Source organism: Pseudorca crassidens, chromosome 3 (genome assembly GCF_039906515.1).
Source record: "Pseudorca crassidens isolate mPseCra1 chromosome 3, mPseCra1.hap1, whole genome shotgun sequence".
NCBI lineage: Eukaryota > Metazoa > Chordata > Mammalia > Artiodactyla > Delphinidae > Pseudorca > Pseudorca crassidens.
This window is the reverse complement of record NC_090298.1, coordinates 5653833-5725539: the sequence shown is the minus strand read 5'-3', so window position 1 is coordinate 5725539 and position 71707 is coordinate 5653833. Positions and strand designations below refer to the sequence as shown.

General features: G+C 48.9%; 1 protein-coding gene and 1 long non-coding RNA gene across 2 annotated transcripts in view; both read right to left on the bottom strand.

Annotated features, from left to right (window-relative positions):
* The window catches only part of LOC137220620 (uncharacterized), a 4260-nt gene extending 3145 nt beyond the window's left edge, over positions 1–1115 (bottom strand). The window contains exon 1 of the long non-coding RNA XR_010941715.1: positions 883–1115. This is a non-coding gene — a long non-coding RNA (uncharacterized lncRNA). The remainder of the gene's footprint in view (positions 1–882) is intronic.
* Positions 1116–23545: 22430 nt separating this feature from the next.
* On the bottom strand, positions 23546–69087 carry UBE2QL1 (ubiquitin conjugating enzyme E2 QL1). Its single transcript, XM_067730348.1, has 2 exons — positions 67775–69087; positions 23546–24902 (listed from the first exon to the last, which is right to left on the bottom strand). Exons 1-2 carry the CDS (start codon positions 68558–68560, stop codon positions 24771–24773), a joined length of 918 nt encoding a protein of 305 aa, XP_067586449.1. The 5' UTR covers positions 68561–69087; the 3' UTR covers positions 23546–24770.
* Positions 69088–71707: the final 2620 nt, after the last annotated feature.

The following is a 71707-nucleotide window of genomic DNA, read 5'->3' as shown; positions in this document are numbered from 1 at the left end:
GGACCAGAGACCTGGTCCTGGCCGCCCATCAAGTTCTTACCCTGCCTGAGCCTTGCTTTCTCCATCTGTGCAAAGGCTGGTGTTTGCACCGCATGTTAGAGCGACCCAGGAGCCTTTAAAACATCCCCCCACCCACCCAGAGGAGCTGACTTCATGGCCTGACAAAGGCCTGGGCATCAGCATTTCAGCCAGGGTCTGGAACCACGGGCCAGATGAGCCCTAGGGCTCCTCCAATGCCGCAGTTGGACGCTATTCTAAATTTTCTCTTTTTTTCTTTTCTAAAGATTTTTTGATGTGGACCATTTTTAAAGTCTTTATTAAATTTGTTACAATTTTGCTTCTATTTTATGTTTTTTGGTTTTTTGGCCCCGAATCACGTGGGATCTTAGCTCCCTGACCAGGGATCGAACCCGCAACCCCTGTGCTGGAAGGCAAAGTCTTAACCACTGGACTGCCATAGAAGTCCCTATTCTAAATTTTCTATCTGGAAAAATAAACAGGTTCCCCGAACAGCTGATCTTGTTTGGCAAAGGAGAAACATCAATAAACTTGTTTATTCAACAAATATTGGTCAGCTGTCTCTTACGAGCAGAGCCCTGTGCTGGAGCCAGGGCTGGGAAGGTGAACGTGACACACGGGGCCTTCGAGGGCCCAGCAGGGTGTCAGTTCATCCCCTGCCACAGCCCTGAGCCCGGTTATCACCTCCCCGGGAAACTCATCCCTGCCAGAAAGGAGGAAACCCTGCAGAGTTACAGGGCCAGCCCTGAGGGGGTCTACGGTTGTAACCTGTGCCAGCAGCCCAGAGACCCCAGCAGGTCTGCTCTTCCCCCACCAAGCGCTGACAGCTTAGGAGAAAGAAAACAGTTATTCCAGAAGACTTACCAGAAATCTGGGGGGAGAGAGACCGAACCTTCCAGTCCTTCTGGGCTCAGTGACTCATTCTGCAGGAGGGGCCATGGGAGGGAAGGAGGGAGGGATGGTAACTCGAACAGGCCTGGCAGGGTCACTGTGGCGACAGCCAGCCCCTCTAACAGCAGAAACAGGAGCAGCGGGGAGTGGGTCTCACTCTGAACAGCTGCCCCCTTCAGGGGGCAGAGTGACATTCCCACCTGGATCTGCAAAACTCCAGGCATCCCAGCAGGACTCCAGCCAAACCCCACCCTGCCCCCAGCACCCAGTCCCCCAGGCCCCTGCCCTCCTGCCCCAGCTTTGGAAGCTCAGGGCTGCGAATGAAGCAGAGACTCTCCAGCCACATGGCCTTCCCCGGGACCCTCCTCCGCTCAGACCTTAGGAGTCCATAAGTTCTGCTTCACTTACTGATGCCCAAATGGTACAAGATGCTTTTCCCATCCAAATCCTGAGCCTCTCTCCTAGGACCAGGCCACAGCCCCTCCCTGGCTAACCCTGAGGCACCTGGGGAGAGCTCGGCACCGCTTCTGATCCAGGAGGCTGGGGGTGCCCAGGGGTCTGCCAGGGAAGATGGGCCACGCTGGTCCCCACAGCACACTGTCCTTAAACTACGCCCCTTTCCCCCAGCTTGGGGGCCAAGTGGTTCCCTCCCACAGCTGAGAGTTTGCTTTGTCGCTGGGCCCTGAATCAGCCCATGCCTGGCAGGGATGCTTCTGAGCATGTGCTCGGCGGGTATGGGCCTGGAGCCATGGGAAAAACTGTTTCGTGTTTCACTTTCTTCTAGAAAGCAACAAAGCAGCCCAAACAAGAAGCAATCCACAATGTTCGCAGCACCATTGTTCATAACAGCCTGAAAGTGGGAGCCACCCAATTGTCCACTGACCATCAGTGGGCAAACGGGCGAATAAACCATGGTCTGTCCGCACAATGGAATATCATTCAGCTATAAAAAGGACAGAAATCCTGATACAATGTGGATGAACCTTGAAAGCACTGTGCCCCGTGAGGGAAGTCAGACACAAAGGGTTATGTATGGAATGATTCCTTCTGTGTGAAACATCTAGAACGGGCAGGTCTACGGCGGTGGAGAGTAGATTAGTGGGTGTCGGGGTGGGGTGTGAGGGGCTGGAGACAAAGAGCACGAGGTTTTCTTCTGAGATGATGAAAATTCTCCAGAATGGACTGCAGTGATGATTGCATATAACCGTGAATACACCAGAGACCATCAAATTGTAGACCACAAGTGGGTGGATGGTGTGGTATGAGAAGTATATCTCAGTAAATGTTAAAAAACGAAAACAGCGGCCGTCTCGGGTCCTGAGCTGTCTCTGCAGCTCGGTGACATTCCTCAGGTTTCTGTCTACACCACCAGCACCACCAATCCTTCCAATCCTCCCAGGACACAAGAGGATGAGGAAACTGCCTGGAGGTAGGGGTGAGCCTGCCAGCTCCGTGGCCCACCTGCAAGGGCAGGGTTGAGACTCGCTGAGATCCTGGAGGCTTCTGCTCCATTAAAGAGCATCTTCTCACCTTCACCTGCTCAGTGAACCACCGTCGATTCAGGGCCCACCTGGACCGGGCACCCACCCTGCACCGGCATTTTGTGGCAAACCTTAGGGTCTGTAAGTTAGTTGTAAAACTCAGTTCCCCAGACGGCTGCCCAAGGCCTCGGGGGGACATGCAAGATTAGACACCAGTCACCCTCCCTGTCCCTAAAAGTAAATTGGAGAGCTTGGTCACGGGCACACTCTCTGAACAATTCGATTATAGCCACGAAATGGAAATACAAATAAAACTGAGTCAATAATACGTGATAAACTACCTATAGTGAATAACAGCACCAGGTAACTCAGTAACTAATTTAACTTGACTGAATTAAACAATTCCTGGGAAAAGGGATATGGGTGAGGGAAAAGGCAAGACCCCTGGGAAAAGGGGTCATATCAAGGCTGGCAGCTGCGATACGGCCACCCTAACCCTGCTCCCTGTCTCTGGAGAGAAGAGCTGAGTGAGGCGGGCCCCCAGCTGAACCCCTGTGTCTCCAGACCTGAGGCGGAGGCAGTATGTGGAGGCCACAAAGAAAAACCTGCCAGCTTTACACAGTGGGAATCACCAGCTGGGAGGCCACAGTAGCAACTAATTCCCAAGGTGGGAGGTACAGGCCAAGGTGGAGAATTGGGGTGAGTGAAGGCAAGGGGAGTGCAAGGCTTCTGGGAGAAGGTGGGCAGACCTGTATGGGTGAGGCAGGAAGCAGAGGAGCTTCAGGAAAAGAAAAGAGCAGAACAGACATGGCAGCAGGAATGTGCCAGGGATGAGACAGGCCTGGGACAGGAAGGTCTCATGGCTCAGCAGGGGGGCCGGGCCTCAGAGGTGAGCAAACACGCCCAGGATCACAGGAAGACACACAAAACAACTCGTTCTGTCATAGGAAGAGTAATCTCTTTCCACTCTCCGATGCGGGTGGGCAGAGGCATGACCAGGGATGCCTGGCCCTGAGCTAGTTAAGAACACGTTGCTGCTGCTGTTGATAATGATGATGCTGCTGATATTATGTTGATGCTGATGCTGTCAGGCTGATGCTGCTGATGATACTGATGTTGATGCTGCTGATGTCGATGTTGATGCTGATGCTGATATCAATGTTGATGCTGATGCTGTCAGGCTGATGCTGATGCTGATACTGATGTTGATGCTGCTGATGTCGATGTTGATGCTGATGCTGATATTATGTTGATGCTGATGCTGTCAGGCTGATGCTGATGAAGATACTGATGTTGATGCTGCTGATGTCGATGTTGATGCTGATGCTGATATTATGTTGATGCTGATGCTGTCAGGCTGATGCTGATGAAGATACTGATGTTGATGCTGCTGATGTCGATGTTGATGCTGATGCTGATATTATGTTGATGCTGATGCTGTCAGGCTGATGCTGATGAAGATACTGATGTTGATGCTGCTGATGTCGACGTTGATGCTGCTGCTGATGTCGATGTTGATGCTGCTGTTGCTAGGTTGATCACGATGCTGATATTGATGCTGGTGGTGGCACTGATCTTGCTGATGCTGCCGCTGTTAACGATGGTCACCTGCTGATGCGCATTTACGCGTATGTGTATTTTTAACGTGGAAGAGTCCACGCAGCTTTTACTCAGAGCCTGTTTGTGACCTTGACTTTTGGTAAATATCCAATGAATGTCGCGAGCTGCTTTTCCAGGCTGCCACAGGCTGGATGCAGAAAATAAGAATGGGGCAGAGGAGGTAGATTCAAACCCAAAGCTGCAATATGACACGAGATCCCCAAATCATCCAAAGCAGACCGAGAGCTCAAAAAGTTGCGGCCACCTGTGTTCCCAGGGCAACTGCCCTGCACGCAGCCACATCACTGGAGGGTGGGATTTGGGTGGTGTCGGGGCAACCGGCCTTCCTAGAGCTCACACTCAATCACCACAATGTGTAACCAGGGTCAGAATTCTCCATTCAAGAGTATGGCTGTGAGTATCCATGTATTAGTGCTTACATCAAACACGTCTAAATCCCTTAGAGTTCTGTCTAAACATTATTTAAGATTTTTTTGTTTTTTGGCCTGGGAAACCATTTCTGTGTCTCAGCTCAACCTGCAATGATGCTGGAAAATAAAGGGTCATGGAAGGTGCCTCAAGGGCTGGTATAGCAGGATAAGCCTAAGGTTGGCCTGGACAATGTTCCTGCTACCAGAGGAGCCCAAGACTGGATTCCCTCATGGCCCCCCGAGGGGCAGGTGGGCCAGCATTGTCCCAGGAAAACGCAGCTGCTGAGAATCTCTTTTCTCAGTCAGACTGACTCAGAAGATCTACACCCATGGGTCCTGCATTCGGTGTTTGCTTGGTTAGGACTGCATCTACACCAGAACATAGCCCATGTCCAGTCTCTGTTCCCCTGTCTCCCCGTTCTCTGCCTGTGTTAGAGAGCTGTACACTTGCACAGGTGCACAGCAGCACACACACATGCCAATCTCTGCTGTGCTTGGCAGGTCCCAGCAAGATCTACTGAAGATTCCAGCACTGATTTGAATGACCAGAGTATGAGTGTGGAGAAAAGAAAAAGGGTGCAGAGTAACTGGATTCATGAGCCACCCACACATCTATCCATCATCTATGTATCTATCTATCTGGGGAGAGATTTATTATATGGTGTTGGTTAACATGATTATGGAGGTGGAGAAGTTTCATGATTTGCCATCTGCAGGCTGGAGACCCAGGAAAGCCAGTGGTGCAGTTCAAAAACCTGAGAGCCAGAGAGCTGATAGTGTAGACTCCAGTCTGAGTCTGAGGGCCTGCGAACCAGGAGCACCAAGGGCAGGAGAAGGTTGATGTCCCAGCTCAGCCAGGCTGAGAGTCAGTGAATCCTTCCTTGTGCCACTTTTTTTTGTTTTATTCAGGCCTTCAAAGGATTAGATGATGCACCTTAATATTGGGAAGGGCAATCTACTATACCACAAATGCTCCAGATTCAAATGCTAATCTCTTCTGGAATCTCTCACAGACACACCAAGAAATAATGTTCAACCAGATACCGGTAATGCGGTTAGGCTGACACATAAGATTAACTATCACACCATCCATCCACTCATCCTTCCACCCATCCAACCACCCTTCCATTCATTCCTGCATCCATACATCCCTTTATCCCTCCATCCCTCTATCATCCCTTTATTCATCCACCGCCCCCCCCCATATGCATCCATCCAACAACTGCTCACTGAGCACAACCTATACGCCCCAGGTATTCTGTCAGACACTTGATAAAGAGCAGTGGACACACAGACCAGAGTCCAACCTTCATGACACTTAAAGGAAAAGTTAGAAATGAAGAGACAAAAGATTATTATTCTCACCTCTTCCTGTTAGTGATGTATGCCCTGAGGTCCAGAAAGGTGACCATCAAGAAGTAGGAGGTGGTAAAGCTGTCCTTACCCCATTCCTGGTGCTCTCAGAGGTGGATGTGAACGCACCTGATCTTTTCTGAAGCTAGGAAACAAAGAAATTGTTAATGTTCTCTACTAGTCAGAGTTCTCCAGAGAAAGAGAACCCATAGGGTATGGATAGAGAGATAGATTTATTACAGGGAATTGGCCTCATGATTATAAAGGCAGGCAAGCCCCATGATCTGCAGGGTAAGTCATCAAGCTGGAGACTGAGGAAGAGCCCATGTTTGGGGTTGAATCCTAAGGCAGGAAAAAATTGATGTCCCAGCTCTATGGTCCTGAAGCTGGAAGAATTCTCTCTCACTCTGGGGATGGTCAGCACTTTTGTTCTATTCAGGACTACAGCTGATTGGATAAGGTCCACCCACATTAGGGAGGGCAATCTGCTTTATTTGCTCTAACAGTTTCAATGTAAATATCATCCATAACACCCTCACAGACACACACAGAATAATTTTTTTTTTTTTTTTTTTTGTGGCACGTGGGCCTCTCACTGTTGTGGCCTCTCCCGTTGCGGAGCACAGGCTCCGGACACTCAGGCTCAGCGGCCATGGCTCACGGGCCCAGCCAGTCCGCGGCATGTGGGATCCTCCTGGACCAGGGCACGAACCCACGTCCCCTGCATCGGCAGGTGGACTCTCAACCACTGCGCCACCAGGGAAGCCCACAGAATAATTTTTGACCAAATATCTGGGCACCCCATGGCCAAGTCAACTTGACACTTAAAGTTAACCATCTTATACTCCAAAAAGCTACACACCTGTCCTGCAGGTGTCATGGAGTTTGAGAGGAACTCTTTGAGATGAAGAATGTTCAGGACCTGAGTCGTGGGGAAGAAGCTAAGTAGATGCCATGAACGCCGAACGCAGCCTCCTCTCCCTCTTGGGGGTGATGCTGGGGGAGTCTGCCATGGACGGGAGGAACCCAGTTTCCTTTTCTGTGTGGAGGGAGAGTTTGGGGCTATTTTCTATTGTTTGTAAGCAAAGTTCTGCAAAGACCAATGTATCCCTTTCCAGAAGAAGATAAATGATACACACTACATGGGGAAGAGAACAGCTCACATTTGCAAGTTTCTAATGAGAATCTGCTCTGCCTAGAAATTAGATCTGCTGGCATTTTCTCTTTTCTATTAAAGAACAGGGAAAATATTGCCCTCTGGTGCCCCCAGTGATCGTCGATCCCCATTAAGCCAGTCCTAGATAAGAAGGTTGGAGAGCTGGGCTTGGGTCTTGCCTGTGGCCCACACGTTTTTCTTGGGGAGAGTGGTGAAGGGATGCAGAATGCTCGTGCTGTAGGATTGCCACCAGGTGATGGCAGAGGAGGCTCTGCCGTGGCTCGGGGGCCCATCTGTCATCTGACCCAAAGCCCAAGTGATGGAGCTTGTTCAGAGCCCCTGGACAACTTGAGGACTGAAGGTCCACACCTTCGGACAGAGGGCAGGAGTGGAGCCGGCCAGCCCAGGTGTCACTGGACACTGTTCTGTGGTCAAAGGTCCAGGATAAGGAAAACCACAGGGCTGGTCTTTGCCTCTGGATATTCTCCAAATGCCCACTCAGTGCAGTGGCAGCAACTCCAAGTGAAGGTCTCCGTGAAGGCTGTGATGCCAGCCGAAGCCCTGGGTTAGGAGACCCGTGGAGGGTGAGACCAAGTGCTCCAGCTTCTAGCCCCCAGCGTGTGGACAGGAATACACTTGCCCAGAGCCATACCAGGTGGCTCAAGGGTCTCAGGGGAGAAGCTGTTTCCTCCTGACCATCAGAGCCAAAAGCAGCACCAGGAGGGAATCGAGCAATTGGCTGTTCTAGGCTTGTGACCCCAGGAGAAGACAGAGGTCCCAGTCCCACCCTGTCTTGGCCTGTTCCAGCCTCCATCATTGCCTCCTGCTTGATTTTCCAAGTCCCACCTGGCAAAGACCTGCCGACAGTGCCCCAAACGGACCAAGTGTCCCAGGTCACCCACAACCAGAGGTGGGCTGGACACGGTGGGAGCTCAGGGAGTGTGTGGGTGGAGGAGAGATTAGCGAGAAAGCCAAGCAGATGGGTGGGAGAAGCACGAGGACCGGAAGTGCCTGGTCAGAGCTGGGGCGGGAGGAGGGGACGCACAGGATGGAAACCACAGCAGCAGCCAGGACAGGTTCCTGAAAGGGAGGTAGCCGGCGGGGCTGGAGGGACCAGGCGCCGCTGGCTGCACCGCTGGGACCCAGCAGTTCTGTGTGGAGCTGACCTGCAACATCGTGTTGATTTATCTTTTGTTCTTTATTCACTTGTCCATACTGTCTGTATGTCTGCTGATCTTTGACAATAAGTCCCCAGAGCATGGGCCCTGGGTTAGACTCAATCACATACCCATCCAATTCAAGTAAACATGTATGTGTTTTACTCAACCCAGTTTCAAAACCCAATTTGATAGGATTTTTCACTTCCTAATGGTCCCAATATGTTTACCGCATTCTTTTGACTCATCATTCGTTTATGCACTCAGTAAATATTAATTGAACAACTTTGTACTGTGCTTGGTGCCAGCGTGAAAAAAGGTGGGTCAAGCACGGATTCTGTCTTTTCCAAGGAGTCAAATACATGAGTAACTTTAACACAAGACCAGTAATTACAAATTATATGATCATCTTATAAGAAAAACCAGGAGAATCAGCAAACGATTATAATGAGAAGAAAGTTTAGCAGTGTAGATGGGTATCTAATTAAGTTTTAAAAATCAACAATGTTTCTTGACATCAGAAATAATCAACATAGAAATATAATTAAAAAGCAAGACATTACTCACAATAACAAAAACTATAAAGTGTGTAGGAATCTTCTAACCCTGGAAGAAACTTCTATGGTTAACATTTAAAACTCTAGAAATGGGGCTTCCCTGGTGGCGCAGTGGTTGAGAGTCCGCCTGCCGATGCAGGGGACACGGGTTCGTGCCCCGGTCCGGGAAGATCCCACATGCCGCAGAGCGGCTGAGCCCGTGAGCCATGGCCGCTGAGCCTGCGCATCCGGAGCCTGTGCTCCGCAACGGGAGAGGCCACAACGGTGAGAGGCCCGTGTACCGCAAAAGAAAAAAACAAAAACAAAAAACAAAAATAAACTGTCCGTAGATGTGCACTTTGGTGGAAAAAAAAAAATCCTTTCAATCCCGTGAAACAAAGGTAAACAGGACTGGAGCCAGCTAGGCTCACACATGCCCCATCAGCTCTTCTCCGCTAAGCTGTGTTGAGGTAGAACTTACAACTGAACCTGAGTGACTACACCCCATCAGAGACAAGTGAGGGTGCTGCGGGGGCAGGATGAAGCCTCTAACTGGGGCGCCGACGCCAGGAGCCGGTGGGGTCCCGGGCTTCATTACCCTCTGTGGTCCTTGAAGTATCTGATCAGGTTTATAGAGTGCTCTGGGAAGCCTCCCATTCCCCCCACTTAGAGACGGGTGTATGATCAGGGCTCTCCAGAGAAAGAGACAGGACTCAAACTCAGGGGAGGGTGGATGCTGCAGTCCTGAGTCTGAATTCCGCAGGGCAGCAGGCTGGACATTCAGACAGGGTTTCCATGTTATAGCGCTTTTTTTTTTTTTTTGGCTGCTCCACGTGGCTTGTGGGATCTTAGTTCCCCAACCAGGGATCGAATCCCGGCCCTCGGCAGTGAACACGCAGAGTCCTAACCACTGGACTGCCAGGGAATTCCCTCTGTGTTGTAGTCTTGAGGCCAAATGCCTTCTTCTCAAGGAGGAAAAATTCCAGTCTTTGCTTTGGAGGCCTTGCATTGACTGGGTGAGGCCCCCCCACACCATGGAGCTGGACCTCAAAGTCCACTGCTGTAAACATTAGTCACACCTAAAATACCAGCAATTCGCGTCTAGGGTTTGACAGAACAACTGGGAACCATGGCCCAGGCAAGTTGAGTCAAGCATAGGCCATTTCTAAAGTCTCAGGGTTTCCATCCATCGCCTCCTGTTTTCTGCTCTGTTTCTGGCCCTGCAGGCTGCTGGGACCACGCAGGTCTAACTGCTACCTGGACCTGGGCCCCAGCATCCCCTCTGTCACTCACCATCGCCTCCTGCATCAGCCTTGCCAGTGAGGCTCGGCTCCCACTTGGAAATACCCTCTACAGTCTGCTGATCAGTCCTCTTTCTAATAATCCAGTCCTCTGTGAGCCCCACCCCGAGCCCCACGTTCTCTGTGAAGGAGACTGTAAATGGACTCGTCTGTGAGACCTCCCTAAGCCTGGACATCACCCCTCTTGTCTCCCATCCCCAGGCCTGCGACCCCTCCCCCCACAGCGGCTCGTGATCCTGTCCTTTGGTGGTGGCTGAGATGTCAGGCCTACAGGGGAAATCCACCCGACCTGGCACTCATCGCTTGGTTCCCCCCCCCATGATGCCCAGCCGTCCCCCTCCAGTGACCTGGGTGACCACCGAGCATCTGCTGGCTGGCTCTGCTCCCCGGGGACCCTGGTCTCTCTCCTCTCGCCCCCAGGCATGTGTCTCTATGTCGATCAGTCAGCTTTTCCTCCTTCACCTGTAACAGGAGTTGAGTCCTTTGGATGTCCTGTACAAAAGTATGGGAGGTGTCTCACTGAAAGCTTGTGTCCTATCCCCACATACCCAGACTAACAGACACCTCTGGGGACAGGAATCACAAGTGTCGTGGATCAGCCTCTGGCCTCAGGGACCCCTAACTTCTCGGGATTTGGGGTCCAGTCTTATTTGTTTCTTCTCAGAACTTTCCTTACTTTTTCATCTGTTCACTATGAATTTAAACATGAACAAACTTTTAAATATATATATAAAACCCAGGCTTTATAGGTCCATTGGAATGGCAGGATTTTCAGCTTTTTCACTTCTCCCAGATTTTGTCAAGCAGAGAAGTGTGGAGTCTGGAATTAAAATCATTTCGCTTCTTGTGGTCCCAGCAATGCCCACATGGCAGCTGTCCCCGGACGGCCACGGATCTAAAGGAGGCCGCCTGCACTGGCGTTGGTGGCAGCAAGCGTGTCACTGCGTCGAATCCTGGATCCTCTTCTTCCGTGAATTACAGAGAAAAATCCTCTCAGCCTCTACCTGTGTAGCCCGGATCCAGGATTTCGCAGTCTTATTTGTCGAATTTCACCTGGCTTGTTTGGGCGAGCACTTCCGCCTGCTGACTTTGCCTGTGGGCCTTCAGTCCATGATGTGTGGAATCACTTTCCCTCCAGACTCCGGCCTTCTGCGAATCTCATAAGCATTCCAGCCATAGCTCACCCCGGCCACAGGCCAAGATGTTGGCCGGGGGAGATATTTGCAGAGGTGATTCTCAGGGCATGGTTCCGTCCACCCTTCTAGGTGTCCAGGTCTCATCCTGGCGTTGGGATGGAGAAAGATTCAGGGACACGGACATCTCAGCAGTGGACATCTCACATCGGGTGGACATCTCACCAGTGATCAACACTCTAGGGGGACGGTTGTCCAGTGGTTTGAATCTACTGGGCGATGCTACTGCCCACTCTGGATTCTGTAATTGTGCCCACGGGACACAGTGAGAGGTTTGGGAACGCTGCCCCAGAACCAGATGTGCCACATTCGCCTCTGCTCTGCCCCGGACACATGTCTCCTCGAGGAGAGGAGGCCGTGTTGCCCTGACACGTTGCTGGTCGATCACACTGACCTTTGGGAGATCAGGCTCGACGGTGGCAGGGCTGGTTTCAGAACTGTGCTCTGGACCTGCAGGTGGCCGTTTCCAGAACATAAGTGGGGAACCTGAGGCAGGATGCCCTCCCTTCTCCCTTTCCAGGGCGGCCTCTCCCACTGCTCCCGATTCTGGGAAGTTCCCTGAGCAGCACGGAGGCTCTTTGGAGACCCTCAGTCCCAGGGTGCTCCGGTAGTGTGAGGGTCCTGCTGGGAGGCCTAGGGTGGCGGGAGACCGCGCTGGGCCCAGGGGCCGTGGGGGAAATCGCGTCCCCCCTGGGCAAGAAGGAACCCAGCCTCTCCGCTGCTCTGCTCCCCAGACACTGCCGAGCGCTCGCTTTCCTGTCTCCTGCCGACTTCCAGGGCTGGGGGTCTCCGGCGCTCCACCGAGGGCAGGCACCGAGCTGAGCGAAAGCAGGGCTGGGGCTAGCTTCTGCTCCCCCGCCAGCACTCCGCTCCAAGCGTGATGAGTCAGACTCTCCCCTGAGTCATCCACAAGCTCGTCTGAGAAGCACTTTCATCAGCCGCATTTGTTGGAAACAGGTTGGGGACTTGTCACGAGTCCATTTTCTAGCGGCGCCTGCCTCCCTCTCCTGTGATGCTTCCAGAGCGACTCGGCTTCTGCTGGCTGGCCTCACATCTCCTTCTCTGACTCTGACCCTTCTGCCACCCTTTATAAGGACCTGTGATGACGCTGAGCCCACCCAGATAGTCCAGGATCATCTCCCGCCTCCAGGTGCTTCACTGGATCACATCGGCAAAGTTGTTTTTGCCGCGGAAGGGAGGTCACACGGTCACAGGTCGAGGGGGTTAGGATGCCCATTCGATGTCTTCAGGGGCCATAGGTCTGCCAGCCACACTAGTTCAGGCCCAGGTTTTCACCACCTGGTGCTAGCTCTCCATCTGTGGGCAGGTCACGCCTGACACATGGTACAGGCGTGTCCTCTGTCAAGTCCCACCCCCTCCTGAGTGAGCCCAGCCCCCGTTCGTAAGCCATCTTGTCTGATTTGTCCTCATCGCCGACTTCTGCTCCTGGGTCACCTGAAGGTGGTGCCCCTGGGTCAACGGGGCACTGAGACCTGTGGGCCCTAGGCCGGCCTGAGCCTTCAGTGTGGGATCTGAGAAGACAGCCCCCAGGTTGACCCACACCCTGAGAAGGGCACACAGAGAGGCAGGTGTGGGCACCCTGGCTGGAGCCTTCCTGTCCGTATGACCCGGTCCCACCCCCTTCCCAGCCTCCAGGTACACCCGGCGTCTGCCCGCTCGATTGTCCTGATGGAGCCATAGCGCGTTAAATATTTTCATTTCTGCCCCTTTCTTGCTCACAGCGACTCTCTCTGACCACACATTTCCCTTTTCATTCCTGTTTTCTCATCTTTTTTTAAAGTAAAGATTATAGGAAATATATGGCTTTCCCTCCTTACCAAGATGGAAAAAAAAAAAAGATAAAAAAAGAAGCCACGCAAATAGAAGGAAGCTTAGGAAGCTCAATCTGTGCGAATTCTGTACCTTCTGCGCCCAAGCAGGCCACCCTCCACCCCCAGCCCGCCGAGGCCTCTTTGTTCTGACGGCCCCGCGGGGCCCGCGGAAACGTGGATCCTGGCCAGGCACTGGGGCAGGACAGGAATCTTTGATTGGTGCATCTCCTAGTTCCGTCCAACATTCAGAATTATGGGGAAGGGAAGGAAGTTCTTGCAAGAAAACAGTATAGTTCTCCCTATGACAGAGAAAGTAAATTATAGGGTGAACTCCAGTTGGATATTTCTGTACAGGTCCTGCCTGTGTTGCTGGTTGGTGTCCTGTTTGTGGTTGAGAAATGCCAGTCTTCTGTTTTTGGCTTGGAATCGGAAGGGACAAGTCCTCCTGCAGGATCATCTCACCAGCCAACCCCCGAATCCTTTGCAGCAAACTCACCCCTACCCCAGGGCTCTGAGGGGGCCTGGTCTCCAGGACCATCGGTTCCAGTGGAAACCGTCAGAATCAGGTCCAACTAATCCCCGTAGAGAATCTCATCTGAGTGCAGATTGATTATTTCGAACACCACTTGGTGTCTCACTGAGTCCCAGCCTGGACGAGCTCTGGAAAGGAAAGTAATTACATCTCCCGGAACCCCCCACCCGTTTGAACATGCCGTTCAGAAGCTGCCAGCCCGGAAAAGGGGATGATGCTGAGCATGTAGTCCCTATTCCCCATCTTCCTCTAATTCTCTCTTTCTAGTTAACCCGCCAGCAGACCTTACAGCATCTGCTGTGCACCCGTCAGACGTAGCAGAATCGGGGCTGAATCGTTGCGGCTCAGGCTACAGGAACAACCAACACGGGGAAACGTAGTGCTGGGGGCAAATCCCATACAGACCCGTCCAGGAGAAGTTTGAACATTCAGCCAATGAAGAGAGCGGAAGGGGTACCCAAGGTGACCAGGAGAAGCTGAGGGAAGGGCGAGGCCTTCCTCTGTCAGCTCCAGGCAGCGTTGCTTCCCAGAAGGTGGTGGCGTTTCTTCACAGTTGTTGGTGACGGATTTACAGGGCTGGGGGTTTCCCTTCCTGGAGAAGATTTGCCTTCTTCTACCAAGATCAATCCTCCCTTTCTCTTTCTCATGCTCTGTGGTCCCGGAAGACGTCTGTCTGTTCTCAGCCAGGAGGGCGGAGGGTGATGGGTCAAGACTGTGGGGCGTCTGCAGGACCAAATGGCAGGATGGGTGTGTCAGCTGGTGACTCAGTACACAGCTCCCCGCAGGTGTTCATTATTCAGCGCTGGTTCGAGAGAGGAAAATCCAGTTCAAGGGGAAAGGTGCAGTTTGGAAGTTGTGATTGCCTCTCCCAGAGAAGTCAGCACGGGGTTTCCTAATGAGATGCGCTGACCTGGAGCTGTCCTCTGTGGATCCGCAGACCAAGCGGGACCATGGCGGCCTTCCTCTTGCTTCCTCCCCAAGGTCTCATTTGGAGAAGCAGCGGACCCCCTGTCCCTCCCGCTGCAGGGCCTTGGGTGACCTGGCCTGCCAGCTCTGCCCCCGTCCCCTCCCCCTCCCCAGGCCCAGGATGCTGAGAAGAGGGACCCGCGAGCTCAGGCTTCCAGTGCCGAGCGTGGGCTGATGGAGGAGCAGGCAGGACGGTGCTCTCTGGAGAGGGTGATCCGCAGACTCAGAGGACGGAGGCTCTGCCCCAGAGTCAAGGGCAGACAGAGCTGGGATGCGGTGTGTGTGTGAATTTCAACATCATTGGCGGGGATGCCTGGAGCGGGTTGACGGGCAGCTCCCCAAAAGACATGTCCGTGTCCTAACCTCTGGCACCTTATTTGGAAAAAGTGTCTTTGCAGGCATAATTAAATTAAGTACCTTGGGCTTCCCTGGTGGCGCAGTGGTTGAGAGTCCGCCTGCCGATGCAGGGGACACGGGTTCGTGCCCCGGTCTGGGAAGATCCCACATGCTGCGGAGCGGCTGGGCCCGTAAGCCATGGCTGCTGAGCCTGCACATCCGGAGCCTGTGCTCCGCAACGGGAGAGGCCACGACAGTGAAGGCCCGCGTACCGCAAAAAAGAAATAAATAAATAAAATTAAGGATCTTGAGGTGAGGAGATCATCCTGGATTATCTGGGTGTGCCCCAAATCCAATGACACGTGCCCAGATAAGAAAAGGCAGAGTGGAATCTGGCACAGATAGGGGCAGAGATTGGCAAAATGCAGCCACAAGCTAGGGAATGCCAGGAGCCACCAGAAGCCGGAAGAGGCAAGAAGGAGCCTCCCCAGAGCCTTCCGAGGGAGCGTGGTCCTGCCAGCACCATGATCTCAGACTTCTGGGCTCTAGAGCTGTTAGAGACTACACTTCTGCTGTTTGAATCCACCTACTTTGTGGTGATCTGTTATGGGAGCCCCAGGAAACAACGGTGATGCCCAAGGGCCCCAAAGAAAGCATCACTTAACATCTGGGCAACTGCAGGCCCTCTGTCCTCCGCCAGAACCTTCCCTTCACCACGGAGTTCAACGTCTCTCAATCGGGGAAGAGGAGGACAAAAATGTGAGGTTCTCCTGGTGTATTAGCTTTTCACTGCTATTTTTATCGTAGGTGTTCGCTGTTAAAATAACGTACGTCTGTCATCTCACGTTTTGCGGTGGTGTGGGGTCCAGGCAGAGCTGGGCTTGATCCGGTGCCCGGTGTCTCGCCAGTCTGCAATCAGGGGTCAGCCAGGCCACGTTCCTTTCTGAAGCTGGGGGTATTCTCCCAAGCCCAGGCCTTGCAGCTGTAGGACTGGGCCTCTTGTTTCTTGTAGGTGTCAGCTGGGGACCGCTTCCAGCTCCTAGAGACCCCTGCAGTCTCCCACCACGAGGCACCCTCACAACTTGGCAGTGGACTTTTTCAAGGCCAGCAGGAGAATCTCTGCTTTCAGGTAAAGACTAGGCTCCACGGCTTCATTCTTGCCAGGAAACGGCACATAACCAGGGGCTGTACCCCGTTACCTCTGCCATGTTCTGTCGGTCTGCCCCACCTCCACTGTGGGGGGGGATTGTACAAGAGTGCGACTCACTGGGGAGTCACCTTCAGGGGCGGCTGACACACCTGGAGCGTCTTCCTTCCTGGGGCTGCCCTTCGCAAGCTTTCCGTTTCTTTCCCGCTTGCTTCCTTCCATACCTGCCACCCCGGCACCATCACACCACTGCGATCTTTGCCCCCGAGGGAAGAGGGTGCCAATGTCGTGACCATCTTGGCACTTACATTTTCGGAGATTTAAAGAGAGAAGCTCAAAGGGACGGCTTTTAGTAGGACAGCATCTAATAATCTGCCAACCCATGAAGTCCAAAACTGGGTTTGGTTTCTTCCGGAGGCTGTGAGGGAGAATCCATCCTCCGCCTCCCTCCTAGCCCCTGGTGTTGCTGGCCATGCTTGGCATTACTTGGGTGGTAGACTCATCATTTCAATTGCAGCCTCTGTCTTCACATCACCCCGCCCCGTGTCTCGGTTTCTCAAATCTCCCTCTGCCTTTCTCTTATAAGGACACCTGCCATTGACTTTAGGGTCCAGCCTAAATCCAAGGTGATCTCATCTTGAGATCCTCAAGTTAATTACATCTGCAAAGACTTCAAATAAGGTTGCATTTACAGGTCCTGGGGGTTAAGACTTGGGCATATCTTTTGGGGAACCACTATTCAACTCACCACTACATATATATATATATTTTTTTTTTATATGGCTATAAGCATATATATTTTTTCATGTTCCAAGACAATGCCTAGTTCTTAGGTGCATCACACATATGTGCGAGTGTAGATATATTTTGTACATCTAAGACAATATGACCGGAATAACAAAGCCCTCATCTCTGGTCCCAGCTTCACGATGTGTTGGATGAGGACCTTCAAGATTTTCTGAATTTAACTTCCTGTGCCTTAAAAACACCCTTCTGAAAAGTGAGGTCCCTAGGTTACACTTCTTTTGTTGTAAAGAGTCCTTTCACTAGTTGAAGTCATTGGGACAGGCTAGTTTTAAAACCCGCTATGTGATCGGAGGGAAGTGTTTGAACGGACTCTGAGCTGAGGACTCAGCCTGGGGCCGACTGAACCAAATTAAATGCCAGGGTCCTTCCCAGTGACCACTGAGGTCCTTTCCAGTTCATTTATTAAATAAATGATTGGCATGAAGATTAGAATTCAGAGCCTTTGCTTTTATTTCCAACACTAACTTTCTAGAGTAAATATGAGTGAGCGCCAAGCTATCATTGACTAAAAGCAGTTTCTATTCCCACCATTTGAATGTGGGAAAGTTGGACCCTGGATGCCACGAAGTCCAGGGCTCTGAGGACAGCCTAAAGAGGACACAAGCCCCCCAGCAGGTGAGAACGGAGACCCCCAGAGGCTCCAGATTGTGGAAGAGAGGAGGTGGCGTGGCATGGAATTGTGTACTGTTTCAGAAATTAACATGTTTTAGGGAAGAGCAACACCATTAAATGGAGAAACTAGAGTAAAGGAGGAAGAAAACCTGTGAAACAATGAGAATAAGATTACATAAATCAGGTGCGCGCGCGTGTGTGTGTAGACACACAGAATTTGGTAAAAATAAGAAGTACTGTCTAATGCAAAATGATCTGTATCATTTAAAAGCAGTAAACTTTGAAAAGTTGTAGCTAGAAATATCCTTTGAAATTAGAGATTTAAGAGTTGCTTTAGGATCAACTTAATGTAATGTTTAAGTGACACAGGAAAGTAATTGACCACGTTTAAGTAAAATCAGACTAGAAAAATCAATTAAGCTTTTAACCCCTGCTTCCTATCTATAAGCCTGGCATAGTACTGCCTATAAAGCTACCTCAAAGCGTTGCCTAAGGTGATGATATGAGAAGATAGTTCTCAAAGGTCTTTAAGAAACTAAAACCTTTGCAAATGTAGAAGAAGAGGAAGGAAAAAAAAAAAGCAATAGTTCCCCATGGGAAAGTTTATTCATGTTGTTTAGAATTATTTGATTGGATTTAACCTTCAAAATTATTTATTAAAAAAACTTTTCATGACTCAAAAAATATCTTAAAAAATACTATGGGATAAGTTTAAACAAAAAAGTTTTGCTTTCAAAATGCACCATATTCTGACCCTGTTGCTTCTATAAGGACCAATCCTTGCAAGATTATACACAATCCCTACACTTGAAGGCTGACCAGACTAAACACGATTGATTTAAACTTCATTTTTGCCAACAGACTGTGTACACATCTACCTCAATATCTCTACCTTATCCTTGTGTTTAAGTAAAAGTAACTTGTTTCCATTAACATGTAACAGTTATTCTAGCATGGAAATAGAACTCAGGACAAACACCTAAGCGACAGACATAGCAGAGGTCAAGAGCACGCATTTTATGTCGTTTTGACCAGCCCCTATCCTTAGGACACAGACCACACCTTGACCTCTTAGGGTGATGGGTCAGTTGCAATCCTTCTGGATCTTTAACTTTTGCCTTACGGAAACCATGTCCCTGGACACAGGTTACCCAGGCCACCACAGTCAACTCCCCCACCAGCTGGGGTTGGATACGCTTCAGGGAAGAGTGTGACTGGACACACGTCCTCCATCTCCATCGTCAAGAGAAAGGCAGAGCCAGTGCCCACTTGATGGAGGACTTTCCATGCCTTTGCCAAAAGGAAAGGTTGCAAATTCACTTGGGATGAAGTGAACAACTTAAAGTAGATCCTAACAGCCAGCTCAAGCTGTCCGATTGACCATACCAGATCAATCTCTGTTGTTTCCAAAAGAATGTATTGAGTATCAGTTACCTGCCAGGCGCAGGGCTTCAAGACGTGCTGCTTGTCTCATCACAGCAGCCTCAGCTGTAAGAAGTAACTTCATAATTTTCGTTTAGAAAGTGGAAACAGTGTCTGAGTGGCCAAGTTCCTTATCTACATGTGATGAGAGGCAGACGGGATTCAAGGCTGTTTGATCCCAAAGCCCGTGCCTATTCAGTACCAAAATAGTCATATTTTCAGATTTTAAAAGAAAAATATGCTCTTGATTGGAAAACAGTTCCAGATATTGACACAGGGCTGAGAAGTTTCTCTGACAAAGAGTATAAAATAAAAACTGAAAGCCAGCTAGTGTGAAAAGTTGGCTGAAGTATCTTTTAAATAAATTGAACTTAGGTTATGTGAAAATTGTTGCTTTCTAGAGTTACTACTCTATAAGAGTTTTCCAGAGAAGTATCTCTGTAATTCAGTATTAGTTTAAGCTACAGTATTGTGCTAAGCACACAATTTCAATTATGTTAAGAAACTTTAATGGGAATCATCAGCAAACACGTTTACAAATCTTTTTAATGCATATGACAGCTGAAGGAGAAATCTTCTAAATCACACGAATGCTTAATTAGATTTGGTTCAATTACATTTCATTGACTTTTATACAGAATACCTGTGACATGCTTCAGAGTTTTCATTTGGCAAACCACAAATAAATCAAAGCAAATCAGAGGGGACCACGTGACAGAGAGCTGCTCACAATGGACCACAGAGGATAACACATATGGAAACCCAGAGAAATTCTGACAAATCCTGAACACAGACCATGCAAGAACACAACCAACATTCCGTGGAAAGACATTTATTGGTTTTAAAGTCTTTTCAGCATCACTGTTTTCCCCACGAGGACAACGCCTCTAGATTATGTGATCCGTGCATTCACCTCCTTTGAATAGTCAATACTTCTTTCCTATTTATTTTACGGCACATGCAATTCCACCCACCCTTTTGAGCATCACAGAATAGGACAACTGTGGTGATAGTTTGAAAGTTTCCAGTAGCCTATGACATGTAGATTAGCATCCTACCATGGTGAAAATGGCGACAACGTTCATGAAAAAAATCACTTCGGTAAAAAGGACAAGCAGGAAGTGAAACCAAGCATATCAGTTTACAACCGTTCTATTTTAGCTCAGTTAGTGTCATCACAAGTGATTGCCCAAGATCTAGAGATACAAAGTGATTGCATGTCTACAAAGCAGGACAGCCAATTTACCTCCCATAGAAGAAATGGGGAAGCACCTCCTTGTTTTAACTCTGCAGGACAAACAGGGTGAATCTGCAGTGGGAAAGAGTACAGGTTATTTATTTTCTCACCACATGCTGCCTTCATGACCCAAGAGAACGACCTTGGAACTAGACTCCTCAAGGTCCAGTCTACTATTTGTTTAGCGCTATTATGACCTTGTGATAAAATCTGGGTTACTTCTGGATCTACACTCTTTTCAAATACTCTGCCTTGATTATGTCTCTTTGGCCAGCACACTTTGCTCCTGTGTTTCTTCTGGAACAGAGCTAACATTGCTTATTTCCTTCCCTATGACAACAGTATTTGGCTCTCCCAGTTTGTTGGTCACATACTGCAGGTCAGATGGGCCCTGGGATTGAGTGATATTCAATACTACGTGAACTGGAGGCTGCAAAAATCAGACAGATAAGATAGAACATAGCATCATAGCATAAAGTTAAGGAATGAAGCTGTATTTTATTTTAATGTCTTTGGAGGGAAAAAAAAAGGGTTGATTGTGACCACATGGACTGAGCTCTAAGCCCCTCGCCATGGCTTCCCAAAACAGTAGGGAGTGGAAACTGCCCTTTGCACCAAGTTGCTTTCAACGCAGAGTGGATGACTTTGGGTGAGTCCCAGCCAGCTTGGAAGACCTGTGGCTCTTCTGACCCAACAGTGGGCTAAAAGGTGTGCACTTGGATGTGGTCCATGTGAATTGCCAAATGGTCCCTAGGAAGCATCAAAAAGGACCAGAAAGCACCACCCAGACAGTGGGCTTATCTTCACCTCTCCAGTTGACTTTGGAAAAGCCACTCAACCTCTCTGGGTTTATGGCCTCCACTGTAGGGTGTATAAAGTTAGACTAAATGTCTCCTAGAGTCAATGGGTCTGCCCTCACTGAAGTTGGGAAGCAGCCCTGCTTCTCTAGAAAGAAAATTCCATGAAAATTCTGCATGCTTTTAGGAGGGTTCAGATAAAACACGGAAAATCCAGTTCTTAGGGAAGGGGCCAGCCCCACAAGCCATGTTAGGCTGTGGGGTTGAACTCTGTCCTGCCTCCTGAAATCAGATCTGCAGACAGGGTCCCTGCAGGGGAGAAGTGACAAGTGGCTGCCCAGTTCCCCCCTCCAGGGCCAGTGTGGATGGAGACCGTGCCTGACCCCTGTCCTTCCCACTCCCCCAGCCATAGCTTAAATCTGACTCACTCTGAAATCTTCCCTAGTTATCAGTCAGGAAGCCTCTGGCCTTGCACCACGTGGCCAACTGCTGCAACGCAATTTAGCATTTAGCTATCTGTGTGTTATTCTTGTCTTATGAGTTTCTCCAGGAGACAGCCATGTCTTTAACTTCTACATTCCCTGTATCTGAGTGGGTAGAGAGATGCTAAGTTTGGTTGATTGACTTAAAGTAAGGGATTGGGGACAGAAAGCCAGTGTAGGGTTATAAGATAATTGTAGTTGAACCATTGTAATTGCTCAGTCTGAGTCTCTATCCAAGTGTGTTCTAGTGAAATCCTGTTGTTATTATAATTTTCCCATACTGTAAAAATGACACATAAAGTTCATATGACAATTTTCGGTTCCCAAGCACTTTCCCTCATTGTTTAAGTCAATTCTCACGCCAACCTGGTAGGAGTTTACGGCCGAGGAAACTGGGGCTCAAGCAGGTGACGTGACTTGCCAGTGTCACACAGACACTGGGCGTTTGTCTTTCTCTACCGGGTCTTTCTCAGGAGGCCACAGATTTTCCTCTCATGAGATAAGGCTGAGTTGTGAAAAATGGAGTAAACTTGGGGGCTGAAAAATCGAGGCCTATTTTTTTTCTGCGTAGTGAATTTTAGATATTGTGAGTCTTCCAGGGACTGTGTGTGTGTGTGTGTGTGTGTGAGTGTGGAACCTTACTGCTCACAGAGAACTTCCTAAGCAGAAGTAATTCTTGATCTTTATGAAGCCGATGAGCCACGTGCAGTCCCACGCACAGCCCTTGGCCCGCTGCGGAGGGGACACCCAGGAGTAAGGGCAGTCAGTCCAGGAAAACTGCTGAACGGAAAGGAGGCACATGTGAGCTTGTACTTTCTCCTTCCCTTGCTTCTGTGGCCACTGGCTGGATTCAAGTTCCTTCCATAAGCGGGCTTGTGGAGCTGGTGGGCCGTGAACATCTGCAGGCCCGTCCAATTACTCCCCTGCTGCTGGCCTGGAGAGGGATGGATTTCTTGGCCTGTGTGGGAATGTGAGCCCAGCAGGACCCACATGCGGGGTCATCGGGAAACTTCCATGGCCAGAGGGCTCTGCTGTTTGGCCAACACTGTCATGTTTTTCTCCAGCCCCCAGAAAGGGAGTTCTTGCTTCAGACTAAGAGTCAAAGCAATAGTTGAATTTTAAATTCTTCTCTGCTGCTTTTCAAATAAGAAAGTTTTATGAATTTCAGTGAAAAATAATATTTCTTTTACCAAAGAGTATTTTTTCTATAACTTCCGGTTTCTAAAAAAACTATTGGAAATGCCATGGAAAAAAGTCAAGTTTAGGGTGTACAGAGAGGTTGAAATTGAGCCAATGGTCTCCCTCCCCCTTGCTGTTGGCAGTAATCTCTCCCACCCTTAGGTTATAAGTCACCTCCTGGCTACACCTGAACCAACTGTGGCCAAGCTCTTCAATCAGCTAATAAGCAGTACTGAAGTGACCCAGCTGTGGATATATAGACATATGTCCAAATATATACATACATTCCTAAAAGAAAGTTGTTTTTATTTCAAAATTTGGAAGAGGAAACTATCTGGAAAGAAAGAAACTCAGGTGCTCTGCCTTGCCGGTGTTTCTGCCCTAGATCTACAATATCCACCGTGTAATTCCATTACAATCAGGAGCCCAGGGGCCCAAAGACCATGGGTTAAACGTCAGGTTTCCAGGATGGAGAATTCCGCTGTGGAGGATCAGGTGAATGGACACTTTAAGTTCATTGTCATCAAATTTCATGACTATTATTACTCACAGGGAACTTGAGCTGGAGGTCAGGCATTTTGGCCGCACAGAACTGCACGTGTATCTGGGGCACATCGGAACATTGTGAAAAAAAAATAAAAGTAGCAATAAAGGGTAGATTTTAGAGGAATGACCAAACCTGCTGGGAGGAGCTGACCCCCGTCCTTTGAGGCGTGGTGTCTCAGATCTCTGATCACCTTGGTGAGTGAACCCAAAACTCTGAATACCCAAAATTGCCTGAAGAATTTAATACAATCAGCAAAGAAAATTCCCCTTCCCTCATAGTGGCAAAATATAATTGGCAACATCAGAGTTTGGCCAAACCATCCCTTAATGCTTCCAGTTAGTTTCTAATTGTCTCCCTGGTTGCTTCTGGGGGCGATTTTAACCCACTGGATTTTTGCAAAGACCATGGGTTCCTAAGACTCTTTTCCTGCACCTTGTTGCAGAATGCTGTCATGGTATTCGTAGTATTTGAAATATTAAATTCTGAAAATAGATTAAATATTTTAAATGGAAGGATAGCCCACAATGACTGGATTCAGGTATGCATGATTTTATTTAAAATGTGTCCAATAAGATTTTTCCACTTGGAATGAACATTTTAACCTCTTTCCGCATATTATTATAAACAGTGTTTCCTCATTTCATGGTTTTTCTTAGAAAGTTCTAAGTAACTCAACAGAAGAGAAAAATGAAATTGTGGGGAGTTAAATAACAGAAATTTATATCCTAGCAAGGGTGCTCACGCATCCCAGCCTCGGGGACACACAAGTGACTACTGGGCCATGCAAATCATCGTACAGTCACTGGGTCTCCTTTGGCAGTTCTGGCATTCCCTGTCACGAGCACACAGAAGAAAGTGAGTAAGGTGACTTCAGTGAATGGGACATTGTCTTTTGCTTTTGGTGGTGGGTTGACCAGCAGAGAGAAGACAGGAACACAAATGTCGTAGGAGCATCTCAGGATATTGGAAGAGACTGTCCGCATCTCACCACCGTTGCTCTGAGCCCCAGGGAGGGCGCCCCTGGCATCTGCACCGTGTGTGCCCCATCATGGCCACAGCACGCCCGGCTTCACCCACGGGCACGGGCTGAGCTGTGGACAACACACACACACACTGCAGCGTCGGCATTGGGAGCACGGTTTAACCAAGTGGTCAGTTGCTGTTTTAAATCACTAGAACCTGGCAATATTAAATTTTTGTTTTCATGAGCCAAAGGTCATAGCACAAATGAGGTCTACATGTCATGACATGGGGCCACAGGAAGACACGTCTTCAAGTTATGTTGACCTGCCAGGGAGAGAAACAGAGATACAGAGCACAGCAAACATGTACTGGTGATGCAGGGCATTCCTGTTACATATGAACGGCGCCTTTTACATGTAAACGGGTCCAGAATAGGGCACTGAGTTTCCTGCCTGCTCTTTGGAGTTGCTGTCATGGAAAGAAGCTAAGGGCCAAAGGGATGGGGCGGGCGGAGGGGCAGGCGGGCTGGGGAATGTCACCATCTTGACGTTTGTTCTAAAGTGACTTAGAGATGATCATTCATTTATAATTGAAACCTAATCCCAAACAGCGTTGGCTCCCTCTTTCTCTCTGTAAACACATCTGGTCATAAATAACTTAAAAGTCTCCTTGGCATTCAGGATTCAGTTCCGGCTGGAGTGAAAAAGGATGAAGGATGCTCAGCGTGGAGGAGGAGATGTCGGGTATCTGTGTGTGTGCAGAGGCGGCTGAAGCGTCTATCCCACGTTGCAAACATCAGCCGTCAGAGACGGGCGGGGTGACCCAGCCGTACTTTTCATGAGTCTTCACCAAACTCTTAAAGGTAGCTTCGGCTTCCTTGCGACTGAAGGACTTTTTTGATTTGCCCGCTTTTCTACAGATCCGCCCCTGAGTGAGAGGAAAGATAAAGCAGGTTAGAACCCATCAGCAATCCCAATTCCCACCCTCGTTGTGAAGAACACACAAAGTGGCCGGGATTTCTGATGTCTGAATCGGTGTGATGAAAGGGGAGATATGGAACATCACAGCTTCGTTACCAAATGGACGGAGGGGTCCAGTGGCGGGCAAGCTTTTTGGGGAGAGAGAGACACGCGGGCCGCTGGCGTCCTCAGAACGAGCTCAACCCAGGATGCTGGAAGGCGGCCACTGCTCCAGGTCCCATGCCCAAGCGGGGAGGACCAGCTTTATCAAAAGAGCATCGATGCAAAACGGAGCCCATTATCCTGGAGGCAAAATGCTGTTCTAACTTCCCTTCCCTCCCACCACAGAATGCCTTTAATGATAACTTAGAGATACATGTTTATGTATAGATGTGTATATTTATAGATTCACATACACACTTTACAACTCCAACTTTTTATGTTCAAGCTCAGCAGCAATGAATGACTTTCTTGTAATTCATGCCATGAGGGAACCAGTTCCTGAGAAGATGGTAGGGCCATTTCCACGGAGGTGGAAGCCTGTCCTCGAGTCCCCAGTGAGGGGTCCAGGGGAGGCCAATGCTTCCTCACACAACCGCCGGTGGTAGGGGGGTGGTGCTAGGAGAGGTCCACTCCCCTCACAGTGACCAGCGATGCTCCGGTCTGAAGGACGGAGCCTTTGGGTCTGCAGAGACCAGAGGGTCTGCTTCATCTCAGGATGGACGCAGGCTCTAGACCATGAGCGAGAAGGGACCAGCAGACACCGCTGAGGTGGTCGTGTCTCGGGCCATCGCCACCCCTCCAGGGAGCCCTGGGGAATGCGGTACACTTGGCATCAGAGGGAATGGGCAGAGAGAGGACCCTGAGGGGCTGGGCAGAGCCGGACCCTCCATCAGATGAGTCGGCACCACTCTCAGCCGCTCCCCACGCCGCCTCCTCACGGCCCATCAACAGAAACGCTCTCTTAAGTCTCTCAGCTACAACTCCTCGCACTTGACTTCCCTTCACCCGTCCTGGAAGACTTGCTTGTCTTCCCGAGCATCCCACGCACGTGTTTTGTAGGTGGGATGGAAACACCCTGAGTTTCACCCACTAGCAAGCGCGTGCACACCGTTCTCAGCAGTCTCCTGTTGTTTATGAACTTTCACTAACAATGCTCTCTGGACAGGCCCTCGGCATGTAATATTTTTGTTACAGCACACTGCGGGTATCTGCCATCTGTGTAAGGGGACCTGAACGGGACCTGGACCTCACCCCCAGGGCCTGGCTGGGCTACACCACATACCTGTTCCCTTGTACAGAATTGAGGGCAGCAGCCACCCAGGTCTGTGTGGCCTGGGGACCAAGATCCTCCCATCTTGGGTCTCTCTGATAACCCACCCGTAACTCCCCTGGGAAGACGTCTTCATTCACGGGGGAAATGGCACCGGATCCCTACAAACTGGGAACGGGAGGCTGTTCCACATATTTAAATTCAGAGCTCATGGTTCCTTTTTAACATTTGTCTTTTCAACAGTGGAGACTCAGAGCAAAGCCCAGTTGGTGGTGGGATGGGGGGGGGGGCGGTGGCGAGTCAGAAACCCAGAGCTACTGCTTTGCTCTGGCTGCTCTGGACATCCCTCTGGCTGAGCTTTTCCATCCGCCAATCAAGGGCAAGACCACCGCTTCTAATTAGCTGCCTGGTGCACAAGAAATGAGCTGCTAAAGGGTGACGGAAAACTGGAAAAGAAGACAGGAAACCACCATTTATTGGCTTACAGAAACTTCCCCGTCTCTCCTGCTTTGCTTATGTGGTGTAGTTACACTTATAAAAAGGGACTATGAAAAGCTAATACATTTATAATCATCATTATGTGGGTCAAGATCAAAGTCCAACGTTACTTCATTAAACACAGGCGAATGCATCTTTGCAGGGATGTCGGCATCCATTTTTACATAAGTGGGAGCAAGTATCAAGGGCTATTGTTTTGTATAAAATGCAAATTCTAACCATCTCTACCATTCTTTTCTATAATACTGAAAATTTATGGTATGCCTTGAGAATTCTGAACTAAAAGCAGCCAGAAAAATACAAGCTCACAATCATCTTGGAATATTCCAACGCTCTTGGCATGGACACAGCCTTTGCTAATTCTTTGTGAAAGTCTCAATTGTTACGGAAAACAACAGATAACCCCCCAGATGAACAGACCAGTCTTTGTTGCCTCTTCTTCCCGAGAAGAATGATGAACATAGAGCACCAGCGCTCAGTCAATTCAGCAGCCGGGAGACAGAGACCGTGTGTGGCGCTCGGAGGGCTTAGCATCTTCACCGCACTCAGCTGGCCACAAAGCACTCCCATCTCGCCCCCTGTCCTACACCCTCATTTGCAGCTAACAAATATCTTTTCATAGGTCACCTGTCCTCCTCTGATGGGCTGTTTAAGCATCACCCAGCGACACCCTGGGCTCGAAAACCAGGGCGGCTGTGCTCTTCTTGCTGAAATGCCCTTGAGGTGCCCACTGCACCAAGAAGGGGAGTGTCACTCGGTCCAACCCGGGCCTCTGATGGTCCAGGGCCATACTCATGTTGAACCAACTCCCATTCTTTTCTTTCTTTTTCTTTTTTGTTTTTTTGGCCACAACATGCAGCTTGCGGGATCTCAGTTCCCTGACCAGGGACTGAACCCAGGCCTCGGCAGTGAAAGTGCCGAATCCTAACCACTAGGGCACCAGGGAACTTCTTTATTTTTTTAATTGAAGTATAGTTGATTTACAATGTTGTGTTAGTTTCAGGTGTACAGCAAAGTGATTCAGTTATATATATATATATATATATATATATATATATTCCCAGAATATGTGTATTATATATATATTCTTTTCCATTATAGGTTTACAAGATACTGAATATAGTTCCCTGTGCTGTACAGTGGGTCTTTGTTGATTATCTGTTTTATATATAGTAGTGTATATTTGTTAATCCCACACTCTTTATTTATCCCTCCCCCACCTTTCCCCTTTGGTATCCGTAAGTTTCTTTTCTAGGTCTGTGTGTCTGTTTGTTTTGGAAGTAAGTACATTTGTATCATTATTTTAGATTCCACATATATAAGTGATATCAGATGGTATTTGTCTTTCTCTGTCTGACTTACTTCACTTAGAATGATAATCTCTAGGTCCATCCATGTTGCTGCAAATGGCAATATTTCATTCTTTTTATGGCTGAGTAATATTCCATTGCATATATATATATATATATCACATCTTCTTTATACATTTGTCTGTCGATGGACACTTAGGTTGCTTCCATGTCTTGGTTTTCATCAATAGTGCTGCTATGAACATCGGGGTGCATGTACATTTCTGAATTGGTGTTTTCTCTGCATATATGCCCAGGAGTGGGATTGCTGGATTATACAGTAGCTCTATTTTTAGTTTCTTAAGGAACCTCCATACTGTTCTCCAGAGTGGCTGTACCAATTTACATTCCCACCAACAGTGCAGGAGGGTTCCCTTTTCTCCACACCCTGTCCAACATTTATGATTTGAAGACTTTTTTTTTTTTTTTTTTTTTTTTTTGCGGTACGCGGGCCTCTCACTGTTGTGTCCTCTCCCGTTGCGGAGCACAGGCTCCGGACGCGCAGGCTCAGCGGCCATGGCTCACGGGCCCAGCCACTTCGTGGCATGTGGGATCTTCCCGGACCAGGGCACGAACCCGCGTCCCCTGCGTCGGCAGGCGGACTCCCAACCACTGCGCTGCCAGGGCAGCCCTAGCCTTTTCGATGGTGGCCATTCTGACCGGTGTGAGGTGGTGCCTCACTGTAGTGTTCATTTGCTTTCCTCTAATGATTAGCAAGGTTGCAGCTCCGTTCTTCCTTCCCGGGTACAGTCTCCTAGAGTCTGGATTTTGGGGAAACCTTCAGCCTAACTCCTCTGACCCTCTGTATTTTCCTCTATAAATCAGGGACAAAACCCACTTTACAGCATCATGATGAATGTCAGATAAGATATTGAATTTGAAAACATTTTGAGAATTTTAAGGTGCGTACAACCAACTAAGAACAGTTTTTCTTATTTTCCTAACATTGATATTTCTCTCTTATCTATTTCCATGTAACTAATACTCAGAGAGTCTTTTCTGGAGATTTTCCTTCAAAATACTCTTGTTTTCCCTAAAATACCTATACTTGTATTTAATGCCAAAGGACCTGATGTGACAGTTTGCTTAGCCCACTGTGATAGCTCTGTGCAAGCATTAAGAGGTTAGAAAAGTAAACTCTCTCTCCTGGTTACAATCAGTCTGTCTTGTTCCAGATTATAAACGTAGGGTTATGTGCAACCATAGGATTCTGACCTAACAAACCTTAAAAAATCTCAAAATCTCTCAGTAATATTGATGCCAAGCAATTCTAATGATAACACAGTTCTCTGGGGCTGCATCTGTCAGACAAAACCATTAGTTGGTGCTTTGGTTTGACCTTTTTTTTTTTTGCTTATAGCTTTTTGGGGGGACCAATCACAATGATCAACATGAAAACATTTCCACACAGCTAACAAGCGACCCCAGACTCAGGTCCTCGGACAGGCCACCTGGTCTTATGTGGCTTTCATTACCCTGATGTGCACATTCAATTTCAGTCTGGCTCTGTCACTTCTTCACCTCTTGTTCATTCATTCATTCATTCATTCATTCACTCACTCAGTATGTTGGGTGCTGGGCTTAGAAAGACAAAATGATCCTGGCCCCTGCCTGTAGGGCCTTAGAATCATTACGGGGAGAGAATCCAGGGTGTTGTCGCTGCTGAGACAGAAGGGGTATGTCGGGGTTTCTCAGCCCCCGTACTGTTGACAACATGGGCTGGATAACTCTTTGTCGTGGGGTGTTCTGTGCACCATAGGATGTTTAGCATCATCCGTGGCCTCCACCCACTAGATGCTAGCAGCACCTCCTGAGCTATGACATCCAAACTGTCTCCAGACATCGCCAAATGTCCCCTCAGAGATAAAATCACTCCTGAATGAGAGCCACTGGTATATGGAATAAAGACGGCCCAGAGCAAGGAGGAGATAGTCCATCTCTATTCACCGCTACAAGTCCTCCCCGGGTTAGGAACTGTGCTGGTTACTGGGACTGCAGGGCTTTCTAAACTGGAAACGATTTCGGTCCTCATAGAACTTACAGCTCAGAGGGGAGGATGGATTCTACCTTGGGGGAGAGGAAAAGAGAAGGGGTAGTGTTTGTTGTCTGTGTGGTCAGAAAGATTTCCACATTTGAAGACACTTGAACTGAGCCTTGAAATACGGGTAGCAAATGTTTATCAGGTCATGGTGGGTGAAGATAAGTGGTCCAAAAGTGGTGGTTGAAATATGCAGCTGTATTCAGAGGAGGATGGGCAGACACTTGGTGAAGCTAGGGCACAGTGTGTGTGTGTGTGTGTGTGTGTGTGTGTGTGTGTGTGTGTTCGGTGGGTGTACAGAATTCAAATCCCTGCTCCAACACTTCCTGGCTGTGTGACCCTGGGTGAGTTACTTAACCTCTCTGAATCTCAACTTCCTCATCTGCAAAATAAGCATAGTCACAGGATTATATGACACTGAATTTTTATAGGGATTTAATACGTTAAAACGTATAAGATGCTTGGCACAGTGCCAGGCACATGATGAACACAATAAATGTGGATTTTTATTTTTGAAACTATCACAGAGGAGCTCCTCCTTATTCTTTGGCAAAGTTAGTTTCATTCTGCCCTCTTGGAAAAACACACACACACACACACACACACAAAATTCTCTGTCTTTCGTGAGGATATTATGACTTGGCTTATTTGGTCACAAAAACATCTTCAGGCAAATCCAATATTTTGCATTGGATTTCATTACCTGGGCTGAATTATAGAGCTGCTGCTACTTGTTTTTAAAGTCTTTGCAAGTGTAATTTTTAGTCTAAAAGCGCTCACGCACCCTTACCCCTCTGACGCCGGTTTCAAGCATGTGTTGTGCTCAGTGTGGACTCCCTTCAGGACGCTGGCTGTGGAGGAGAAGCTCAGATGGGTCACACGCTCGGCTTGAGGAAAGCACAGGAACAAGCATCTTTGAAAGGAGGTCCGCTCGGAGAGACAGCAGTGATTTTGCCTCTCTTTTAAGGTCTGCTGTTCAAAGTAGATCAACTTACAAGTTCTGAAGGACAGATAAAACTCTACAACGGTTGAGACTGCTTCCAAGAAACTCTTTCCCAAATCAAAACAATGACTCTGAAGCCACTGACCAGTGAGGGAGGGACTTCTGCTGGATCTCTCCAATGGAGCACCAAAGAGAAGCACTTGCGGGTGGAAATGCATTGATATGATTCTGCAGCCCTTACCATAGGTCTGAGAACGTGTGTATGTGCTTCTGTGCATGCATGTTCACATGTGCGCATACCAGTGTGCATATGCATGTGTGTGTTTGTATGTACACGAGCATTCACATGTGCGCTTGTATGTGCACACGTGTGTGTGTGTGTGTGTGTGTGTGTGTGAGACTATAGTGTTGGGAGAGATGTGAGGGTCCTTGCAGTGACTGGAACCCAAGAGTAACCTTCCCGAGGGAAGCCCCGGGCCTCATACGTCGAATAGGAGGACGGTGAGTTTACAGGGGGGAGACCTGCTGCCTGTCAGGGGTCCCACCCAGCACCAGCCGAAGTGGGGAGGAGAAGAGGCTGCTGAAAGGGCAGGGAGTGGGGGGCAGAATGGCGCGGTGGGGACACGCCGTCAACGAGCTGGTGTTGGGTTTCGACGTGAAACGCCCTGAATCCCCACGTGGCCTCTGCCCACAAGTGCGATGGCATCTGGTCCACGTCTGGTCACGTCTGCTGATGTGCTGCAGTGGTGTGGCCGCTTTCACACGTAGTGTCTCATTAAACTCCCACAGACAACACTCCACTTGAGCTTGATCATCAGGGCTGGTCAGGAAAGTGGGCTTCCACTGATCAACTTCATCCCCCCAAGCACAGCTGCCTCCTCCAGACCACCGGGTGATGACCGGAGGCCCCTTGAGGTCGAAGTACCAGGGAAAGATGCGTCATGGCCAGGCTCGCAGGAGGCACAGAACCCGCCAGGGAAAGGGCTTTGCTAGTGGGGGTGGGAGGGGCTTGGCGGGCTCCCTCCAGGCAATCAGTGTGTCCAAAGACGCGGAGGCTCAGCCCTTCCCTGCGTCCCATCCCTCTGCTGGGCATTCAGGTCCCTGTGCCCTCCTTGGGTTTTAAGCAGAAGCTCATGTTTCTATTTGCTTCCATTATTTCGACATCCTATAGCAAAGTTATTTAACGCCATCCCCTCACCCCACCCTAGCTATTTGTAATTTAGTTCCAGATCCTGTTGTTTTTTTTTTTTTTAAGATTTTCTTTTTTGATGTGCACAATTTTTAAAGTCTTTATTGCATTTGTTACAATATTGCTTCTGTTTTCTGTTTTGGTTTTTTGGCCACGAGGCTTGTAGGATCTAGGCTTCCCGACCAGGGATCGAACCTGCACCTCCTGCATTGGAAGGTGAAGTCTTAACCACTGGACTGCCAGGGAAGTCTCCCAGATTTTGTTGATAAGACCTTTTGTGAGATACAAAAACTAAAAATAGAACTACCATACGACCCAGCAAATCCACTCCTGGGTGTATATCTGAAAAAAAACCCCAAACTTTAATTCAAAAACATATATGCACCCCAAATGTTCATAGCAGCATTATTTACAATTGCTAAGATATGGAAGCAACCTAAGTGTCCATCAACAGATGAATGGATAAAGAAGATGTGGTACATATCTACAATGGAATACTACTCAGCCATAAAAAAGAATGAAATATTGCCATTTGCAGCAACGTGGATGTACTCGGAGAGCATTGTGCTAAATGAAATAAGTCAGACTGAGAAAGTTAAACACTGTATGATCTAAAAAATAAAACAAACTAGTGAATATAACAGAAAAGGAACAGACACAGATATAGAGAACAAACTAGTGGTTACCACTGTGGGGGGGAGGGCAAGAGAGGGGGAGGGGTTTAAGAGACAAAAACTATGATGCATAAAATAAGCTACAAGGTACAATGCAGGGAATATAGCCAGTATTTTATAATAACTATAAATGGAGTATAACCTTTAAAATTGTGAATCACTATAATGACCACCCGTAACACATAATATTATACCTCAACTACACTTCAATTAAAAAAATCAAACTTCTATATCCTCGTCACAAAATGTTGTAAGGATTCTACTATATATTAAAGGTCTTATTTTTATAATATAAATCATAAAAAAAAAGACTGTAAGGCAGATTCTAGAAACTGTCAACTCAAAATATTCACCTCAGAAACAAAAAGCTAAGTTTATCTTTCTGGAAGTTACACCTTGAGGACACAAGGTCTGTTTTATAATTCTGACATTGGGCACTAATTCACAGTCACACACATAAAGGCTATTAGAAAAGCAAGTTTCAAGACAGACCACTAGAACATTCCATAGGAACAAAAGGTGTTGGGGACAGGGCACTTGTGCTGAGCAGCTCTAGGGGCCGCACTGCCAGGTGGACAGAGTGGAGCCACTCTTGGGTGGTTTTAGGTGGGAAAGGCCAGGATCCTCCATTCAGGGACCAGGATGAAAGCTTTGCGCACATGTGCACGTGGATATACCGTCTGCTGGAGAAAGGCACTGCAGTTTCTCCCTAGCAGAAATGTTCTCACAGTGCATCGTGGGCTGCGTGTGTCCACCCGAGGCAGGCAGGGCACCAGCAGGTGATGCTGTGTTTTGGAAAGATGTCTGAGTGAACCCCTGGGGACACCCAGAAGGAAGCTGTGATTCTTTGCCCATCAGGACACAACCTTTCACTGCACACACGTCCAGGGGCGTCACCCTTGTGGTTGACCCATCCTTAAAGACACGCTTGGGTCTATCAAAGTCGTCGACACGGAAGGGACTGTACCCAAGAGGTTAAATGCTTATTTTCTCCTACGGATGCCAACAAGACTGTCTGATGTTATGACCTGTAGCCCAATTATGAGAAGGGAGGTGATGTGGCGGGCAGACCTGGGCCACAACCGTGGGTGATAGGGTGGTCCCCACCAGGACTGGTGTAGACAAGCAGGGAAACATACAATATATCTCTTCAGAAGTGAGTGTTCTCTAGATCAGAGAGTCTCAGCCTGGGCACTACTGGCATCTGGGGGTGGATCATTCTTGGTAGTGGGGCTGTCCTATGCATTGTAGGAGGTCTAGCAGCATCTCTGGCCTCTAACCATTGCATGCAATAGCGGCCCTGTGCCAGATGTAATAACCACAAATGCCTCCACATACCGCCAAGTGTCCCCAAGGGTCAGGACAGAATCGCTTCCCGTTGAGATAGCCTGCTCTAGTCTATGCAAGGAGCATGCTGTGCGGGGTGCAGATGGAGCGCCAAACCTGGCCTGGAGGGCCAGGCAGGGGAGACTTCCTGGAGGAGGCAGTTCAGGAGCTGGACTCAAGGACGAGTGGAGTGATCCATCCAGGACACAGGGAGGGAGACGGGGGAGCACGGGGACTACGTGTCCAGGTGCTCCCGGGAGGACAGAGACGGAGCAGGCGGGGATGGGAGGGGAGGTGGGTTGGTTCCTGGGGCTGCCGTAACCGAGGGCCATACTGGCTTCCTTAAAAGGACAGAAATTAATTTTCTCTCAGTTCTAGAGGGCAGAAGTCCAAAACCAAGGTGTGGGCAGGGCTGATCCGGGAGGCCCCAGGGGACAATCTGTCCCGTGCCTCCCCCCGGCTTCTGGTGGTTTGTTGTCAATCACAGGCGTACGTGGGTTTGTGGACGCATCACCCCGATCTCTGCCTTCAGGTCATGTGACCTTCTCCCTATGCGTCTGTCTCTGTGTCACCCTTCCTCTTCTTACCAGGACACTCACTGGTCATGGCATTAGGGCCCATCCTGACCCAGGATGATCTCTTCTTTACTTCTGCAAAGACCTTGTGTCCAAATAAGGACACGTTCATAGGTTGGGGGGGGGGCGGGGGAGGGAGGGGACGGACTTCAATATACCTTTGGGGCACAACTGTCCCCACTGTAGGAGGTAAGGCTGACAGAAAGGTCAGCACCTGCATCTCTCCTGGAGGGGACAGAGTGCAGGGTCCGGGTTTCCTCTGGGATGGGTCACTTGGGAGGTGGGTGGCCGTCAAGTACGGGGTGGGGGCCAGGTGCCTTATTGCCACCGCCCAGAGAAGATGGGCAAGGGCCTGGCCCGGGACAGAGGCAACTCATGGGGAGGGAAAGGGGCTGAGAGCAGCCGGGCGACGCCTGCAGGACTGGGAGGGATCTGTCGTTGAGGGAAGGAAGCAAGTTTCTGACCCTGGAGGAAACAGGGTTCCAGGGTAAGATACGAGCCCTTGGGAGCAGGTGGGAGGTGAGGCAAGAGGAGAAGCAGGAAGCGGAGGGCTTAGCAGCTGGACCCAGCAAGGGGACCTCGGGGAGGCGGGCACAGATGGCGGTCCACGAAGGGTGCCTGCGAGCGTCCGAAGAGCATCTGTGGTCCAGCCCTCAGGAAGAAACAGCCATCTCAGAAGTGTGATGCTCCCTTGATTCATCATAAAATCAGAACTTTAAAAACTCTTCTCGACCTTATATTTTAGCAATCACTGCATGTTAAAAAAAATCTGGTTCTTTGGAAAAGTGCAGCTTAGCTATCAGAAAGTCCCAAAAGAGCAACCTGTATTTCCCACAGATTAATAAGTGCCTGCCACGGAACAGACCTCGTGCGGGTTGCTGGAGACACCAGGTGAGGCCAGGTGAGGGAGATGTCCAGGGCTTGGCCTGGGCCTCGTGGGCAGCAGCCGTGGGAATGCATGAAGGAGTAAACACATGAGTGCCACGGGCCAGACTCGTGTTCCCTCCCCGGCAGGACCACAGGCCATCTTTCCACGGCACTGACGCTCATCTGGGTGAAGGATGAGAATAATGCCCAGGATGCAAAGCCACTGCAGTCAAGAAGGAATATTTCCCTGGTGGAACATTCTAGAATTGTCCATTGAGAAACCTTATGGAAGGACAGACTCTCTGTGACAGTCTCTAAAATAGCTTCCCAATTATTAGGCGATAAATGTCCTCAGATATTTCCTTTTGATTTTTGTGAACCTCTCAGGAGGACAAAGTCAGCATCAATTTTATATAACCTGGATAATATTAATATTTAATAGAAATTAAAGTGAAACCACATTATTTAACCCAGTAGTCCCCCTTAGACACCGTTTCACCTTGTGTGATTTCAGTTACCCTTGGTTGACCATGGTCCAAAAATATTAAATGGAAAATTCCAGAAATAAACAATTCAGGAGATTTAAATTGCACACTGTTCTGAATAGTGAGATGAAATCTCACGCTCAGGCAGATCTTGGAGATATTTCAGGTTTGGTCCCAGACCATCGCAATAAAGCAAATATTGCAGTAAAGACAGTCACACAGATGTTCTGGTTTCCCAGTGCGTATAAAAGTTATGTTTACACCACACTATAGTATATTAAGTGCGCAACAGCACTGTGTCTAAAAAACAAATTAAACATTTAAAAACAGCATTAATTAAAAAATAATGTTGTTGACAAAGAATGGCACTGATAGACTAGCTTGATGCCGGGTTGCCACAAACCTTCAATTTGTAAAAGACACATCTATGAATTGCAATAAAATGAAGTGTGCCTGTCCCACTCCATCTCACCTGGGACGTAAGTCATCCCTTTGTCCAGCATCTCCACGTAGTACATGGGAAAAAACATAGTATAGGGATTCGGTACTACCCGCGGTTTCAGGCATCCAATGGGTGCCTTGGAATGTAATCCCCTGCAGATACGAAGGGACAACTTCATTATCACTAAAAAATCCTCAAGCCACTGGCAGCATCAAAGGCATACCTCATGGATACTTTTGATTCTTGCAAAACATAAGCATCTCTTTCTTCTACACTTTAAAGAAAGTTCTAGCAATTATGGAATCTGTTTTAAGACAGATTATATTTTCTTGGAAGAAGCAGACAGGGGAAAAGGAACTTTTTGCTAAAACTTTAAACTGTATCAGATAATCATTTCGAAATTATGTTTCCTGGAGATTCCACTAACACTTCTGCTTAAGTGGCTGGGTCCCAGTGGGTTTCACTAGCTGTGTAGGGACACAGGCAGTGGCAGCTGGACGTACTCTTTAAAGGCAATCTCGGTGATGGTGTCTCGTCCTTGCCGTGTGCTGGGCAGTGTTCTCAGGATTGGGCTCGAACAGACTCCTTAAACCCTCTCTGGAGCCCCGCCAGGTGGGCTCCGCTACCGTCAACCCTGATTTATAGATGAGGAGACAGGCACAGACAAGCCAATCACGTGCTCGAAGCCACACAGGATCCCCACGCAGGACCGGAGGCCACGCCCTGAACCCCAAAGCCAGGTCGCCTCTCAGAACATGGAGAAGTTTCGCAGGTGTCAGCAAGAGAACAAGATACCAACCCTCCGCTGCAGAGAACGCTGCCCGGCCTGGCCTTCCCTCATTGGATGTGGGCCCCGGGGTCACTGAACCCCTCTATCCCTCTGCACCGCAGCCTCCTTTCAACGTGGAGCTCCGGGCCTCCATCCCACGTGGAAACCCCGAGCCGTTCAGCACCGAATCTGCCTTTACCACCAAAAGCCTGGTCCTCCAGCCACAGTCGTGTGGACCTCGGGCCCCTGCCCAACTCTGGGGGCCTCGCTCTGCGAGGCCTCCTTCACCCACACGCCCTGTTCCCTGGGACGCCGGCCACCTGCAGTTTCCATTTGCTGCACACAGGACGTAGGCAGAGCTGCTGGCCACAGGCCGAGCCGAGGGCGGCGTGTTCCATTCTCAAGGCTGAAGTGCCTGTTTAATGCAACACAACCACAGCTTCCAGATTTTCTACTTGCGAGCTGAGTCCGGCCGCCGGCATGTGGCGTTCTAGAAAAGCTCCCGAGTGCGCCCTCTGCCTTGCCGGACGATCCCCACGGGGCCAGCTCATCATGGGTGCGCTTCCCCAGCTGGCTCCACTGACAAGCACGCGGTCACTTAGCAGCCTTCTTACTGGGACAGCTCCATGTGTGCCCTGCACCCGGCGAGCGAACAGGGATCGGTGGTGTTCTCCTACCCAACTGGACTTCTCAGGTCAGAATCCAACCCTCTGTCCTACACAGGCAACCTTCCAAGGGCACCACGTTTTCCCTTCTGGGAACACATTTTGAGAAGGACGAGAATTGTGGTTCCTCCCCCCAGCACCCCACTGGTTTTGGAGTCCACCTGTCCATTCCCTGCAGCCCCCTGTTCTGGGGGTGGGACCCCACTGACTCCGGCCTACAGCCACTCACCCACTGGGGCCCCATGACACGCGAGGCTGCCCCTGTCCCGCCACGTAGCCTTGATTTAAGGACCAGACACTGGGGATGTGGATCCTTCCTGCTGCTGCCTGGGGGAGATGCAAGAAGGGGTGCATGGGCTGGGGCAGGGGGGGGCTTTGTTGGAGAGGCCGGGTCTTCCTTTATCCTGGGGTGGCCAGAGCTCACGGCTGCCAGCGGGAGGAGACACCCACTCCCCACACCTCGTGCCCCCCTGCCCTCCCGAGAGAAAGCGGCCATGCTGACAAGGGCCGCTCACTCCTGCAGCTTCACCCCACATGCACAGGGCTGGGGGGAGAGAATCTGCTTCCAGCCAATGCCCTTCTGGGGGGTCTGCTGTTGATTTTATGACCCTCAGTAAACCAGGTGACCTGGACACTCTCGTTACCCACTCCCGTCGACAGAAGCAATTCTGTGTGAGCACAGACAGTAGTTACGGCCATGCCATCGGTGGGAAGTCCAGAGAAATAAAGGAGACTGAGACTGTCACTAGGAAAGGTGACAAGAATCAGCTCAGGGAATTAACCTGTCAAAACAGAGGGCAGCTGCCTTCTGCCCTCGGCCCTGCCAGCAGAAGCTTCAAGAGTTTGATGAAATAATCCCAAACTGTGTTGTTCTAGAAAAATTACATCAAGAAGTAACCCAAGACTTTCACAGGCAACCAAGGTAACATATGCTTTCACTCCCGGGATGGCTTGATGGTTTCTAGTTTCAGGAGGCACGTCCGTCTTTGCGATTTATGGTGACATCTCCCAGCATCAATGTTTTCCACGAGCAATGTGACCTAGTGACAGAGAAAGTTCCCACCGCACGACACAGTTGGTGCAGGAACGTCAAAGTGCTAAAGGAAATTCTGCCACATTAAAAAAATAAATGACATTCTGGAATCACTGGAAGTCGCAAGAGGTATTTTCCAGAAAAACTCAAAGGTGAAAATGTTATGATTTGAGCACAAATTCTCTAAAATATATTACTTTTGAGAAGAGTCTGTTTCTGCTGAAAAAGTACAGCAAGACAAAGACTCTGTGTGGATTACTTTATTCTCTGCTACTTTACTGATTTTCAGTAAAGGAGTGGTGTTCAGAGAGATGTGAAATTTCAGCTCTGCCCACGGGAGAGGCCTCATTCCTGCCCTTCACCTGGTTCTAGTAGGATGGGCACAAGAGGGCAGGGTCTGTGGTCAGCTTGGTTTTCTTTCTTGAAGCACTGGATAAAGATGGAAATGACTGTGATGGGACGTGGATGAAGCCTTGGACAGTAGCCCTGAATGCGCAGTTTGTCTCTAAAGGGCCACACAGACTGGTCTCCAGTCCACAGGTCATGGTTCACACGTGCCCTGTGCGGGGTCTCTGGAGTCCACACCTCAGCCTCCCCTTCCCTCCTAGATGCCGGTCACTTCCGGCTGGACACGTGCCGCAGGCCAGCCACTGCTGCCTCTGTGTGGACACTGCTAGGATACAACTCATTACCTTCCTGATTAAAGAATTTCTCTCTAACTTCCCTATTTTTACTTTGACCTTCTATTTATACATAAATTAAAAAAAATATTGTTCATACCATTTTAAAGGTTATTATCCATTTACAGTTATTACAAAATATTGGCTATATGCCCCGTGTTCTACAATACACCCCCTGAGTGTATCTTACACTGCATAGCTTGTACCTCCCACTTCCCCAATTTGCACAAAACCCGCCAACTTTCTAGTCAACGGTTTCTCAAAGTCTGGAACGTCACCCAGAGCCCCTCCCTCAGCCTAGGAGGTCTGTTGGGCCAGCCCTTCCAGTTTGAAGGTGCTGGGGGCTCTGGTCACCCCTGTCCTGGGAGGGAGCAGGTGTGCAGCTCCCCGTAAGCCCCACCTCAGGCCAGTGCACCTGCCCTGAATCTCAGCAGGTGGCCTGTGTGAGGGCTGGGTGCTGGGGACAGTGCACCAAGAATCCCTAATGGCGCTGAAGCCAGGAGCCCATGAACTTGGCCTGAGAAAGCGTCCTACATCACCTCCTACATCAGTTTGGCTGGGAGGGGTCATGGCCTGAGCCGAGCTCTGTTTGGGAGGCGGGGGGAGGCTTGGAGGGCACTCGGAGGTCGGGGGAGAAGCCCAGGAGGTGGCAGACGGGCAGACAGGCACTCAGTCTGTGGCAGGAGGCCAATCGGGGTGCAGGGAACGTGGGAGGGTCTGCCCTGCTGGCCCTGCCCCGCCCCGCCATGTGACCATGGACCTTCAGCACCGACGTGACCCGGTGGTCCCAGGGCTCACAGGTGAGACCACCCACCGAGGATGGGCAGAGCAGGGATTTCTGAGCCCCTGGAGCTGGGGAAGAGATGTTTACACCTGTCTCTACACCAAGGTCGGGGGGATGCTCCTGCCCAGTGAAAGGCAACCATTAAGGGGGGCAACTAGCGTCCAGCGAAGACAATCGTGGTTTGCTTGCACAAATGCAAAATAAGGAGACTCGTGGGCAGGTGGGCATCGCCAACAGGATGTGACCTGAAACATTATTCCAAGCAACGAAAAGAGCCAGAAAAGTGTCACCAGGAACGTGTCACTCACGGGGCTTCTTTCCTTTCTCAGCATGTCCGCACACACTGGTGTAGGTTTGGGGTGGGTTTTGCACACTTGTGAGATGCACCTGTGCCTATTCAGGGGGACCCCAAGTTTCCATTCCATCCCATAGAGTCAAAGTGGGGTCCTGCACCCCATCCTTCCTCAGGTCCCGCCTACACAGCAGCTCCCTGACCCCCGAGCAACCCCCCCATGGTCTTAAAATGGGGTTTTTTAAAATAGACCCACAGACATAGAAAACAACCTTACAGTTACCACAGGGGAAGCAGGGGAGGGATACATTAGGAGGATGGAATGAACACACACACAAATACTATATATAAAAGAGAAAACCAACAAGGACCTACTGTACAGCACAGGGAAGCCTACTCAGTATTTTGTAATAACCCATAAGGGAAAAGAATCTGAACAATAATATGTGCAACAGAATCACTTTGCTGTACACCTGAAACTAACACGACATTGTAAATCAACTCCACTCCAATTAAAAAAATGGGGTGCTTTCGCCCGTGGGAAAAGTGGCCAGCTACATGCTGGAAAACATTTAATAAGCAAGCACTTTGTAGTAAACTTGGGCCACGCCTGGTGTATTTGCCCCGGAACTGACTCTGACCGTCTTGTGCGCTGGCTGTCCATGCAGTGCTAATGAGGGGCAGGGCCGGGGGCAGAGGTAGTGCTCAGGGAGGCTGGCAGGAGGGAAGTGTGAGCGCGACCAACACTCCCCCACCCCCTCCCTCCGAGGTTGCAGATACTCCCCAGATAGCCAAGCAGGCAGTTCCCCAGGAGCCACGTCAATGGGTGTGAAGACCTTATCCTAACACAGGAATCCCAGTGCACTTGAGCTTAACAGCTACATGCGTTTCATCAGGCGTACTTTCTGGAGGGTCTTGGGGTGAGATGCAGCACCCATAACTGGGGCGGGTGCTGGAAGCCTGTGCGTTTCTGCCCCGCGAGCATCCATCACAAGCCAGCATTTCACGTCCAAGGCTGGAGTCTACTGCTCCCTGCATCGTGCCCCTGCCTCCCCTGGCTTCCCCCGTCCCACCTCCCTACACTGCCTTCCTTGCATCATTTTCTTGTTAAATTAAGAAAGCACTAGGGGCGCAAAGAGCCCCTTTAGCCATGTGCTACGAAGACCTGGATAAAAGTAAGGCATGCAAACCATTTCAGGGCTACATACTGTCATCCGTATTTGCTGGTGTCATACACGTGTTGGTTCCAGTGCAGAGGAAACCCAACACACGCTTTTTCTGTTTGTGAGAACATGCAGGGCAACAATATGGCATGAAGGAGCTTGCTCTGTGTTGAGAAGCAAGGGGGTGGGGATCTTTCTGGAAAACGTGGTATTCTGTTCCCAGAAAATAGTCTCAAGATTGTAATCAAGAAAGGAAGTTGGTTCTAAATTCAAATTTCTGGTCTCTGTCGGAAAAGCTTAGAAAACTGAGGGGCTGATTTTGGTTGACCTAATAAAAATTAAAAAGTGATTTTCTACAAGCACCTGGGATGGCTATTATTACTTTTAGGTCATCACTTTAGGGATGTTCTGATTTCAGCTCTTGTATCTGTATACGCGTGCTGCTACAGAATCCTTTTCTTCTGATGAACTCAGAATCATAATGAGCAGAGAGAAGAATTCAGTCAGTGATTTTTATAAACATCACAGGGAATCTTCAAACAACACATACTTTGTCATACGACATAGGTAAAACTTGTTTCCGTCACAGCTCTGAGGGATTTCCATGTATAAACTCGCTCAATCCACACCACAGAGAGATCACTATACCAGCCATCATGATGAGGAAACTGAGGCTTGGAGTTAAACTGTCCCAGGTCACACAGCAGGTAGGTGGTGGAGCTGGAATCTGAACTGGCACAGTTGGATTCCAGAGTCCCTGCCCCTCAGTGCTCTAGAGAAAGCAGCTGTCAGTGATGGAAACATACATTCTGGGTGGTTTGCTGCAGTGGCTCAGCCCCATATATGCCTAGATTATCAGCAGGTTTGCATGACATTGGTTCAACTTTTAATTGAGCATTTCACAATCGTATTTAAATGCTAAATAGAATTTTCAGGCAATATGCCCAATTGTGCCAGTCCCTTTAAAAAAAAAAAGATCTGGGCTTCCCTGGTGGCGCAGTGGTTGAGAGTCCGCCTGCCGATGCAGGGGACACGGGTTCGTGCCCCGGTCCGGGAAGATCCCACATGCCGCGGAGCGGCTGGGCCCGTGAGCCACGGCCGCTGAGCCTTCGCGTCCGGAGCCTGTGCTCCGCAACGGGAGAGGCTACAACAGTGAGAGGCCCGCGTACAGCAAAAAAAAAAAAAAAAAAAAAAAAGATCATTTTATTTATTTATATCAGACTATTTATTTATAGCAGACTCTTAGGTCCTTTCCTAGCCCCACCACCTCCTCTCATCTCAATCAGGATTATATTTGTGTCATTTCACTGTTTCCCCAAATTAATTTTCCTCTTTTGTACGAAGGCACTGAGCTTTGGAGCCAGAGGAAGAAGTCTTTCCCTCCCTCCAGTCCTTTTCCATGAGCATATGAACCTGCTGTTGCCCGTGACGGGTCGGGGAGCTTGTCTTTTATCAAAACCCGTGTGAGTGCTGAGAACTGCAGCCACAGACCCGCAGGGATGCGTGTGCGACACATCCCTGCTGAAGGAGCACGCCAAAGCACAAAGGGCGGGCGTTGTAATGGAGACAGAATTGCCAGGTTGACTTACGATCGACCTGCGGGTTACTTCTGCTTTACAATGCTGTGTAAACGAGACCCGTTTTACAAATTGAGGACAATCCCTGCAAAGCTTGCTATGGTTTCTACATCATTTTCAACTGACCTTTCTCATTTGCATCTTCACTCTTGGTGTGGCAGAGAGAGCAACTATTACCTTCCGTGATAAAAAGGGTGGAAGTGGGGGCTGGCAGGTGGGGAATGGGGTCACCCCATCAAGAAATGCTGGAGTCAGGGCTGGAGCTGGGACCCCCATCGGATTCCTAAACATTCCTCCCACATTATCTAAGGCAGTAAGCAGCAGCTTCCTAGGTGCTACCAAACCCCACAGATTTGGGGAATTTTAGAAGTGAGACCAAAAGGACCCTCTGATTCATACATCATTAGCAACATAATCTCAAGGTCAAGACTACACCATGGCAAATCCAGTTACTTTAGTTTTCTTTATTAAGATCAAGTTGGGTAACTATTTGGTCAATATAATTGTACACAATAACAATTAATGTAGCCAAGAAAACGGATTTAGCCACAGAGAGCCCAATGGTGCCTCTATAAAGACAAAGCATTCGAGAAAAAAATCCTAGAGGTATGTTTGCACACACGACACATACAAACTGTGTTTTGCAGATACATGAACTCTTCTTAAATGACAGACTTTATATTAATCCTCATAAAAACTATATAAATTGAGTACAAATATATTCTCAAGACATCTAAAATGTAATAAAATTAAATAATGCAGTTTTTATAAATTAGATTTCTAATTACACAACAGCATACATCAAATATTTTGAAGATTCTTACTTTTAAGTTTTTGAAACCTAGCTGGACACTGCAGGGCCTTCTGGGGGACAGACTTCTCTCCCCTAGCCCCGCCTCTTGTTTATAGAAAAGCTTTAGCCTTCTAGGCCCTCCCCGAGTCCCAAAGAACAAATCTACTCAGAGAAGTGAAAAATGCAGAAACAAAGGAAAACAGTCAAGCAAGACAAAATACTAATAGTTTAGCCATAATACAAAGTCAAGGACTTTTAGTTCCTTCTCAAGAGCTACAGATAACATCCTGAGCCATATCCTTGAGCTGTTTTGCAGATACTAAGTCCCCACCAGGTAGAAGAAATTAACTGCATGCTGCCCACAAGCACCTAGACCCCAGACCGGTTGGAACCAGAAGGTTGGTGATGTTGACTCCTGAAATACCACCTGGTTACCTCACCTCTAACCAATAAAAAAATGTCCATGAGCTGATCAGGCACCCTTTGACCCTCACCCTTAACACTGTCTTAAAAACCCTTCCCTGAAAGCCGTCGGGGACTTCGGGTCTTCTGAGCACGAGCTACCCATTCTCCTTGCTCGGCCCCATGTTGGATGCCTTGGAAAAAACACGGTGCTTTCCTTCACCACAACCCGGTGTCAGTGGATTGGCTTTACCGCGTGCGGGCGAGCAGACCCAAGTTTTGTTCGGTAACATTTGTGGGAAGAAATGAGAAAGCCATGCTGGCTGTCAGTTGCTAGCCTACTGTAAGTTAAGGGAATTATATTTCAATTTTGGATACTTAATTTTAACCATGGATATAATGTATGGATTTAGTCTCTAAGGCAAATTCAGGTCAGCTATGATTATGTATTTTATTCCCACAGTCACCTGTTTTCGTATGCCTGTGAACATAGGGCACAGGCTGGAGGTGAACAAAACCACTTCTCATTACGTGTCAGGATGAACGTGTGAGGCTATGGCATCTCTACTCACTGTCTTGGGTACCCAAGGCCTCAATGAAAGCATCACACAACTACATAACCGGCACCCAGCGTGTGCACCAGCACACTCCTTGAGGAGGGAATGAGCAATCTTATAGGATTATCAGCACTGATCTGAAGGCTCCTTTACGTCCCAGCCAGAATTCCAAAGAAAAGGTAGTACATGGGCTGCCATTTCCCAAAACCTGTCCCATACGGTATTTCACACACTGGCTCATCTGATCCTCACCCGGGAGATGGACACACTCGTCCTTTGGCAAATGATCCAGTAGAGAATGAAGGGGCAAATCACTTCTTTGTGGCAGCAGAGGTAGTAAACGGAAGTGTGCCTCAGCAACTATTGCCGGAATTAGACCTGAAACCCACGATGCCAAATTTTGCATCGTAGAACCGCGTCTGAACTTTCACAAGAAATATCATCATGTTATTGGCTCTAAGAAGTTTTAATGGCTCTGAGTAAGCCAGGATATTCCAACCTTATCTGACCACAGTATACCCCATTCCCACCATACTGCCTCCTGCTTGCACCAGTCGTTAGTAACAGCCTAAGAACTAGCGTTCCATGCTGGATGGGTGATCTCCACAGAGTCACAGATTGCGGTGGTGGATGGTACCAGCCAGACACTGTGAGCACAGACCAACATCAATATTAGCCCTGCGGGCTCAAAACCAACCAGCAGGCCAGTTCTGATCAGAGCTTTCCAATAGGAATCTTCAACAAAGTTGACATTTTCCGAAGACAGACTTCAAAGTAAAATCTTTCACTTTTACTGGAAGTACCTCATAAAACGGGTTGACATGTTTACAGTCAATAATTTGGGGGAGGGTTTATTTTGGAGGCACTAATCACACGTCAAAGGGAGTGAAGGAGTAAATCAGCAAAACTGCCCTTTTCCCAGTAATGGGAAAGTTAATCTCAGGTATATTTTGCAGTGATATTTTAAATGGTAAAAGGGTAATTTTTCAAAACTTCCTGGCTCTGTTATGTAATATTTATGTTGGCTTGTGTTGAGATTCAAATATACAAAAATCAAGCTTATTCAATCCTTCTTTTATTTTTTTTGATTGCATTGGTTCTTGGTTGCTGTGTGTGTGCTTCTCTTCTTTGCAGTGCGCGGGCTTCTCATTGCAGGGGCTTATCTTGTTGCGGAGCACAGGCTCTAGGCACGCAGGCTTCAGTAGCTGTGGCTCACAGGCTCAGTAGTTGTGGCTCACGGGCTTCGTTGCTCTGCGGCATGTGGGGTCTTCCCAGGCCAGGGCTCGAACCCGTGTCCCCTGCATTGGCAGGTAGATTCTCAACCACTGCACCGCCAGGGAAGCCCAAGCTTATTCAATCTTGATATTTGAAGCGGCAAAAATAATCGTTTCTCTCTGGCTTTGCTTGCCTGCCTTTCATGGTATTAAGAGGTTTTCTGTGCCATGGGATGCAATATTCTGTTGACCTCATTATTTGTAGATGATACAATTGCCTATGCAGAAAATCCTAACGGCTTAGCAATTTTTTTCAACCACTTTGAGGTATGATTGACATGCAACGAGCTGTACGTATTTAAACGTGTACAACTTGGTGAGTCTGAGACATGGCTATTCTTGAGGAACTTGATGTGGTAGAGAGCATTGGTTCTCCAGAAACAGCCACATGCTTCTCCTACATTCCCACCTCCCTGGCATCAGATTGTGGCCGTGTGGCTAGTTCTGGCCAGTGGACGGTGAGAAGTGGGCATATCCGTTCTGAGTGCGGGCAGTAAGAGCTGCTGTGCTCACCCATCCTCAGCCTCCATCGCTGGGAATCTGTGAATCTGCTTCACATGCTCCAGATGGAGATGCTACAAGATGGAGAGGGGCACCAGCCCACATCAGAGTGTGTGCAGGAAATACGCGTTCATTGTGTGATACTGATGCGTGATGTGTGATGTGTGACGCTCTCTTGCAGAAACGAGAGCTCACTACTATGATAAAATTCTTGACAGACAATTGAAAACAATTCACACGGAGCACGAATGATCCACAAAGAGCTGAGAAGAGCACAGAGGAGGTCTTGACCTACCCACTGTTAGACAGACTAGGAGGCCGTATTCCTAAGACAGAATAATATTCGTGCAGGAGCAGGGAGATAGATGAGCGGAACGGAAGAGAATCCCATCTGTATGGGACTTGTACACGATAAAAATGGCAAAAAAGTAAGACAGTGGAAGACGGCCAGGTGGTTCTTCAGTACATGAAGAAGCTGGGCTCCTACCTGATGGCACACAAAGCAAACGGGTTACACTTAAAATGCAAAAGGTAAAGTTATAAAGCCAGTGGAAGACCACGTAGGGGTGTATCTTGTGACATAGGGTGAGGAAATGGGTCTTAACAAACAGTTCTTGCCGTGAAAAGATGGATGAATGAAACTACTGCAAAATTAGCGATCATTTCTTCAGTAAAAGAAGAGAGAGAAAGACTGGTGGGCCATGATTAACCTAATTCTCTCTGCACCTGAGGCAAAAAGAAAAAGTCACAGTAAAAATGAGGTGTAAGTTGATACATATCTATGTAAATACATCATGTGTATATGAAAATTTGATAGCTTTCCTATATATCAATAATAAATGTTTAGAAAATGTAATCAAAAAAGGCCATATTGGGGCTTCTCTGGCAGCGCAGTGGTTGAGAGTCCGCCTGCCGATGCAGGGGGCGCGGGTTCGTGCTCCGGTCCGGGGAAGATCCCACACGCCGCGGAGCGGCTGGGCCCGTGAGCCATGGCCGCTGAGCCTGCGCATCCGGAGCCTGTGCTCTGCAACGGGAGAGGCCACAACAGTGAGAGGCCCGCGTACCGCAAGAAAAAAAAAAAAAAAAAAGCCATATTGACAAAACCAGCAAGTACTGCCCATCCTGTGATGGGCAGCTTCTAAGTTGGGCCCAATGATCCCCTTCCTGGTGTTCATGCCCCTGTGATTCGAGTGTGGGTAGGACCTGTCACTTGCTTCTAATGAACAGACTATGGTAGAACAGATGGGATGCCCCTTCTGAGATGACGCCTCTGTGTTTTCGGGCTCTCTCTCGTTCTCTCAGCAGTTCCCTCTGAAGGAAGCCAGCTGGCCCAGAGAGAAGCCCAGGTGCAGGGAACAGGGGAGGCCCAGCCAGCAGACACCAGGCCCCTGGACGCTGCCAACACCATGTGAGTGATCTTGGAAGCAGGTCCTCGCCCCATCAGGTCTTCCTCAGCTGATCTAGGCCCTAATCTCTAAGTGACTCTACTTGGAGATAGGGCCTTTGCAGTGGTAATTGAGGTTAATGAGGTCACTAGAGCGAGCCCTAATCCTATAGGTCTGGTGTGCTTATAAGAAGAGGAGATTAGGACACAAACACACACAGAGGGATGACCACATGACGACACGGAGGAAACACATCTATAAACCCAGGAGAGAGGCCTCAGAGGACACCCACCCTGCCCACACCTTGAACTTGGACTTCCAGCCTCCAGAACAGTGGGAAAATAAATGGCTGTGGTCTAAGTCACACAGTCGGTGGTATTTTGTTATGGTGGCCCTAGCAAATGAATACAGATGCTATACCTCAATAAAATAAGAAATACATAAGTTTAAAAATAAGATCTGTTTTTGCAGAAACATGGACAGACGTAGAGATTATCATACTAAGTGAAGTAAGCCAGACTTACTTCACTTCACATGTTTTTAATCAAAAGTGATTTTTATCATTTTAGATGTCTTTAGATGTAGGAGGCTTTCTGAAAGCCCTCATTTCCATTCTTATGGTATTTTATTCATTCAATTTAGTTACGTGAGAAAACAATTCTTCACTGGTAAATTTATTGATCATGTCTGAAACAAGCACTTAAGAGTTTGAGGGATACATCAGATTGCAAGGCTTATCAGGGAGAACAGTTTTATTCAGCCATTTGCACTGTGCATGCATTCTTGTCTTATTGAAAAGTAGAGGAATTCATTAAAATATCCCACAATATCTCCACCAGCCTGAGAACAGGCTAGGACAGCCCCTCGTGATGATTCCCGGCAGAGGCAAACGTGATTTATACACACAGCCATCCCCGTCTCCTTCCAGCATCCTTGAACTCCTCTTGTTCAGCTCCGGTCCACCTAAACGATCCCTCCTATCTCTGGTCCTCTTGGAACCTGGAATTCTGTAGAGCAAGACAGGCTTGGTTTTATCACCAGCCTTGACAGAGGACAGTAGCACTGTTTGAGCCCTTCCTGCATCTCTTCAATCACAATTATGTTATTTCTGTGGATCCAGACGAAATGCATTGCAGATGACACTCAGCATCTTTGCCACGATTGATTGCCAAGGCCAACTGACCCCAGATGTTACTTGAGTGGAGGGATTTTTCCACAAACTTCACAAATATCAGAGTCTAACAAAATGTCATGAGACTGAGCCCTTAATACATATAATCCTAGGTTTCTTATAAAATAAAAATGCATGTTTAAAGTTTTAAGGTAATTTTCTTATTCAAACAGCATACACTTAGAGGTTTCATTTTAATTTCAGGATGATATCACCGACTTTCACAGGATCATAATTAAAATGATCGGTGGGTTTTTTTTCTTCCACTAAACGCATTTAACCACAAAAAGCTAATTAAATGAGAAATAACAAATAGGTTTTCTCTGTTGCTACTGACTTTGATCTTCCCCCATGATGATAATGATTTATTAGAGAAGTAGATGGCTTTAATTCGGTTCAATTTAACAACAGTCATTGAGTTGGAATCAAATGCCCTTCTGCGATGAAAGTGAGACCAGGAGATGTTTTATTTTTTTATCTTTATTTTTAATTGACTTTATTGACGTATAGTTGATTTACAGTGCTGTGTTACTTTCTGCTGTACAGCAAACTGATTCAGTTCTATATATGTATATATATACATATGTGTGTGTGTGTGTGTGTGTATATATATATTTTTTTTTTTCTTTTTTATATTCTTTTCCACTGTGGTTTATCATAGGATATTGAATACAGTTCCCTGTGCTCTACAGTAAGACCCTGTTGTTTATCCATCCTATATATAATAGTTTGCATCTGCTAATCCCAAACTCCCACTCCATCCCTCCCCCACCCCCCTCCCCTTTGGCAACCACAAGTCTGTTCTCTATGTCTGAGAGTCTGTTTCTGTTTTGTACATAAGTTTATTTGTGTCGTATTTTAGATCCCACATATGAATGATATCATATGATATTTGTCTTTCTCTGTCTGACTTACTTCACTTAGTGTGATGACCTCTAGGTCCATCCATGTTCCTGCAAATGGCATTATTGCATTCTTTTCAATGGCTGAGTAATATTCCTTTGTGTATATACCACATCTTCTTTATCCATTCATTTGTCAATGAACACTTAGGTCACTTCCATATCTTGGCTATTATAAATAGTGCTTCCATAAACATAGGGGTGCATGTATCTTTTCAAATTAGAATTTTCATCTTTTCCAGATATATGCCCAGGAGTGGGGTTGCCGGGTCGTATGGTAGTTCTATTTCTAGCTTTTTGAGGAAGCTCCATACTGTTCTCCATAGTGGCTGCACCAGTTTGCATTCCCACCAACAGTGTAGGAGGGTTCCTTTTTCCAGGAGACATTTTACGATAGACGCTGAGGTAAGAGCCCGCATTGGTCCATGGCCATCACAGGCCAAAAACGCCAAGGGGAGCCGAGGTGCAGGTGTGTTTCTGTGCACCAGCACTGAGTCCAGAGACTCGAAGGTCCTTAGAAGGAAGCACATGGTGTAATGCCTTTGTCCCCTAAATGCAAGATGGTCCCTCAGAAGACTGTCCTTCCCATAGGGCAGTCTGGGAATGGCCTCTGTCCCCTCGAGGCAGGGACTGTGATGAGCTGGTTATGAGATGCTATTACAGCTTTATCATCATCATCATCATTAATTTTTTCGATTCTTACCATGACTATCAGGGACGCAGGGTTTCCTGAAGGGGCCACGAAATGCATAGATTTTGTGGCAATGTGCAAAATGTTAATGTTGTATGTTATTCTGTTTAATGTGTAAAATTCTTAAGTTTTTTCTGATTATAGAAAGTAGTACATGCTTATTGTACAAAATTCATGCAGTACCAGAAAGTACAAAATAGAAAATGAAGAGATCCGGAATTCCACCTGCCAGAAATAATATTTTTTTACACACACGCACACCACACATACACATACATACACACACACACACACACTCACACACACAGTTACACCAGTGTAACAACTTAAACAGTAATGGAATTATGCTCTGCGTGATGGTCTGAGGTTTGCACATCTTTTCTCGCCAGTGCATTGTGGATGTCTGAATATTAGGCCAGCTGATCTAGATAGAGGTCGCTCTAAAAGGCCACGGAGGACTTCCCTGGTGGTGCAGTGGTTAAGAATCCGCCTGCCAATGCAGGGGACACGGGTTCGATACCTGGTCTGGGAAGATCCTACATGCCACGGAGCAACTAAGCCCATGCGCCACAACTACTGAGCCTGCACTCTAGAGCCCGTGAGCCACAACTACTGAGCCAATGTGCCACAACTACTGAAGCCCGAGGACCTAGACCCCATGCTCCACAACAAGAGAAGCCACCGCAATGAGAAGCCCGTGCACCACAGCAAAGAGTAGCCCCCGCTCGCTGCAACTAGAGAAAGCCCATGCGCATCAACAAAGACCCAGTGCAGCCCAAAATAAATAACTTTATAATAAATAAATACATAAAAGCCCACCGAGCACCTGGGTGTGGAATCGTGCATTCCTGATCTGTCCTCTGGGCAGCCTTCCCTCTTATCTTTCCTGTACATCACAGTCACTCACTTGCGCTTCTGTTACCATGAAAGACACTCCCAGAAGTGGGTCACTGGATCAGAGGGTGTGGACACTCACATATTGATGGGAGAATGTTGTCAAATTGCCTGTCATCAAGGTTATGCCAGGTTGCATCCCATCAACAGCATGAACTAGAAGCCTCCCCCCACCTCAGTAACTATTACTCCAGTCGTACTTCCTAATCTCATTGACGAAACAGATCTTTTATTTTCTTAAACTCTACACTTAACTGTCTCCCTATTTATTTATTTATTTATTTAGTCTGTGTATTTGTGTTTTTTTTAATTGAAGTATAGTTGATTTACAATGTTGTGTTAGTTTCAGGTGTACAACACAGTGGTTCAGTTATATATACATATATATATATACACGTGTATATGTATATGTATATATATATATTCTTTTTCAGATTCTTTTCCCTTATAGGTTCTTACAAAATATTGAGTATGGTTCCCTGTGCTATACAGTAGGTATACAGAAATGTGTATCTGTTAATCCCAAACTCCTAATTTAGCCCTCCCCGCCTTTCCCCTTTGGTAACCATAAGTTTGTTTTCTATGTCTGTGGGTCTATTTCTGTTTTGTAAATAAGTTCATTTGTATTTTTTTTTTAGATTCCACATGTAAGTGATGTCATATGATATTTCTCTGTCTGTCTTAGGTGTATCAGCATAAAAATCAATTGAATTAAAGCATATTCACTATAATTTTGACCTCAACTGGTCTTAGTGTGGCCTTCCAGGATCACTGAATCCCAAGCCATCATCTGAAATAATCATCAACCAATCAGCATCTCTCCCTTTAGGTCCACCCGGCATGTCTACACTGCCCACCTGACACCATCCCCTCTGCAACGTGGCTTTGCCCAGAGTCCTCTTTTTGTCTACAGGCCCCCAGGAAAATGCACGGAGCAGAGCATTCCTTTCCTCAGCCGCCTGCCCCCAGGGCTGAGATGACCGGGAGGAGAAGAAGGCACAGAACCCCGGTGAAGCGGAGGAGAGGGAACCCTGAACCAGAGAGAGGCAAAAGGATGGACGGCTGCTCCAGTGTGGACGCGGGTGCGGGAGACAGTGACGGCTGGAAAGAACGGAAAGAAAAGAACACTCCGGTCAACCGCGGAAAAACGGGAGGAGCAACGTGGGAGCAGGAATGGGGAGATTTACAGGAGCTGTGAAGTGGAAAAGTGGAGCAAAACTCACAAGGCACACAGGGATAAAGGGGGAGCTGGGGGAGGGCGCCAGAGAAGATGGGGAGCCCCTGATCACTGGCTCTAATAAAAGTAGGGGGAGAAGCCCACAGCAAACAAAGCCAGAAGAAACCCTTCAGGTGGAGAAGAAAAGGAAAGCGTGACAAAGCAAAGGCAATTGCCATCTTTGGGGAAAAGTAGAAAAGAAAGATTCTGAAAATGCCAGGAAAAACGAAGAGACGTGGGAAACCTAACAGTGATGAGGAGAACCTGTGGATGTGGCAGGAGCTGCTTAGATGAGAAACATCTGGTCACTCAGTCAAGGGGCCTGGAGGTACAGGGACAACGACGGGAAGATGCGGAATCGGAGGTCAACGTCAGGAGAGGAAAACAAATGGCTAAAACTTACATGCTTTGAAAGGAAGAATCCGTTATGGGTTTAATTGTGTCCCCCAATATTTGTATGTTGAAGTCCTAACCCCTCAGAATGTGACTGTTTGGAGACAGGGTCTATACAGAGGTAATTAAGGTAAAATGAGGTCAGTAGAGGGGGCCCAGGTCCAGCCTGACTGGTGTCCTTGTAAGAAGAGGAGATTAGGACACAGACACACACAGAGGGGATGACCATGTGAGGACACAGGAAGAAACGGCCGTCCACACACCAAGGAGAGAGGCCTCAGAGGAAACCCACCCTGCCGACACCTTGATCTTACACTTCCAGCCTCCAGGACTGTGAGAAATTAATGTCTGTTGTTTAGCCACCCTGACTAGGTGTGTGCCCTCCAATAATAATATAGGCCATTACAGGCTCCGATAAGCTGAATGGAAGGAGGGAGAGAGGAAGGGAGGGAGGAGAGAATGAATTTATATGGCAACACGGAAACCTCCAATCATGATAAGACGACAGAGAAACAAAAGAGATGGTTACAGGGAAGCTCCTTCCTATTAAAATTGCTTGACAAAATAATCACGGAACCCTACGTGTGGATTGATCATCGGAAGACAGTGGGCAGGGACCCTCACCCACTGTCTCTTGGACCCTAAACACCAGCCTGATGTATTTTCTGGCAAATAGAATAATGACATTTCAAGGGCACATGATCAAAAACAAAACCTCATAAAATGAATTCTCACTTACTAAGACACCAGGATCAATCAATTCAGTGTTTAGAGAAAAACAAAAAATTTAAATCACATGGGATGGTCACAGTGCAGAGGGTAAAATTATTTTGGTACTTAGCATCAACCAGAAAACGCCATCTTGATTGAGTGCCCATTGCTAAAAATGTCCATTTTCCCGACACTGCAATTACAGTGCACTCATCACCCTTAATCTTTCTTTGATGATTCATGGTCTTGCGGTACCTGAAGGTCATAAACTCAACTTCATCCTACAACAGCTGTGGACTGCCTACTAGGGTCAAGGGCTGGGCTAGTCCCCTTGGATCCCACACGCCCCCTGGGAGCCCCACCCAATAGCTCTCCCCCCCGCCCCAGGAGAGGCGCTCCATCTACAGGGAACTGCTGCCCCCATGGGGAGTTGCTCCCCCTGTGGGGAGATGCTCCTCCTGGGGAGGTGCTAGCATCCCACTGGCTGCGACCGGAAGCTTGTGTGTACACTCGGGGCAGGGCTGTGCAGTCCAGCAGTGAGGCCTGCAAAGGTGGCCTTCCCAGACCCCAGACCCTCTGAGCCCCAGGGAGGGCTGGTAGGAGTTTGTTTTCTCTCTGACCTCCACATAACCAGTCCAGTCCAGCTGTAACTGAGAAAAGCAGCCAGAAGTGGACAAGAACCCTCACATATGAGAGAGTGAAATCAGCTACTTCTGATAAAGGACTTCAGAACCTTACAAACGAACAAACAAACGGAGAATCTGTGTGCTAAACAGTTCTACTGGAACTGACTGGGGCTATTTCCCATTTCTTTTTCATGGATGAGACAACTCACCACCGTGACTTTGGAATTTTGTGTGATGCAGGATTTCAAATCTCTTGTAGCTTCGGTGTTCCTAGCACAGGATTTTAAACCATGTTATACTGGGGACAGAATTTGCTTTGCATGGCAAGGAAATGCCAATGTCATCACAGCTCAATAAGCATCACTGAAATCTGGGATTATGTGTTTCCCCAGCTCTGCTTAATCCCAAGATTCCACAAATTTGTTTAAAAAAAAAAAACCTTAGCATATTCTGGAACAAAAATTCAGCATAAAATCATAGCACAAGGCTTCCCTGGTGGCACAGTGGTTGAGAGTCCGCCTGCTGATGCAGGGGACACGGGTTCGTGCCCCGGTCTGGGAAGATCCCACATACCGCAGAGCGGCTGGACCCGTGAGCCATGGCCGCTGAGCCTGCGCGTCCGGAGCCTGCGCTCCGCAACGGGAGAGGCCACAACAGTGAGAGGCCCGCGTACCACCAAAAAAAAAAAAAAATCATAGCACAAATGCTAAGCCTAACTAGGTTTGGGGAGATCTTTGGATCAAGGCCTGACACCTAGTCTCTACGGCCTGACCATGGCTTGAGGGCCGGGCAGTGTGGGAGCAGGTAATGGCCCCACTGCAGGCCTACAATTTTGCAGTCTACGCCAGTGCAGAGAAATGGAGGGGCACCCCACCCAAGGCCCAGCTCGGAGGAAACACTACCCTCCTCTTCATTGATGGCTTTCTTTTCCCTTCCAGTCACTACTAAACCCGTATTCTTTCCCCAGACTCTCTGTTGTACATGGCTCTGGTTTGTAATAAGTAAACTAGATAAGTAAATCTGTAATAAGTAAAAGTCTTACTGTTTAAGTAAAAAAAATACTGGAATCACTGTATTATAAATTTAACACATGGTACATGCTCAAGGTTTGCAAGAAATACATTTTAAAGGATTCACTCACCCAACCTCAGAGTAAAACCTTCTAGAACATTCTGAAAAATTTTCTGAAATGCTACCGACCTGTAAATATTGTGACTTACTAACTTAGAAGAGTAGCAGAAAGTACTGGGATAAATGAGACTGGCAAGAAACGAAGAAAATAAAGATTGGGTACAATGCACCAATATTCACTGTAATTAGGTAAAGAAAATAACATGAAAAGGAAAGGAAGATACTAAGTAGCAAACAAATGGATGATTTAGACATTCATATGTCTGAAAGGTAAGATTACTTATGAAAAACTCTCCTTTCTATCACTCACTCAAACTATGCTTGACTTCTAAGACTAGTTAGTATCACTGCATTGTTCTAAAGACCAAACAAATTACAAAATTCACTGTAGGTTTCGAAGGCAGACATGTCAGAAGCATTTCCTTGCAGCAGAAATCTTAATATTTCCCTCAGCCTTTTGGGGCAACTTAATTTAATGGCACAGTATGTAAGTTTTCATTGACTCTATGGGGACTGTCCCCAGGAATTTTGGACGAGGCTCGTTCTGTCCTGAATGCACACTAGCAAGGGCGTTCTTTCACCTCCCCGAGTTCTGTAACAAGCTCATTCTGTCCAGCCTTTCAGGGTGGACTGTCTTCTTTCTAGTTAGTGGTCCTTCAGACTTGAATATTTGACAACTTCTACTTAACGATGCTACAAAATGAGACAATAGGGAGAGAAGATGCCCCTTGGAAATTCTCACTAAGCCCCTTGTTCCTACTTGAGGAATGATGGTCTGGTTCAATCACGTTGCCCTTGGGAGCTCAAGAAAACAGGCACTTGCTGTGCCCTCCGGGCTGCCAGCCTGCCCGGCTCCCCAGCTGGACTCCCCACCGTCTTGGACCTCCAGGAAACCACACAGGTAAAGTGCTTTGTAAGTAGCAAACAGTGGACGCAAGTATTGCTCCAGGATGGGGGTCTGTTTTGCCCACCTCAATCACAGACCCGCATTCAGCACCTGCTGGCAGCACCCTCACTCCTTCCTCCATGCAGACCCATGCCTCTTACATCCTGCCATTGGCTGCATCCTTCATACATCTCCTCCCACACTTGGGTTTAGAGTTCAGGGCCATGGGTGTCTTTCTGGGTTGGGCACTGACCAAGACCCAGTTCTGAAGTCTCCGGGGCTCTTCTGGCCACAGAGATGGCGTGAGACCATCTATCCTTTCTTCAAATGGCCTGAAAGGGTTAATCAAGGGTCACCTCTTCTTGTGCAGCATCCTGGCCCAGGTGTGGACCAACAGTTGCTGGGTGCATCCTTACCTGAATGGGGAGACCAGCCAGCCTCTGAGACTCTAAGTGGTACATGGTCAGGGCCAAGCTGCAGATGGATGTTTTCCTTAGGGTAGGGCGACTGAAATGACCTCAGTCAAAAGATTTGATGATAGCCAAATAATTAGTTTACAGGTGGGAAAAAGAGACATACGTAAATGTGAAAAAACCAACCTGAGCAGTTCTGGGTAGAACCGTTTCTATTTGCTGACTATGATGCTGAAAACTTTACCAACCTAACGTGGTAGTTATGGCAACACCACCCAGGCCCACGCACTGATTTAGATATTGTTACAGACTCCACTTCCACGAAGAAGATAACACCCCTTCTCAGAATGATACACACTGCAGGCTGAGAACCCCGGGGGACAGGAGGATGCTTCATGTCTCTAGTGATCTCAGAGGTCGAATTTCAGACTTCAATATTGCTAAACTATGGGGAAATCAGTGAGTGTACAACAAAAACAGCATAAAAATCCTGGAGGACCAATGAACCGTATACTGTTCCCGCTCCCTGTGAGAATGCTGGCTGCATTCATCTCAGTCTTAAGAGTTGGAAAGAACCCTGGAGACATCTAGTCACTTTCCTACCAAATGCAGGAAGACTTACCCTAGATGCTCAGGGCCTTAACTGCTAAGCAATAAGAGAAGATTGGTGTTCTTTGTTGATTAGCCTCCAATTGTCAAAATATCACATATACGTATGTAGGTCAAACATTTCAACTAGATTTCTCTTGAATTTCATTACAGAAAAAAGCCTTTCCTAAAGGTCTCAGTCAGGCAAAGGATCACTGACTCAGTGAAATTCTCTTTCAGTTGTACTGAGGCAATCTGTGTTCATTCTGTGTGACCTGTGATAACTGATGGAACCCACAGCATTTGAAAAAAATTTTACGTTTGATTTCTGAACCGGCTTTTCATCTTGAAACAAAATGGTGGCTCAAAAGTTTTCAAGTGAACGTCGTGTTCTGTAATATAGAAAGAATCTCAACAATATGGAACAGTATCAACGTGTGCGCTGATAAAGGTAAATGTTTGAAATAATTACATTCTTCTATGTAATTTTCTAACTTAGCGGCAGCAAAAATATAAGCTAATTTAAAGATACTGCTAACAAATAGGATTCTTAGAGAGCAAGGCTGTGGAGGTGAAAACACAGCTCTCAGATCTGTGCTTGGTCAATAACATGATCGTGGTTCTTATCTGAAACTGACACCTGATGGTGCAAAATGACTTGATGATGGAGAGTCCACAGAGGCGATGACAAGAGTCCACAAGGAGAGGTGGCAGTTCTGAGAGGGCAAAGAGGAGGCTGCCCTGTGATTTTTGTGACCACCCAACAAGATCACGGCAGGACTGAGCTATATGTTGGGATCCTAAACCTCGTTCCCAGAGGTTCTGGCCACGAGCTGCACGATAAACTTTAAGTTCTTTCCGAAGACAGCTGTCAACACTTAGAGCCATCTACCACCTTGGGGTTCTTGGGGCCGTGCATCCCCAGGGAACACAAACTTGGATGGAAAAAAATGTCTTTCTTTTCATTAACTCTAACTGTAGTCCAGCGCTTCATTTAACTGCGACTGGAAGTGACAAAGCACAGATTTAGCATTGCCTTGATTTTGTCACCAACAGAAACCCCAGACGTTTAAAAATCATACGACAGTTGTTGTAGACGACTTGAAACGCCATCAGTTCTCCTTCCTATGTCCAGTTAGGACAGTAACTAGACCTTGATACTAAATGTGTTAATAAAGACATGCTTTTTAATTTCATATTTTAGTTCATCATTTTTTTAAAATAGCAATAACTATTTCTAAGCATGCCTGTTTTCCTTTGAAAGCCTATGAATATTATTTTGTGCGTTTAAAAGCATTATTCTGAGGAGCGGTCTTCAGATGTCCCCAGATGCTGGGGGTGGCCTTTGGGGTCAGAGGTGGCAGGAAGGGGCCTCTGGTTCTTCTCGGATCTGAGAGAATAACCAAGAGGCATCCATCTCTCTTGTCAGTGAAAAGGCAGATGCCGGGATCCCCTTTTAAATAAAATTACTAAAACAAAAATCACTGTAATTCAGTCCAGCAGAATTCAAAGTCACGTTTTATTAGATTAGTTTTAGTTATGAATTAAACCAACCTCCTTTCAGCTGTATGTAATTTTACTGGTTGATCCTACAGTTAGAGAAGCTTTGTCTTTCATGAGCTCTCTAAGATTATGATACTTCATAGGATACATTATAAAGGTGATCAAAGGAAAAACAAGCACTTCTGTGAGGGGAGAGATCACAGTGGCCACTGCGGGCAGCTCATCTGGGTTAGTTTCAGGCATTCACTGGAGGAAGGGGCTTCCCAAAGACCCCAACCCGCAGATTTGCAGGGCTCTGCCTTCCCCAGGCTAAGTGAGCCTTGGTTTCCTCCTCTGTAAAATGGGAATAACAACAGCGCTCACCCCATAGGCTGCTGAAAGCATTTAATCACATGACCCACTAAAGCGTTTTGCACAGCAGCTGGCCCACGGCAAGCACCTGGTAAGTTCACAATCTTACCGTATTCCAAATAGGGGCGAGGGGAGGGGATGGGGTGTGTGTGCAGTTGTGCAAGTTGCACAGTGGACACATTTATTCGGCACATACAATGTATTGGGCATTGGGCGAGGGGAAGGGGAAACAGAGCTGGAAATAGGTACACGCGGTCTAGCAGGATGAGAGTAGAAATGAACACCTTCCAGACAACGCAGAGGTGTTTAGAGGAGGGAGCCGATGCCCTTACTGGAGGAGGGATTGCGGGGCCTTCTGCAGGAGTTAAGACGTCTCGGCAGGGTTCTGAGGGATGGCAGGGCTCGACTGATGCATGAGGGGGTGCTTTCCCGATGGGGGCGGACCTGTGAGCTCAGCAAACGTGGAGACCTGCTGGTGTGCCGTGGCTGGCGGGGCTGGTGGGAGAAGGGCTTCCTGGGGGCTGTGGAAGGTGGAAGAGTTGCACCCAGGCTGGGCAGCGATGGGGCGCTTGGATGTATTCTGTCCCCGTCTAACCAAGGGTGTGAGAAAACCAGGTGTGCGTCTTAGAGGACCCAGGAAGGTGGCGGCAGGGAGGATGGAAAGGGACGGAGAGGTTGGACGGGGGCATCCCAGGAATCCAAGCAGGGGATGACAAGCCTCTAAGGAGACAGGAGGGCAGGGAGGAGAGGAAAAGCCAGGCTTGGGAACGTGACCGAGGAGGCCCGGTTAGTCTGCTGCCTGACCACACCTAGGTCTGCCGGGTGGGGAAGGGCACCTTCTGGCGCTACTCCCGGCTCCCCGCTCCCGCCCCGCCCTCCTCTCCCAAGGCTTTGCCACTGGTTGGTCCCAATTCCGCTTCCTCCCCAGAGGTTCTCGATCTGGGGGCCTTGGTCCTCCTGTCCTTAGCGGAGAGGACCAGGGGCGACCCACAGAATGGGGGAAGGTCGCCACGGGAGTGCTGAAGACCATGCATCTTCAGTGCCCAAGTCATGGTAGACCCTCAGCAAACGGGTCCCGAATGAAGGAAGGAAAGAAGGAATGAAGTGTGTGACGATGGGGCATTAAACAATTAAACCTTATCTTAGTTTGCTGACTCCTTGGGTAGGAAAGCGTAGATGTTATTGGAAATATTTCTGCCATTACAATGACTCCTTTGTCTGTTTTGGGAAATGGCTGACCGTCCCATTTATTAGCAGGGAAACTATGTTCAGAGAAACAGGCTAACCCTCAGTGTGACAATCACGTAACAATGAGCATTCCTTCTCGGAACGTCACCCAGAAGTTTGGAAGACGCTGCTGAGCCCAGGACCCCATCTCTCTCAAGTCCCTGGCGCACCCACAGGCCACTTGCACCAGTGAATGGGCACTCACCCAAATACTAAGCAAGCGATACCTGCGGAGCTGCCTGGTACATCACAGACAAATGTGAGTGGGTTGCACTTCATCCCCACTAGACAGTCAGTTCTCCGTGGCTGGCACTTTCCGTGAATCTGATTCACCAACGTGTGCCCAGTGTGTGCCTGATACAGAGTGGACGCTCAGTACCTGTGCTGTGCGAACTAGCTAATTATCCACAGTTCTGGGCGGTCCGCGCACCAAGCCCTCACAACAGTGTCTGATCCGGGGGTGAGCAACTCTCTTGAGCACATTTCCTTTTTCAGGGTTTACACTCCCTCTTGGTCCAGGGAGGAAGGACTGGGTTGTATGATGAGCTCCTCTACAAAAGTAGGGCTTCCAGAGGGCTAGTCGGGGTGGACACAGGACAGTGAGTCCAATCAAGGTGGGAGGGGGGAAGGCAAGGGGTTCATTACAGCCACCATCACCTGAAGCTCCCTGTTCTGGCTGTTGGTGGGAGGATGTACCGAAGATGGTAGACGTGATGAGTAATTCTGGTCCAGGGTGGTTTTTCCAATCCCGGTTTGTCCGTTAGAATCAATGTAGGAGATTTTCCAACGGGCCTCTACTAGGGCCTCATCTTAGCCTCAAGAAGTGTGAATCTTCGAGGAAAGGGCCTGGCATTGGAATAATTTAAAGGTTCCCGGAAGCATCTAATTAACCTGGGGCTGAGGACCACCGGCCATTGTGTAGCCATAAGTAAAGGAAAGAGAGAAAAGGAGTTACCTCGTCCCCATCCTCTGCCCCATCTCCCCACAACCCTATCAACACAGCAAAAATCTAGGATTCAGGAGACTTGAAATGTGGCTCAAAGAACCCACTATTAGTGGCTGCTTAAAAAAAAAGCCATGAAAGCCATTTGGCTGGTTCCTTAGCTGTCCCCAGAGTGGTACCACTGAGGCTGCCTTCCTTCTAAACCTGGACTCACACACGCCTGTTCGTGAGGATGAGAAAGGGCAGGATTCTGGGTTAAAACAAACTTCAACTTAGTGTTCATGTTGGTACTTTCCATTAAACAAACAAACAACCCCCCCCAAACTCTCCTGACCCTTAAATAGGAAAACAATCCTCTCACACCCTTCACTATAAATCAGAAAAGTAAACACAAATGCATTTGCATCCTCTTTTTGCAACTTTAGATTCTCAAAAGTTTACAACTCTGGGTAAAGTAAGCCACTACTATTATTAACTGCACCGTCAGCCCTGGGATGAGCAGACTCGCCAGGGAGCGGGCACGTGGGAGCTTGCCAAGTTGGCGCGGCACTATTTTTAGGATGCAGAGTCCTGTCTGCGTCCTCCTGCCCCGTCCCACTTGATACCAGAACAAGCTATTTTTTTCTCCGATCCATCGAGTACATGGAGACCTCAAGCTGCAGAGTCATCCTGGGTGGTAATGACCTCCCTCACCTACACATGGGCACAGGACACAACGACACGGTTGACTCATAAGACTCCTCCACAAATCCACTCTCCTCGGTGAGTCACACGGCAGGACCCACCCCCTGGCTGTCACGGTTCACACGCTAGGTTCTCCCAGCTTCCCTTTAAAGCGGCCACCATCTCTCTATTCCACGTAGGCCCTCCTGGGGCCTCCTCGGTGTGGTCCTGTGTTCACACGGATGGGCATCATTTATGTTACTTTGCAAACCAGTAATAGCCTCTAGAGAAATGAGAGGTTGGATTGGTTAAGAAATTCCTGTTTGGGCTTGTTATAGGCTGCACTGTGATCCCTCAAAATTGATATGTTGGCGTTCTATTCCCAAGCACCTCAGAAGGTGACTGTATTTGGAGACAGGGTCTTTACAGAGGTGATCATGTTAAACTGAGGTCATTAGGATGGAGCCCTGATCCAATACGACTGGTGTCCTCACCAGAAGGGGAGATTAGGACACAGACAGGCACAGAGGGAAGACCACGTGAGGACACAGGGAGAAGATAGCCGTCTGCAAGCCAAGGGCAGAGGCCTGGAGCTCATCCTCTGCACACCCTCAGAAGGACCCAACCCTGCTCTCACCCTGAGCTCAGACTTCTGGCCTCCGGAACTGTGAGAAGTAAATGTCTGTTGTTGAAGCCCGCCAGTCTGTGGGACTCTGTGACAGTAGCCCTAGCACACTCACACAGGGCTTTCAAAAATGTTGTGTGAATTATAATAGTTCAGAAGCCAATAAACCTTAGGAACCCACAAGGCTGTTTATCTTCATTACTTTTTCCTGATAAGACCTGGAGATTGTGTAGCCATAAGTAAAAAGCTATTTCCAGGCCTAGTACTTTGGAAGAGGTTCTGAAGACAGGCTGTGTGTGTGTGTGTGTGTGTGTGTGCGTGTGTGTGTGCAAGATTCTCAGTGACACCCATGGTGCAGAACACTTTAAGCCCTAAAGTCGACCTCAGAGATGCACTTTATCGTCAAACAGAGCTGATCTGCAGAGCCTGTTACTTCTTCATCACACACTGACACGTGGCAACATCTACCAGTTTTCTGTGTTCAAAAATTCCAGAAACTAGTGCTGTCAGGAAACATAACTGTTCCGGAATCGCTTAGCAATTTTAAATTCAAACACTAAGAACTGAAGGTGTTTTAGTCCTGTTGTTTTCATTCTTCTGCTGACAGCTGACTGTGTACCTGTCTTCTGTGGACACAAATGATGATCACACCGGTCACCGCCAACCACTGGCTGGAGACGGCCAGGGGCTCAGGTGGCCTGGGTGTGACTCTGCCGTCGCTGACTTTTACTAATGTGGACTGGTATTCAGAGGCTCGCACTCATTGCTAGTGTTAGAACACGAGGCTGCATTAATTTCACCTGACCGTGTGGAGCTGAGGTGTCCTCACCTGTACAGTGACCACGGAAACAGTAGAATCAGGTAAGGTTAACACCCTAAGTGCTTTGCTGGCCCAGAGCTTGGCATGGAGCAAACAGTAAACGCCACTGCTATTATTGCCACATCGTCCTCATGCTGGGTTGAGGCGCATGGTTGGCACTGAGCGGACAGAGGAGGAGTAAGGAACTGTCTTCCAAGTGCCGTCTGGTTCCCTGCCCCTGGCGATGTCTAACTAATTAAAAAGGGGGCACTCAGGAGGCGAGCTGATGTGAAAGTAGAACCCTGAGTTAGTGCACCCTCAAGCTACTCTTGGGTGCCTTCTGCTCACACAGCTGCAAGGAGAGGGTCTCTGTTGCATCATCAATCATCCCAGGTGCGAGACCTGGTACACATGCCAGTGAACGCCGAGGCCCAGCCTGGGCAGGACCCTCCCAGGTACGGGGAGTTTTCATTTAATTGCAGGATCCAAGAGTTACCTAAAGTGTCTCTTTGTAGTCAGAAGACGATTCGGTAATAAACAAATAGGCGAGGTATGTATGTCATTATCTCTACAAAGAATATATCATACAAGAAAGTTTTAAGTTAATTTTAAACAACCACAATCCATAAGGTAGCACAAGAGAGATTTTGATAACATGGGCCCCAAAAGTCAGGTAAAGGTCTCGTGAAATGACTGAATCTGTCACACCGTGAGATAAACGCAAACATTAATACTATACACAAAATGGTTAAGCAGATCTTTTCTTAATATTACCAATGAAACCCTTAAAAGTATTTTATGATTTCTCTAAAGGTAGAGAAACAAAATCAACTTAGGATATCCCCAATTCAGAAAGTTACGCTTAGTAGTTACGAAAGAGGAAAACGAGCCTTTTCTAATCCCATTGCTTAAGAAAAAACGAAAGGGCCAACAGATGGAGGAATGTAACTAGAACGGAACGGTTCTGCCTTTTAAAGTAATCATTGGTTTGGTAGCACTCTTGGTTCTCTTTGAATATCTAATCAGGTATTTTGATTGCTTTCCCAAAGTCCTTTAACTACCTTCAGCTACCGGAAATAATTCGGTAACTGCAGTAAGTGCAATGAACAACCTGTAGGTCGGAAATTTACAAAAGCAGGAAAGGCACCATAACGCTGAGGGCCCTGAGACACTATTAGGATCCTTTCCTGCACAGCATCCTGAAACACTGATGAACATTCATTCCTCCTGTTCTTACACTGCATTTCGAGTTGTTTGTGTATATCCTACACGACTCTCTTTTGGATGTTGAAGTCAGCACGAAAAGTGCAAAGAAACTGAACTGGTATTTTTATAAATTGCTGAGTACTCACCTCTCTTTCAGATATTTCATAACTAGACTTTAGAATAGGTGATATAACACAATATGCTACATGGAGGGCCCTGAGTTCAACTAAGTAAGATTTTGAAATTAAGAAATAAAAATATTGATAATTACTTTCAACAATAAGGTCTCTGACTTGCTGACTGTATGAAGACTCTCAATTTGGATTACAAAGAAAAGACATATATACACAAGGACCTGCCTAATTTAATAGAAGTGCAGGGGCACCAAGAGAACTGTCAATCACAGCATTCATGTGAACATGGAAAACACTTAACTTACTGACATATATCTCTCCTTAAAAAAAGTCCTTATTTCTCATTTGAAATCTTTACTTTCCTACATCTTTCAAAATGCAGGCTGTGGTTAAGGATCTCTTCCAAATCTAAATGCTATGATTCTGTGATTATAAGGCAAAATGATATTCCTCTGCCCTTCATCCCCAAAGTCATCTCTGTGAAGAATGAAAGAAGGTAAGAGAGTGTTCCAGAGAGTTCTGATTAGCAGTGCTTTCAGAAAAAATAACAGAAGCATTTCTGCAAAATATTTTTCCCCATCATTTGTATAAATCCTGATAATAACATAAACCGGGACCCTCTCCCACCCCCGTGGCTTGTATCGAATCACAGGCTCTTCACATCAGAGCCAGCGCTGAACCACAGGCTTCAGACTGCATTTCTGATGTTAAAGCATTAAACCTCACCTTTCTAGAGCCTCCAGGTCCCTCCTATTTCGAACGCGAGAAATAAGCGGAAGCTAAACCCCAGAAAAGATGGACTAGCAAGATGGTACTTGGTAACAACAGACCTCAGTCAAGAATTAAGTGCCTTTCTCCACTGGAGTCACAATGCGATTTGCCTGGTATCCCAGGGGCTCCACCTCTAGTGAAATTGGCAGAACAAGCATTATGTGATTAGTGTGAAAGATCCTGCCGTGAAAGGGACAGAGGCAGGTGACGGGGGACTGATGGCTTCTGAAATGCTAGCTGTAGAAAGATCAAATCGAGGTCATTTCGGGACTCCTAAACAAAACAGGGATTCTTCATAAATCTAAAAGACACCCATATAAAATTATAATTTTATTAAGTAATGTTCAATAGCGACTTGGGAAAACATCAACCAACTTGAACATGATCAGGAGCATATAATGTGGGAAGATAAAACCATCATGCCTCTGCCTGCAGCTGGTGGGGGGGGGGGACAAATCTCAGAAGATTCATTCATTCTCTGCTCTCAAGTTCTCGGGTTTCTTTTGGTAAAGCTGCCGTCTGGTGCAATAGGTGAGAAGATTCAGGCACCACGCCGGCCCCTGATTTCAGTATTTAGTTAAAAATCTTTAGTTCTGATAATGGATTTAACCCCCCCGGGGCAGGGGTAACCCGGAAGGAAGAAACAGGTCTGAGAGAGACCAAGACCTTGAACAACTACCCAGAAGGTGATGGTCCTGGAAGGAGCCAGGTACCATGCATTCCCTTGAGGTCATCTGGCCTTGTCACACTCAAACCACACCTCTGCCTCTCCAGTGAAATTTCTCAAGAGCAAAATTTTCACCTTTGCGCTACATGCTGGTCAAGAGGGGGCAGAGCAGGGGAGCAGATTCACCAGCAGGCAGCAGGCCCCCTGCAGAGCCCCCCACCTGCAGAGCCCCCCTGAGTTGTTGTTGCGGGGGGGGGGACTTTGCGTGTGTGGCAGGGAAGGGGGCAATAAACTGGGCTGGATACTTAGATTCCTAAGTCCACGTGAAGTTCCACCCTCAGGGAGACTGTGGGGTCAGGAGATGGAGAGAAGCCAAGGAAAAGGAGAAGGGGGTAAACGGGAGAGGGAGGGGGAGGGGGAGAGAGCGGAAGCCTGGGGCGGGGGCGGAGGAGGAGGAAAGGGAGGGGCACATGGGGACAGCGGGTCGGGAGATCAGGGCAGAGGGTAGAGGGGCAGAACCAGAGGGGAGAAGCAGCAGAGGAGAAAAGAGAGGAGGGTGTGCGGAGAGGGAGAGAGCGTATTCTAGAGCGATGGGGACCGACCGGGAACAAGCGGGAGACCCGCAGAGACGGGATGGAAAAGTAGGGAAAGAAGAAAACGTTCAGGGAAGAGAAGCGGAGGCGCTCGGGAACGTCTCCCCTTGGCAGGCTGGGGTAGAGACACAGCCCCGCGCGCATCAGGAGCGAGAGCGCCGAGGGGCCAGCCCCGCGCGCCCCCGGCCTCCTCCCAGCTTACCTGGCCCTTGACCAGGCTGGCGGCGAACTGGCGCATGACGGCCTCCACGGTGTAGGCGCTGGACCAGCCGCGCGGCGTGAGCAGCTCCATGCAGATGGCGCCGCCGTCCAGCACGTAGCCGTTCTCCAGGCGCGGGCTGAGCACCCGCATGAAGGGCGGCGAGAAGGGGAAGTTGTCGGGGAAGGTGAGGTTGAGCAGGATGAACTCGGTGTTGGTCTCCTTCATGTCCTGCCACAGCACCGAGTCCTTGTCCACCTGGTGCAGCTTCACGTTCCAGTCGAAGAGGCTCTCGTCCACCAGCTCCACGGAGATGAAGCGGTCGCTGAGGCGCGCGATGTCCTGCAGCTCCTTCATGAGCCGCCGGCTGCGCACCTGCGTGCAGTGCTGCTGGCGCGCCGCGGGAACCAGGCTGCCGCCGGCCGCCGCCGCCGCCGCCGCCGCCGCCGCCGCCGCCGGGCCCGGCCCCGCCCTGGCGCCCGCCGCGCGCTCCCGGGGGCCCCCGCCGCTCGCCGCCCCCGCCGCCGGCTGCGGCGGCTTGTCGCGCTGGGCCAGCTCCGCCGCGCGCTTGCCCTTGCCCTTGCCGGGTCCGGGGCTGGTGTCGCCCGCGCCCCCGGCGGGATGCTGCTGCTGCGGCTTGTGGCCGCCGCTCTTGGCGCCGCCCTTGCCGCGCAGCGACGCGCTCTGCTGGCCGCCGCCGCCGCCGCGGTGGTTGTGGTGATGCTTGGGGTCCTCGGTGTCCCGGTTGTGCAGGCGGATGAGCCCGATTTTGCGGAGCAGCGTGGCCATTTTAGGCTTGGCGCCGGCGCGGGGTTCCCCTCGGCTCCTGCCCCCGGAGCCCGAGAGCCGGGGCGCGGGGGGCGCGGGGCGGCAGCGACCGGCGACCACTCAGCGGGGCGCGGCGCGGGCCCCCCCTGGCGCCGGCGGCCGTGGCGCAGCCGAGCGGGCAGCACGCGCGCTCGCCGGCCGCTGGGTCGCCGCTGTCATATGACGGGGCCCGCTCTGGCTCGGGCTCCAGCCGCCCGGGGAGGGGAAGCGTGGAGGGGACGCGCCGCGGCGGGCCGTCCCCCGGCCAGTCCCTGCGCGCAGCCCCCCGGAGCCTGGTGTCCGCGGTCCTTTGTGAGCGGCCGCAGCCGGGCTGGCTTCGAGTCCGAGCGCCGCCTCAGGGCGCGCCGAGCCGTCCGCAGCGCCCCGAAGGCAGCGAGGCGGCCGCGGGCTCGCGCCGTGCGCGCCCGCCGGGCCGTGCTGCGCTGGCCGCTACCGCGGGGCCTCGACCGCCGCCGCCGCCGCGGCTGCTGACATTGCAAAGGCGTCTGCTCAGTCTGAGCCGAGCGCGGCGCGGAGGGGGCGGTCCTGCCGGCCGCGGAGGGGGGCGCGGGGCGGAGCCGCGGGACTGCCTGCGCCGCGCCGCTTCCCCGCCGCCCGCCAGCCGCCCGGCTCCTGCGGCGACACGCGCACGGCCGCTGGGGGGAGACATCGGTGCGCGCCGGGCTGCGGGGTAGCGCCGCGCGGAGCCGACCGGCTGGCCGGAGCGGAGCGAGGGTGGGGAGCAGGACGAGAAGGGGCACGTGTGTGCGCGCGCTAATGAGGGTCTCAGAGGCTCCGGGTCCTTCTGCCCGGAATCCAGGCTCTAACCCCGGCCTGAGCCTCCGACCTCACTTAACCTAGTTGGAGCAATCCGGAGGGGAAGGGGCGTCGGAGAAGGATGGAAAGCAACCTGTTTATTGAATCCCGTGTGTACCAGATGGAGCCTGGTGTTCACACCACAATCCTGGACCGGGGTCTGCGGAACCAGTGCTCTCCTAAGGACTGATCAAAGAATCAGGGCCTGGGGAGGAGGATGCGGGAAGCGTGCTCTCCGCAACCCGCTAAAGAACCCCTCAAGTCCCGACATTAAAGGATGACCGTTCCGCGAATTCACCCCTGCGACCGGGCCTGGCTCCTCTCCTCCCCGCCACGCCAGGGGGTCCTTGTGTTCCAAAAGGGGAAGGAAGAGACCACAGAGCACTGGCTTTCGAGTCATTTCCAAGAGGTTGCGGGGAAACGCATCCGACTCTGGCGCCAGCGGGCGCTCAGGGCGCGGGGCGGGCCCTCTGCCGCCCTGGAGTCCCCGGTACCCGCGGGTAACCTCGGGACTGGCCGCGGAAGGGGTGGGGATCCTCCTTCAACTTGGACGCTTTCATCCCTCCCCTCCCTTTCTGCCTTTAACTCATTGAAACTTATTTTTATCTGGTGAAATTTCAAGCAAAAAGCACTTTCAGAGCCCCAGAAGCTGGAACAACCAGGGAAGCCGTGAAGAGTCCAACGTTTGCAGGAATCGCGCCGCCGCGCATAGTCTAGTGTCTGTGGCCCAGCTGCGCAATGGGGAGGGGCGGTGATCATCCCCGCAATATAGGAGGAATCACCCCGAAAACCCAAATGGCCAAGGACTGACTCCAAACTTCACCGCTGTTGCTGGTTTGGCTTTCATCTTGAGGAGCCTCTAAATTCATCAGCAGAGCGCGTTCATTCTGATGTCACCGTGACGATTGTTTTTAAACGTCTTTACCATTTTCACTTTTTATAAATTATTAAAAATTTTCCCTGTGGAAAATAGCTCTTCAGATCACCGCGGAAGTTAAGTTCAGACCTAACGGGCCTGTGGTTCGGTTTTCTAGAGTTGCTTCCCGGTAGAGTGAGGTGCCCGCCAGTCCTCGCCGGTTTGTGGCAAGTGCATGCAACCCTGGGACGTGGTCCCCTGGATCGGTGACTATATATAAAGGTGCCTTTCCGTGGAGGCTGTTGTCCAGTGGGTGGGAGTGGGCAGTGCAGCAGACCAGGCAAGACCAGTGGCTGGTGACCAAATCTTGGCTGCAGCTGACTGAGATCTAGTTGTCCTGGTCTCATGGGCTTTTTTGTGACCCGTTCTGTCCAGCTCTGATTTTTAAAGAGAGGTTGATCAGGAAGATGACAATGTCTGTCTGTAAAGTACCCTGAGTTCATTTAACCTATGGGAAGAGGGGATGTGAGCAGATCGGGAGGTGACACTGGTGGGAACAGGCAGGCATTACATGTTTTATCATTTCACGGCCACAGAAGCCATCTCGGGTTTTATCTGACCCATTTTATTGGTAAAGAAACGGTGTTTCAAAGAAGCTCAGCAGCTAGCCCAGCTCAGCCATGTGCTGGGGCCTACATCCTGGTCCCTGTGCCCCCAAGCCCTGTGCTGAGGTCGACCAGCTGCCCCAGACAGTACACTGCCCTGCAGGGTTTCTGCCGGGGTTGGCTTTCAGTCCCAGTCCCGGAGGTGGAGGTGAGAAAGTCTCCACAGGTGTGATTGTAATCCCCACAGGCCAGCTGACCTAGGGGGAGGCCTTGGAGAAATGTTTCCTACCTGAAGCAGGGGTGTCATCCAGTGTGGTTTGGGAATGGTTTAACTGAAATCCCAGGCAGCCATCTGTAAGGGCTTTAATTCTGACTGGAAGTATTATTAGGGTGATCATATAATTTATTCTTGGGATGCAGGGTTGTTTGTTTGTTTTTTTTTTTTTCTGAAAGTGAAAGGATCACAGTTAATACTGATGCTGGGACAAGAGGCCAAAGCAGGACAGACTGACAGGTGAGATAAAGGTCATCTTAATTATTATCTACCTGTCACACTTTCAGCATCTCTGATCAACTCTTTAAAGGGCTAAAGGCAAATGTCAGTTAAAAATTGGAAACGACCTAAATTTACAACAATAGCATAAGTGGAAGGTAAATTATACCTAATCCACTTGAGAGAATATTATGCAGCAATAACATTACAGTTATGTAGGTTATATAGCAAAATGAAAATATGATGTACATAATAGTTTTAAGTAAGAAAGCAGAGTGCAAAATTATATACACTATAGCTACAACTGCATAAAGCTATATGTAGGAAAAAAGACAAGAAGGAGGAAAATTGAAATGGTA

Excerpts from the sequence above, each read along its gene's own strand:
- UBE2QL1 (XM_067730348.1), bottom strand. The coding sequence starts at position 68,560 with ATGGCCACGCTGCTCCGCAAAATCGGGCTCATCCGCCTGCACAACCGG. Across the intron at positions 24,903-67,774 it reads CCAGCCTGGTCAAGGGCCAG|GGGCGGATCTGTAGAAAAGC; the intron begins GTAAGCTGGGAG and ends CCTCTCACTCAG.